General features: G+C 35.7%; 2 protein-coding genes and 4 long non-coding RNA genes across 12 annotated transcripts; 1 reads left to right on the plus strand and 5 right to left on the minus strand.

Annotated features, from left to right (window-relative positions):
- Positions 1–9,862: 9,862 nt before the first annotated feature.
- LOC113324484 lies at positions 9,863–10,792 on the minus strand. Its single transcript, XM_026572805.1, has 2 exons — positions 10,714–10,792; positions 9,863–10,284 (listed from the first exon to the last, which is right to left on the minus strand). Exons 1-2 carry the CDS (start codon positions 10,790–10,792, stop codon positions 9,863–9,865), a joined length of 501 nt encoding a protein of 166 aa, XP_026428590.1.
- A 1,907-nt stretch (positions 10,793–12,699) lies between these two features.
- LOC113321737 lies at positions 12,700–23,382 on the minus strand. The gene is made up of 3 exons (XR_003346864.1): positions 23,364–23,382; positions 22,567–22,629; positions 12,700–12,935 (listed from the first exon to the last, which is right to left on the minus strand). It is a non-coding gene; the product is annotated as an uncharacterized LOC113321737 (long non-coding RNA).
- Positions 23,383–29,893: 6,511 nt separating this feature from the next.
- Positions 29,894–30,840, plus strand: LOC113323673. Its single transcript, XR_003347768.1, has 2 exons — positions 29,894–30,004; positions 30,112–30,840. It is a non-coding gene; the product is annotated as an uncharacterized LOC113323673 (long non-coding RNA).
- LOC113323672 lies at positions 30,488–32,648 on the minus strand. 3 transcript variants are annotated; one of them, XR_003347766.1, is made up of 4 exons: positions 32,379–32,648; positions 31,888–32,279; positions 31,676–31,798; positions 30,488–30,604 (listed from the first exon to the last, which is right to left on the minus strand). It is a non-coding gene; the product is annotated as an uncharacterized LOC113323672 (long non-coding RNA). The 3 variants fall into 3 exon arrangements; XR_003347767.1 differs by having other exon boundaries at positions 31,676–31,805; XR_003347765.1 differs by having other exon boundaries at positions 31,676–32,279.
- A 266-nt stretch (positions 32,649–32,914) lies between these two features.
- LOC113320339 (metal-independent phosphoserine phosphatase-like) lies at positions 32,915–35,146 on the minus strand. The gene is made up of 5 exons (XM_026568252.1): positions 34,996–35,146; positions 34,393–34,567; positions 34,019–34,261; positions 33,830–33,905; positions 32,915–33,449 (listed from the first exon to the last, which is right to left on the minus strand). The coding sequence occupies exons 1-5, from the start codon at positions 35,028–35,030 to the stop codon at positions 33,232–33,234; spliced, it is 747 nt and encodes a 248-aa protein (XP_026424037.1). The 5' UTR covers positions 35,031–35,146; the 3' UTR covers positions 32,915–33,231.
- A 13,332-nt stretch (positions 35,147–48,478) lies between these two features.
- LOC113321115 lies at positions 48,479–51,053 on the minus strand. Of its 5 annotated transcripts, none has more exons than XR_003346476.1 (6): positions 50,898–51,053; positions 50,613–50,737; positions 50,418–50,490; positions 50,261–50,328; positions 49,309–49,911; positions 48,482–48,793 (listed from the first exon to the last, which is right to left on the minus strand). It is a non-coding gene; the product is annotated as an uncharacterized LOC113321115 (long non-coding RNA). The 5 variants fall into 5 exon arrangements; XR_003346480.1 differs by having other exon boundaries at positions 48,483–48,793; positions 50,613–50,672; XR_003346478.1 differs by having other exon boundaries at positions 48,483–48,793; positions 50,613–50,661; positions 50,804–51,053.
- Between the last annotated feature and the right edge of the window lie 21,036 nt (positions 51,054–72,089).

Consider the following 72,089-nt stretch of genomic DNA (forward strand, 5'->3'; position numbering starts at 1 on the left):
TTGGTTTTATCTACCTCTATACCGTTAGAAGATACGATATGCCCTAAAACAATTCCTGAACGAACCATGAAGTGACATTTCTCCCAATTAAGCACTAATTTTTTTTTCTTACACCTAGTCAACACTAGTGACAAATGATGCAAGCACTCATCGAAAGACGAACCAAACACTGAAAAATCATCCATAAAGACCTCTAAGAACCGTTCTACCATGTCAGAAAATATGCTCATCATGCAACGCTGAAAAGTATCATGGGCATTACAAAGCCCTAAAGGCATGCGTCTATACGCAAAGGTACCAAAGGGACAGGTAAAAGTGGTTTTCTCCTGGTCTTTTAGGGCAATAACGATCTGATTGTATCCAGAGTAGCCATCTAAAAAGCAGTAGTGACTATGTCCGGCTAATCTCTCTAGCATCTGGTCGATGAAGGGAAGGGGAAAGTGATCCTTCCTAGTGACCTTGTTCAATTTCCTATAGTCAATACAAACACGCCAACTCGTGGTCACTCGGGTCGGGATTAACTCATTGTTATCATTCTGGACTACAGTAATACCGAATTTCTTGGGCACAACCTGAACGGGACTGACCCACTTACTGTCTAAAATGGGGTAGATAATGCGTGCATCTAACAAGTTAAGGACCTCGGTTCGAACTACTTATTTCATATTATGGTTTAGTCGACGTTGCATCTCCCTAGAAGGTTTGGTATCTTCCTCTAAATAAATCTGATGCATACAAACAGTAGGACTTATACCCTTAATGTCTGCTATGGTCCACCCTAAAGCTTCCTTGTTGTTTTGAAGTACGGTTACTAGCCTACTTTCCTGATTACTATCCAAGATGAAAGAAATAATCACAGGTAAAGTCTCAGACGGGCCTAAAAACATATATTTCAGGGAATCTGGCAATGGTTTTAGGTCCACCTTAGGAGGCTCTTCTAACGAAGGAACTAGGGTAGACTTAGAAACTGGTAGTGGTTCGAACTTAGGTTTCCATCCATTACTAGTATATAACAAAGGGGTTGAATCTAACAAATTATTCACCTCATTAATCACATTATCATCATCAAAATCTATCCCAAAGTGAGTTAGGCATTTCTCTAATGGATCTTCTAACAAAGTGTTTGGTAATGACTCCTCGACTAATGTTACTATCATGTTCACCTCTTCTATGTTCGAGTCATCTAGTTCAGAGGGTAGCTTACTAATATTAAAAATGTTCAGCTCAATAGTCATATTACCAAAAGACAATTTCATAATACCATTTCGACAGTTAATGATCGCATTGGATGTAGCTAAAAACGGGCGACCTAAAATTACCGGTATCTGGTTCTCTGGGTCAGGGACAGGTTGGGTATCTAGGATAACAAAATTCACTGGATAAATAAACTTGTGGACCTCTATGAGAACATCCTCGATCACAGCACGAGGAATTTTAACGGACCTATCAGCTAACTGAAGTATCATCTGGGTAGGTTTCATCTCACCAAGTCCTAGCTTAAGGTATACATGATATGGTAGTAAGTTCACACTAGCTCCTAAGTCAAGCAACACTTTCTCAACACGGTATTTACCTATTGTGAAAGAAATGGTAGGGGACCCTGGGTCTTTATACTTAGAAGTAGTGGTATTCTGAATAATAAAACTCACCTGACTAGCTAGAAAGGATTTCTTCTGGACATTTAGCTTTCGCTTTCGCGTACACATATCCTTGAGAAACTTGGCATAAGAGGGAATCTGCTTAATTGCATCTAATAGTGGAAGGTTGATAGTTACCTGCTTAAAAACCTCCAATATATCATTAAAATTGGACTCCCTCTTAGTTGGAACTAGCAGCTGTGGGAATGGGGCTCTAGGGACAAAGCCGGGATCAATATGACCCTCATTGGTCTCTTTAGAGACTCTATAAGTCTCCTCAGTTTCTGGTTCAGAAGGGTGAACTACAGATGTTCACTATCAGGCATGGAAACCTTGTTGTCTATCACTCTACCACTCCTAAGGGTTTTAATAGCATTCACATGATCAGATGGTCTTTCACCTATTTCATTAATTCCTCTAGGGTTGGGTTGAGTCTGACTAGGAAACTTACCTCTTTCTCTTAAAGACTCATTTATCTGACTAACCTGGGTTTTCAACTCGGAAATAGCCTGAGAGTTAGCCTGACCTATTCTCTTATTTTCTTCTAAACCTTGAGCAACAGATTGCTGAAACTACACAGTGTTACGAGTTAACACAACAAGAGACTCATAATCTTCTTATCTGAAGGGTTCTGAAACTTTGCCGGAGCTGAAGGATTTTTAGTATATCCAAAACCCGGGGGAACCTGAGCATTACTAGACTGAACTTGATTTTATCCCTTGAACCAAGAAAGGTTTGGATGGTTTCTCCAGCCAGGGTTATAGGTTTCTGAATACGGGTCAAACTTCTGTTGGTTATCAAACCTAGTGTTGTTATAAAGAGCATTGGCTTGCTCTTCAACAGCATGGCCTTCCCAATAAGGATCATTTCTTCCACTACTACCACTAGAATGACCTAATTCTAAGGCTTCTAACCTTTTGGATATAGCTACTATTTTGGCATCTGACTCATAAGATCCTTCTACCCTATTAATATTTCCTCTACTTAGAAGAATTGTTTTCTGGGGTTACCTACTATTTTCCCATTGTTGGGTCTTATCGGCGATTTCATTCAAAAATGTCATCGCTTCATCAACAGTTTTATTCTCAAACCCATATGTGCATAAGGACTCAACCATGGTTGTTGTTGAATAATCTAAACCCTCGTAGAGGATTTGAACTAACCTAACATTATCCAAACCATGATGAGGACATTGAGATATCAAGTCATTGAACCTTTCTAAGTACCTATATAAAGATTCTCCCTCCTGTTGGGAAAAAGTACATATTTGTGTCCTAATAAACGATGTTTTATGCCTTGGGAAAAACTTATGTATAAAGGCAGAAGTAAGTTGGTCATAGGTTTCAATTGACTCAGAGTCCAAACTATACAGCCAAGATTTGGATTTATATTTTAAGGAAAAGGGGAATAACCTAAGTTTCAACGCATCATCACTTAGGTTTTTAATTTTCAGAGTACTACAAACTTCCTCAAATTACCTAACATGAAAATAGGGGTTCTCATTCTCCTTCCCTAAAAACATTGGGAGCATCTGTAAATTCGCAGGTTTCAGTTCATAATTTGCCTCGGTTTCAGCTAACTTGATACAAGACGGACGAGAGGTCCTAGTTGGGTTTAGCAAAGCTTTCAAAGTTGCCATTTCTGGCACTACCAAAGGACTAGGAGTACTAGGGGTACTTTCCTCACGTAGAGACAGATTCTCAAAACTGAAGTTTCCAATAACGGGGCTCTCAAAAGAAGAGTCTTCGAGCTCCCCGCCTTCACAAGAAGAACTACTAGGTTTGTCACTAATCAAACGACCTAGAGTGTTTCTTTTCCAAGCCCGTTTAAAAACTTCGGGCATACACTAGAAAAACAAAATTAAAAAGAAAAGTCATAAAAAGGAAGGGATGTTCTATGGAAACACAAACAAGGCTGACTCCACCAAAGAAAACCTACTGATTTCTAGCAAACAAAAAGCATGATGGCTCCACTTTGTTTGTTTCTAGACCAGCTTCTAATCCTTCGAACTGGAATTCGTTATAATTTAAGCAAACCCCTCTGGAATCAATCCGAGTTAAAGTAATTTGAATAGAGGCGAGGGAAGCTCGGTGGAGTTTTGATACCCAAGGCCTCGTCGGTATTACAAGGCGGCACAGTCACGCATTCAACTTACAGAAACCGTCAAGAACTTCGAAGTATGCTTAAAAGAGTAACCAATATTTTTCGAATGACTTTCCTGTTAAGCTCGTTACCCTATCCGTCTCGTTCTAGTCAAAATTTTAGTCTTAGGTTCGCATTTGGTGTCGTTTTCCTAAGGCGGGCAAGAAGAGAACGGTGATGAAATCCGAACCCTTATCTTGTATGGCCAGTCCTTGCCCTTTACTAGGAAATTAAAGCAGCCGTTTTCAAGTCCTCAACATATATGCATACGAAGGAAGACAGTAACTCGCTAACAGGGGATTCGCGAGTTTTTCGACAAACTTACCTCCCGTACCAGACGAGGGATGAACCTTTGTAGTCGACTCGGGCCACTGACTCCGATGTCAAGTGTACGAACCCAAGGTGCAGAGACAATATCGTAATTGTCGTCCTTCTCTGCAAATAGTTTATATTTAAAGTACCCTTCCGTAGGGTAATAAAAAATAATGTCCAAAAGTCCAAAAGTCCAAAAAGAAAAGAACAATTACAAAAATAATAAACCCTAATACATTTTTTTTTTCTAAAAGAAAATAAACAAACCCTAAACTAAAATTATCTAAAATAAAATCGTCTTCTTTTATGTTCTTTTTGCTTTAATCTTTAGCTCCAAGTCTTTATGAAATCACCAAACTCTTTGGCTCAATTTTCTTTATGATCCAGAACCTGTAGACACAAGATAAATACCCAAAAACATAAAAAGGAACAAAAAAAATAAAAAACAATTAAAATAAATCTAAGACCCTAAAAACAAGTAAAATAAACCTAAAACCCTAAAAACAAGTCCGCGTCGGCGGCGCCAAAAATTGATGTGATTTGTAGATAGTGGTAAAAAGTGATTCGATTCTCGAACTTGTGAAGGATAACTTTAGACTTAAATTCAAAACTAAATAGAAAACTCCCTAATAATTATAACAAACACTGACAAAGTTGGTATCAATATTAAAAGAACACTGAGGCTAAGATTCCACTATTTTCCAAGTTCAAAGTGATTTGGTCCAAATATTTATATTCATGCAATTTTCTCGTTTAATTTGATTCAACTAATAGATTTTCAAAAGTAATAATTGTAAATACCAAGTATGAAGCATCAAGAGTCTATAAATTAAGCATACTCCATCAAAATAGACCATAATCACTCAAATAAAAATCATATTCAATAATAGTTCTACGCAAATAATCATAATAATAATTGCAATAAATTAAATAAAATAGATTGTACCGCTTTTTGTTGGAAAAATAGCTTCCTCTATCGCCTCAGCAATGGGGTTTATCTCCTCATATTAATCATGATATCAAAATAATTGTTTATGGCTCAAAAGATGATTAAAAAGAAGAGAAGGTAATAACACAGAGATTTGGAACGCCGTACGTGTGTTACAAACATCACTGTTACAGGATTTTAAGACTGTTAAACAACGATAGTGGTTTGCTGTAGTAATATTACGACTGCTATTGGGTGTAATATGTTCTTCGTGTTCTTCCTCTTCAGCAGCAGCAACAGAATATGGTATTTTCCTGCAACTCGATCTCTTGAGCTCTGTGGTGTTCTAAACTTCTCTGAAAGGCTTCCTCCCTCCCTGTTTTGGTCCCAGCATCCTATTTATATCAAAAATACCGATTAAGTCTCTCCCAAATCTTTCAAAATCTCTTCCTCTCTCTTCACGTCAAAGTTGTGGCAATTTATTGTTTTGGAATTTCTACGCGTTTCTGAGCTTTCCTTTTTATTTTAAACTCTTCCTTAGATAAACAAATCTTTGGGAAGGTTCATAGCACTTTAATCTCTCTAAAATTCCCTAAAACAGGTCACACACGTGACTTTCCATATATTTCTGTTGTGATAAAAATTCGTCGATTGAGCCCAGTCTAATCAATTTCAACATCCATATCAGATTCCTAGATCCATAAGGCGTCTATCCTATGAAAATCAGAGGTTTAATCGACCTCAAACTCCTCCAAATCACGATTGCCAAAAATGCCAAAGATATTTTTATTGGAAATGGGTGTGCTGAGGACAAATCTGGGTGTTGTGGACAAATTTGGGTTACACATAACCTTGGGTGATCCTTAGCCAATTCTGGGGTCCGTTTAGCAACTGTCCTCCGGGTGCCGAAAAGTAGCCAATTTCGTCGCAAAAGCTTATTTCTCCAAAAACACCTACAAATACATAAAATAACCAAATAAGCACAACATCGAGTACTAACAATATATACAATTGGGATCAAAATAGACACATAAATGCGTCCATCACTTAACTGTAATTCAAATATTGTTTAGAATTTTTTTTGGTAAGTGCCAGAATAACATACCTAAGAAAAAATTGTGCGAGGTTTTGTAATGCTTTAACTTTAATTTAAATATAGTTTAGAAAATTTTTGGTAAGTGCCAGAATAAACTTTATTTGGCCTCGCGACATAAAAGCGCTGGTTCCGTCACTGGTGTTTACAAAAGCTTATATATAACTACCGATTATATCATATATCTTCACAGGATTTTTCAAAAAACATGTATAGAAAAGGCCGTTCAAAATACATCTTCCAAACATAACGATCAAACATCGTCATCATCCGAGGGGATCAATTCGACTAACTCATTGGGAAAGTTGTTCATGATACGATCCCAATCAACCATGTTGGACTCATATTGTTTCACCCAATCCTTGCAATGGTTCGTTGGGAAGGAATCCGACCACTTACTCAACGGAGGTAACGAACAATATTTCTTTACCCTTAAACCGATAAAATGCATGTCATTCACAAATGCCATGACGGTTCTTCTACATTTAACCGACTCGTTGCAAACCGACCTTGTGGGTGCAAACGTCATACTAAGTCCATACATAAGAGGAACAAAAAAATGTACCACGTAATTCGAAACATCTGCTAGGAGATATCCACATCTAGGCATTGACATCCAATACTTGGATCCGATTGTCTTCAATCCCTTTCGGCACTTTACACAAGCAACTAATTCTTTATGAGATCACGATTGGTGTATTCATGGATTGCTTCTTGGATCGACACAACTTCATTTTGACTAACAAATTAGTAGTTTCTTTAATCGGCCATGAGAGCCCTCCACAATGCTTGTCGCCTCATTCTTGAAGTTTCGATGTTCATATATCCATACAAACACAAATCTCTCCTTATGCGGTGCCAACCATTGTGTTTTACAATACTCAATGGGTTTTGGGTAGTTCGTGTCATATTCATCCTCAAGTTTCTTCAAGTTATCTTCATAAATTTCCTCGGTCATCAATCAAACGATCTTGTCCCATGCTTTCATAAACATTTTCCACCTTATTCCATCCCCTTTCCACTTTTCTTCAAATAACCTTTTCTCTTTCTCTCGTTCTTCCACGATTAATTTACTAATGCACTAATCCTCTTCCTTCGACCTCTTGGTACCCTTCCTTGGTTTTTTAGCTTGGAAATGATGATGGCAATTGGATTTTAGGTTGCGTTGAATGTGCCACGTACATTGCAAGTTTTGGGATTCCAGAAACACTATCTCTATGCATTCACTAAGGCTTTATCGTTATCCGTTACAATAACCCTTGAAAAATTATCGTCATTATAAACAGACCTCAATGTATCCAACATCCAAATGAAACTCACATTGTTCTCATGATCCATTAAACCCCATGCAACTGTAAATGTGTTTTTGTCCGAAGTGTGGCAAGCAATGTTCAACAACAACATGTTATATTTGTTTGTCTTATAAGTAGCATCTATCAACAAAATTTGATGAAAGCATTGAGCCAATTGTATCATTTTGGGATGTGCCAAGAAAATACGAATCACTTTACCATCATTTTTTTATGTTCTCAACGTGTAGTCGTGTAACTCCGCTAACCACTCCGATTGTTGCATGACCATTCAACATCCGATCATGTCCTTTTGATCGTAGCTAGGGCCGACTTAATTGTAGACAAAGTAGACAAGTTGTTGGGGTTGTACGCCTTTATTTTAATTAAGATCGCACTCGCTTTTTGGATCCTCATAGACCTCACCATCTCCATTTCATTTGGTTGTATCTTGGCAACCATTATATGTCCAATTAGAGTATCCAGATCATCGTGGTTGTGACAACCATTACCAACTTTAAACATTTTCCACTCTTTACTTTCGTTACCTTCGGGCTTATAGAAGACAACCTTAAATGGGCATCTTATCTTCTTTGTATTGCTTCGGTATTTCCTCTCCGTCTTCCTTACGTACTTACTATTCTTTCCCTCGTGACTCTTTCGCTTCCTACCTTGCTCACAAATCATTTCAAATCGAGTATCACCCACATGATTGCTTTGAACTACTACACACATCTTTTCTTTTGCCTTGTTCATAAGTCATTCATTTGCCTCCGCCTTACTTGCAAATGACTAAACATGCATATAACATAACAAATCTCATAAGCATAAGCATTTAACATACATAATTTGAAAAATAAAAGAGTAATAATGAGTATACCAAATCGTTTGCATAGTGTAGGGAAATATCGGGCCTCCAATAGAAATCATCAACAAACGCTACAACGTCCTGCATAAGGAAGCAAAAAGTTATACTATAATAATCGGAAGAAATATAGTAAAATTGTCTACCGATTGTGCCATAATCGGTTAAAGATTGTGTGCCCCAAACAACCGATTTCAATATAAAAATGTATACAGTTAACTGAGTACAAAAAATATCACAATCGGAAGCAATGTAGTAAGATTGTCTGCCGATTGTTCCGTAATCGGTTAAATATTTTGTGCCCCAAACAACCGGTTTAAATATAAAAATGGACACAATTAACTGAGTACCAAAAATATCACAATCGGAAGCAAAATATATATAACAACAACCGAATACTCCTAATCTGTAGATATATGTAAACGATATAGAACCGATTATAGGTTTTGAAATTCGAAAATTTTGAAGTAAATTCAGTTTTGGGGCCACATCTATAATCAGAAGATAATGGAATTAATCAACTTCTGATTAATAAAGAAGAAGAATTACAATTTTTACAAGTTTGCGGAAATTTGTTTTTGGGGCCACTGAAATATTCGGAAGTTAGATAAATTACCGATCGTAAAACATAAGACATACGAAGTTTTATTATTTTGGAGCATTTCGTTTTTGGGGCCAATTTTATAATCGGTAGAAAAGATACTCTACATAACTACTGAATGTTGATATTTTTGGAAAATCAATTTTGGGGTTTTAACATATTCGGTAGTAATCTACTTTCATGAAGCTACCAAATGTACATATTTTTGACTCAGTATGTTATATTCGGTATATATGTAGGTACATTATCTACCTATTCTAGGTAGTTCATGGCATTCAATGCATGCAGAAATCGAATTGTTGGTTTCGAAACACATACAAACGCATACAAAATGGGTATTTGAGTTTCTTAACACAATACATGTATGTTTGATGCATCACTAGTTTCGATCTCGGGTGATTCTCTGTTTTCTTCCATGAAAGCGTCGTCTAGGACTTACTCTCCACAAAAGTTTGGATCATTCAACATATACCCCAAATCTTCTTCTCTAAACGTAGTGAACCTTCAACATTATGTTCTTCATGATGATTCTCACCTTCTTCTTCATATCCATCCATTTTTGTTGTTTATTTAAGAAAAAATGGTTTTTTTCCCTTCTTCTTCTTCTCTACAACTCAAAAATGAAAAACAATTCCTTCAAATACATTTTTCCTCCCCATTGCAACCGGGGAAACTGAATGTTGTGTTGTCTACCGATTGTAATCGGAGCAACCGAATTTAATATTATCAACCGATTATTTGAGGGCAATTTTTCCATTACGAATTACGTTAGATAAGGGCTGGCTTCAATTTAGATTTGGGTGACCCATTTTTGTCTTACTATTGGCCCCTAATTCCTTTTGACTGGCTCCTAAAATTTCCACGCTATTTTTGATGTGCCATTGAGAGATAATTTTAATATACTTTTTCAACAGCTAGGCTTACGCGCCGTGGCTAAGTCCTTTTTATTTTCCTGATATAACAAAGCAGAAAACAAAACACTACAGCTTAATTATCTAGGGGTACGTTATCCCTATTAAGTCATTGAATAAACTCTCACAAATCTCTCTTGGTGGTTCAGACAGCCACACACCTAATAAACTCTTCTTACTAGCACCCTTGGCTAAAACATCAGTAACATTATTAGCCTCTCGATATTTATGAGAAAAACTTATAACTTCAAATTTCTCACAAAAAAACTTGATAACTTTTTGAACTGCATTTAGATACCAAGTTGCCTGGATCTCCCCTCTGCAAACTTGTATTGCATACATTGAATCGCTCTCGATTTCCAGCTTCCTAATTCCCAGACCTTCAGCCACCAACAGACCTTCCCTGATAGCACATAATTCAGCCACATTGCTGCCGCAATTGTAGGTATACTTTGCAAATCCACCACAAAATCTTCCTTGCTCATCTCGAATGACTCCGTCCATACCTGCATTAAGAAGACCATCATACGCACCATCAGTATTTAACTTTGCAAATCCTTGTCTTGGAAGATCCTAATGTACATGAATCTCCATCTCGTGTCTCTTGTTCTGCAAATTCCTGCCAGTTAAGGCACTTTGATACAAGAAGGTTTCCTCCATTTCTTTCTTAATAATCCACCTGCAATTGATAACTTTTTTTTGAAAATAAAAATTATTTCTTGCAATCCAAATATGCCACAGTAAATGAGGGAAGAAACTGGTCCAACTTAAGTCACAATAAACCTTATCAATTTGTGCAATAGTCTTAAACCAAGAGGGACTAAAGGGTTCAAGATTGAATTGCACATTCCAATTGGTATAAACAAAATTCCAGACAGGTTGGAATACAAGACAATTGAACAAAATATGGAAAGCATACTCAATATTATGATTACACATATCACAAGTAGGAATATCCACGACATTTTTTCTGTACAACTTCTCCTTGACCTGCAACTTATCAATCAGAGCCATCCAAATGAAGTTTCAAATCTTTTGAGGACAAGGAAGACTCCAAATATTTTTCTAGTCCTTATTTCTGACAAAATTAGAACTAGAATTAAAAAGACAGTGATAGTTACTTTTTACAGTGACGTCACCAGAAGGGGTAAAAGGCCAGACCCTACGATCATAAATAGAGTGCAAAAGGAATATGGATGGAACTAATTTTATGTGCAACATCAGAGGGGATAGAATTAACTACACCAGTAAGGTCCCAAAACTTCCTAGACTGTTCTATAATATCACTGACCAACGGATTATGATCACCAATATTTTCACGAGGAAAAATCGCTTCTATATGACAGTCACCTACCCACTTATCCTTCCATAAATTAACATTCTCACCATTTCCTATGCACCACACCAGACTCCCTTTAATCAAATCTCTACCCTGAATAATGCTTTTCCAAGTATGAGAGGATCTAGGCTTAACTCCACAATCCCAACAGGTGGAATTTGAAAAATATTTAGCCCTAAAAATTTTAAACACAGGAGAGTCTGTGTCCTTACCAACTCTTCAGGCCATTTTCCTTAGCAAAGCAAGATTATTCTTTGTGAAATCCCTTATTCCTAAGCCCCCACAGTCAATTGGTCTACAAATGTTTTCCCACCCAACAGAATGTAACCTATTTTTGTTCTTTATATCTTTCCAAAAAAATTGCCTTCTAAACCTATCAATTCTCTTAATGATACCAGGAGGGAGCTTGATAGAGTTCATAATGTGGTTTGAAATAGGGTCAATGGCAGATTTAAGTAAAGTAGTTTTGCCCGAAAAGTTAAGCATACTACACTAGTACAAACCTTCACATAGGCCACGTTTTTTGGTTTACAGCCTAGCCACGTTTTGGCTTTTTTGCGTGGCTACTGGTGATCAGTATAACTATAGCCACATTTTTTTTACCCTATAGCCATAGTGCACCATTTGGTCATGGGTTTAATTATAAACCCATCAACTGTAGCCATAGGGAATCGTTTGGTCATGGTCTTCCGTCTAATCTCATCACATGTAGCCGTAGATGCGAATATGGCCACATTAAACAATTATGTATGTGTCGAATGTGTAGGCTGGCTATAGACACACCTATTAACCTGTGACGAAAAGAGATTTATTTAGCCACCTTTTGTTTATGTGTCCATAATATATGATTTTTTTAGACATGTACATGTTAAGAAGTTGACACATTTTAAAAAACATGACAAAATATTAACATATGGCTACACCACTTTTTCCAGGGAGGATGGTCACAAAATTTTTGTTTATGTGACCATAGCCTTCAGATCATTAGGCACATCTTGCAACCCAGATGAAAAACTTTTACATGACCATCCAAGTCGGGGTAACAATAGGCGTTCTAGTTAGCGGAACCTGGACAAGGACTTTAGAACCTCAAATTAGCCGGTCCTCGGAGCTTCATTAGAGCCATGGAAATTTGCTGAAAATTTTATTGTTAGGATTAGTGTTACAAGTGGACTTCCGGTCATCCAAACTTCATCAAAGTACAACCACACCGTGGGTAAACTCTCAATTTTTTTGCAATATTGGAACCATGTGCTCACATTGTACTAACGAATATAACAAAAAAAATGTCAGCTCGAAGAAAAAAATGTCAATTTTGTACAGGAATAACAAATAACAGGTAGTGTTTGGCTGCTTCAAAAAAAAAGGAAAAAAAAGGTAGTGTTTGGCAACTTTATAGCCACAACAGAATGTATACCACATGGCTGGGGAGAACCTCAATTACTATAACTTATTGCTGATGCATATTGATGTGTGCATGACCTCTGCATTCTCTAAAATACGTAAGTAACGAGCTTTAATTTTATGAAAAATTGAAGAAGAAGAAGACAAGCTTCTTACAATACAATGAACCACTCCGACACATATCTTAAATTTATAAAAAATCTCATACTACAACATTTCATTATTCCAGATGCAGATAACTTTATACAACTGCAGTAACTGCCAAATACATTTGGGTCCTAATTACACTTCCAGGGCTGCTGAAATCAGCGCACGATACATTCACAGATCAATAATTCACACCACAACTATATCAACTCGAGCAACAACGGTAGATTAGTGACCATGATAGTGTACCGTGTGAATAGCCCAAACCTACAACATGAAAACAGGGTTTTCAGTTCAACAAAAGAAACACATTTGTCCCTCTAAAGTCTAAACTGTATAAATGCATTTACTCAAACAGTAGCAAAAAGAGGAAAACTACGAACATATATCCAGTAGATCAATTACATCAGCTACACTTCAATGAAAGCAGAAACTAATGAATCAATTCAGAAATATTCATGACTATATAGTTGGTGAATGTTGAATAAACATGAACGTTCAAACTTTAACTGTGCGAATAAATTTGAGAGACCATACAACACTTCCATCAACCAAAATCAACCACATTGAAAGGTCTAAAGTACCATGGATGCAAGAATTCACTACCAAAATCAAATCAAAGAGACAGTGACAAATCTACTTGCAAAAGAAAATGACAAAAGCGACAACACTGAATTCTCGCAGGATTGTTTCTTTCCACTATTGGAAATCCGCAATCACTCATTGATATATTTCGTAATGGATGTGAAGGAGATTAGGTGGAACGGAGATAATAATAATCAGTACTGATCTTTGCTAAGGTTTGAGTTACAGTTTGAGAGAAAGATAGTACGCCACCTAACGAACATTTTGTATTAATCTTTTTGTTGCAGTTCAAACTCTTGAATTTCATTGTATCTTATATTCACACTTTTAGATAGATAGTTACTGGATTATGAGTCATGACACAGATAGTTTTTGTAAGATTACATGAGCAGTCTTAAACTTTTTCTTTCTATTGCTATCAAAATCATGTAACTCCCTTGCCGAACAATACATAACAATAATCAGTAGAGTGAAAAAGACAGATATGAGCAAGAAAAATATACCGTATACAAATTAGATCAAGAGCATTCAACTTTGAAAGGGTCGGGATATTGGGTTGTATATATAACAAAGTTCAAAACACTAAGGACAACTCCAAAGACGATATTTAGAAAAACATGAAACCAAAGTTAGCCATCTCAGGAAGTTATCCACCAAGAATGAAAAGAGGTATATCAGAAAATCACCTATTGGAGAAAATGCGAACAGTATTTTCTCTTCGTATGTAACTGGTAAGGTTTTGAAAGAACCTACAAATTGACCTGCAAGTGCACAGGGTCAGTTGTAGCTAGTGATGGGAAGAAAGGGGTTTGTCCACAGGGATTTGGAGGGAGCTATGGTTGTTTTCTAAGTAAAATCTACCTAAACAGGGAATTGGGGAAAACTAGGATATTGAATCCACCTAAATCCTCAGCTATATCATGTCCAGTGCAAGTCTTGCTCTTGGCCTTAGTAAACATGGTGAAGGTTCAGGCCTGCCTTGTGTTCTGGGCTTTCATCTAGGATAAGCTATTCACTTAGTTCACTAATGCACCCCTAGCATTGATGGTCTTCTTACAGCACCATCAATCACAGATGGACTTGGTCACTAATTGACTAACTATCCTATATCTAAAGAAAATTGCTCACCTAGTTAATCATGTTCACCCCTAGCATTGGTGGTCTTCTTACAGCACCACCAATCACAGGTTACTATCATCACTGAGTAATCAATCCTCCATGGTTCTAATTCAAGCTCATCAAGAACAAAACTAATCATTTACTTCACTGTGGCATAGAGGCTTCATCTACTTCCTAGTGATGAACTAAAACATGGTAGTGATGAATTAAAACATGGTAAACAGAAAGAGTAATTTGAAATTGAAATAGAAATTGAAACTGAAATTAAAATTAAAATTAAACCTACTCAGACCCAAATTGGGGGTTAACTTGGCTAACCCAAGAACACTTTAACAGTAATACCCAGCCCTCAATTTATACAAAAAAGGAATGACGAACCCTAATTCCCAAAACCGAGAAAACTAGGGTTAGGGTTTACCTAAAATTCTTCACCCACGTCGACGACCCATGCTCTCTTCTTGTTCCTCCTGCTCTTCCCATGCTTCTATTGCTTCATCTTCCATCTCTGTCATGCCTATAACTCTATTTCCCTAATTTCAAAACCCTAAATTTGAGAGGGTTTGTGAAACTAGCGAAATAGGCTAATAGGATGGATGGGTTTCGATGTCTTTGATGTAGGGTGGCTATGGTGTTTGGTGATGAAGCGGCAGTGGCAGAGGTGGTGTTCTGGTGGTGGCAGGACATGGTGTCTCTGCAGAGGTGAGGGGGTGGAAGAGAAAATGAGGTCGATGGAGAGGAGGAGGGGATGTTTGGTTGAGGTTAAATGATTCGGTTGCTAGGGTGTTAGGCGGGATATCAAGGTTCGATGTCCAGCGAAGGTAAGCCACTGGATGCGAAGATGGTAAGTGGATCTAACGGTGAGATAGGAGCATATAGGAGCGACCGTCGGATGAAGAGATACAACGAAACGAACGGTACTTGATGGAGTTAGGTACTGTAGTGTAAGGCGGAGATATCAAACTTCGATGCACAGCAAGGGAGCGACCGTCGGATGCTTCTGAGAACTGATCTGACGGCTGAAGACGCAAGCGGGTATGGATTTGAGTTTTAGGCTTTTGGGTATAGAATATGGGTTTGGGAAATGAGTTTGGGCTTGGAAAACCTTGAGCCCACTTCTTCTTTAAGAACAACTTTCTTCTTCAAGCCCATTTCTATCCTTTTTTTGGTCTTCCGCACATCTCTTCGCGGCTTCCTTGCGTAATTCCTCCTGGCTTTTCACTACTTTTTGCTCTTTTTGCTCCGCAACTCATCCAATCTTTATTTATTACCTAAAAATGCAAAATTAAGTAAGAAAAATATTTATTCTTGAAAACAATGAAAATACAGAATATGGGATAAAATGTAGAATTAATGCACAAAAGATGAGTTAAATGCCAAGAAAAATATATAGAAATATGCACTTTTTAGCACTCATCAAATACCCCCAAACCTGAATTTTACTTGTCCTCAAGTAAAACAAAACTAAGGAAATCCTAGCTATACCACTGTCGCTGGTCTCTCGAATGCATTTAGCGTATGCACTAAGCCTTTTAAACCACTAAGTGTCCCTAGTGGACGAGTTGAAGTCTCGTGAAGGTTTGCTTAGAACGTACCTACAAAGTTCTAGGTCAAAATATAAGCTCAGATTCCATCAAATGTGACATGTGCAAACAGTTTAAGCTCACAGCAAAATGGAGATGTCAATCTAGCTATCAAAGGCACAATCCTAGCACTGATAACAAAAAAAGACATGTGATAAGAGTGTAAAGTGATCTACACATGTGTAAAGAAAGATCTGAAGTTATGACTACTAATCACCAAGAGATAGTTTCTCAGGCTAAGAACTGAGGTCGAAATCTAGCTAGCTGTCCGGACTTTACGAGAATTGTGAATGAGTTGGAGGTATTTCACAATTACTCGCGTTGTACATCAATGGCATACACCCTCCTTGCTTATTACAATGAAACAACAAAATGACTATTTACATGACTCTTATTTACATTGACTATTCTCTTTTTATTTTTGGAACAAGAGATGATGGAATTGATAAATACTTGATTTTTTTATTTTTCTGATATTTTTTCTCTTTTTTTTTCTGAATATAAACAGTTTTTTTTTTTTTTTTTTTTTTTTTTTTTTTTTTTTTTTTTTTTTTTTTTGAGAACAAGGAAACACTTTTGATACATATACAAAAGGAAACAAAATTACATGACACTTTGCAAGAGGTAGCCCTTTTTGATGCACCCAGTTAAATTCGATGGTTGTCTTTCTTAATGTAACCTCCACCTTCTATCCCAACCAACCAAAGAACAAGCTAGTCAAGTTTCGTTCAGTATTCTAAAGTGATTGGCAATCGTAACTTCCTATCCAACACCTTGAAGATCGAGGCCATACATGTTTGGTAGATCGTGCGCGTGCAAATTTCTTATCACTATGTGAATTGTGCTAGAATCAGGGTGCCTAAATATCTAGACTAAGACTCCTAATAAAAATACATATTTGCACAAGAGTCAACATTTCAAGGTAAATGAGCTCCATTTTTTATGTTTTTTTTTTCATTTTTTTAATTTTTTTGGAATTTTGATTTTTCAATTTTTTTTGGAATTTTTCAATTTTTTTCAAAAAGAAGAAGGAGTTCGTTTTCAATTATAGCATATTATCGTGGCATCTACTCTATACCCCCAAACCTAAACTAAACATTGTCCTCAATGTTTCAAAATATGGAAAGAATTAAAATGCAACATATGGAAAGGGACATGCTGAGTAGAGTAAAAGGAGAGAGAATACCCGATTTCGGCGAAAGCAGAATTAAAACTCCGTTATTCAAGGCAAACAATCCAACATATTTCAGCCGAGATCATATTGGATTAGCAAAGTATATACAAATGGAAAAAAAAAAGTTTTTTTAAGAGATTTTATCTACTGGATTATATACAAAAAATTCACCATACACCAAAAGTCTAAAGAGTTGAGGATCAACTCAAAAGACAAAGTGTAGAGGTTTCAACAGCTTCAAATAATAATAGGAAAGAAACGCAAGTGAAACTGTGAAACAAAATGAGCTACCCCCAAACCTGGATTTTACAGAAGATATAATTTTGAAAACAAAATCGCGCAGTTTCGGGGGTTCATCATGCAAAAGGTCTAGCTCGAAGTGAACTGTGCTAGGGACGGGCAAACATGCTAATTCCAACTGTGGTTCCTCAAATGTATTATACTTAGAAGCAAAATAGTCCAAGAGGACTTGGGAGGCACACAGTTCCAATCCTAGATTAGGAATTTTCAGAAAAGTTGGTTTAAAATTTTTGTTACAAACCAAATCTAGGTTGGGTGGAGGCCAACAGATTGTGACTCATGTAGGAGAATAGGTGCGTCATTATTAATCAAATCAAAATCTCCTAAATCATCTACAATGTCACATCATGCTTCACAATCATCAATCAGTTTAGAAATTCACACTCAGAATCATCAACCATCATCAACAAATTCATTCTCAGCATCGGCCAATCAGGAGAAATATCACAATGTGACCTAGGTAGAGAATCAGACACATCAAATATATTTTCATGCATATTAGTGTCTACAGAAGATTCAACTATTCCTATGTCATGTTCATCTTCACAGAATAATTGTACGAATCCCATGTCAATATCAAAATCATATGAATTACAATGAGTATTAGAAAAAACAACATTCATGAAGGTCGAGGGCGAGAAGCCATATGTTATTGAACCAACAGGTTCCACAATATTTTCATGTTCTTCTAACACATCATCATAATCATCATAATCATCATCATGGTAGCATGCATATTGGTCCTCATTAAAAGTGGTGGTGTCGTTAGTCGATTCATGTTCCTCTAAATTAGGTTCATATTCAACATCATTTACATGAATGGGACTAGACACTTCATTAGGGACAACATACATTTCCTCATGAATTTCCTCCTTTTGTAGGTGAAGCAAAATCTGATCTAAATATGCCTGAATTCGTGATGTAGATCTATCGAAGTTTTGCTCACTGAGTCTGAAAGCTTCTGTGGTGGAGTCTAAATTCATGGGAGTACAAAATTCTTCATGTTCAAATTGTGGTGATTGGTACATGTGTGCATGGTCATTAGGGTTTATAAAAGATTGATCGCAACCCTCAAAGGATTGATTATGGTCCCAATGACTACCATTCTCACAATTTATGGGCATTTCATACCTTGGATTTTCTCTAGATTGCCTAAAATTATGCAAAATATGACAATTCTCAACAGGGTGGTCTAAACTACCACATGCGGGACATGCATAGATTTTAGGTTGCCTAAGAAAATTAGATGTGACAGATTCCTCATGTGATTGCATTTCTAAAGCTGCGATTCGAGCTTCTAATTGATCCACAAGATGATTGTGTGAGTGAGGCACTAGCAAAATGTTCATTTTCACGTTGTGGCGAATGATGCATGTGTGAATAGTCATTAGGGTTCATGTATTGAGCTCGGGACTTTGAAAATGTCCATAATAATTCCTATGACTATTGACATCATGGTCTATGGGAGGTTCATAACGTGAAGTTTGTCCACACGCAAGTTCTCTAAGGGATTCGTTGTATTCCCCAACTGTAGAAAAAGATCTAGACATGATTGGGCTCAAAGGCTAAGTAAAGAGTTTACAAAGCTCAAAATTTGGTTTTTAAGGGATTGGACTTTTTGGAAAAATTTGGTTTTGGCGGGAGACATTTGGTTTTGATGGGAAAAAGAAAATTTTGGTTTTTAATGTGGGAGCAAAAAATTTGGTTTTAATGGGAGCAAGTAATTTTTTTTTTTTTTTTTTTTTTTTTAAATTATCCTATCATAAATTAGCACAATCCATAAAAGAAAATAAAAACAACAATAATAATTACAAACCCATAAAAGAAAGAAAAAGAAGAAAAAGAAAAATTATTACAAGCCCAAAATAAAAAAATAAAGAAAAACAAAAATTATTACAAGCCCACAAATTAAAAATGGAAGCCCACAGGTTGGGTTCTCTTAATGGGTTTAGGCTTACCTTTGAAGCACATCCCAGCTGTTCAGTTTGGTTGCAAAAGCCCAGTTGAGCTTTGGATCATCCTAAGCTTTGGCTTCTCTGAGGCCCAGTTGGGCTTTGGTTCACTTTCTTCACCTTCTGCAGCTTACAGCCCAGTTGGGCTTTGGCTTTCCTTTGGCTTTACAACAGAAGCCCAGTTGGGTCAACCCAACAGCACCAGGCAGCTTGGAGAAGGCAGTTTTTGGTTCAACAGCTGCAGTTTTTGGTTCTCAGTGCTGCTAGCAACAACTTCTCAAGTCCATTAACAGCTCCTCAAGTACCTGCAACAGATAGAGTTAATTAGTTCTTGCAACAACTCAAAATTGGCTCAACAGAGATAGCCAACATAGCACAGAAACAATGGTTCAGTGCACAACAATGGGAATGAACATAGAAATTGCAGAGATTGCAGTTCTTAGGAACCAATTTGAACTGGTGCAAAGTGACTATTGCATAGCCATGAAGAACAAGATTCAGGTGCAGTGCAGCTACGTTACACTATGATACAATCTGAGTTGTAACTGAGATGCTGCTGTAAGCAAGAAAAGAAATGGAGAACAGGACAAGATGCAGTGGTGAAGTGATGAAAAGTATGCAAGTTATGCAGTGAGAGCAATGAACAAGAGGATGACAATAATGCTTATGACAGTTAGGTAACAGTAATGCAAACTAAGCTAAGATGAAGTACAATAAACTAGCAAACTAACAACAATTAATGATAATGCAGTTAAAGCTACAGGCTTACACTAAGTTACACCAAGAATGCAAGATGCAATGATGCTATGAATATGCAGTATATGCAAGAAGATGCACTAGCTAACAATGCAATATATGCAAGATGACAGTGCAAGAAGGGAATGATGGTTATGGACAGCAAGCAAGAATGCAAGAAAAACAAAGAGACAACACAGCGCCGCTACCGAGTCCCCGGCAGCGGCGCCAAAAACTTGGTAAGGTTTTGAAAGAACCTACAAATTGACCTGCAAGTGCACAGGGTCAGTTGTAGCTAGTGATGGGAAGAAAGGGGTTTGTCCACAGGGACTTGGAGGGAGCTATGGTTGTTTTCTAAGTAAAATCTACCTAAACAGGGAATTGGGGAAAACTAGGATATTGAATCCACCTAAATCCTCAGCTATATCATGTCCAGTGCAATTCTTGCTCTTGGCCTTAGTAAACAAGGTGGAGGTTCAGGCCTGCCTTGTGTTCTGGGCTTTCATCTAGGATAAGCTATTCACTTAGTTCACTAATGCACCCCTAGCATTGATGGTCTTCTTACAGCACCATCATTCACAGATGGACTTGGTCACTAATTGACTAACTATCCTATATCTAAAGAAAATTGCTCACCTAGTTAATCCTGTTCACCCCTAGCATTGGTGGTCTTCTTACAACACCACCAATCACAGGTTACTATCATCACTGAGTAATCAATCCTCCATGGTTCTAATTCAAGCTCATCAAGAACAAAACTAATCATTTACTTCACTGTGGCATAGAGGCTTCATCTACTTCCTAGTGATGAACTAAAACATGGTAGTGATGAATTAAAACATGGTAAACAGAAAGAGTAATTTGAAATTGAAATAGAAATTGAAACTGAAATTAAAATTAAAATTAAACCTACTCAGACCCAAATTGGGGGTTAACTTGGCTAACCCAAGAACACTTCAACAGTAATACCCAGCCCTCAATTTATACAAAAAAGGAATGACGAACCCTAATTCCCAAAACCGAGAAAACTAGGGTTAGGGTTTACCTAAAATTCTTCACCTACGTCGACGACCCATGCTCTCTTCTTGTTCCTCCTGCTCTTCCCATGCTTCTATTGCTTCATCTTCCATCTCTGTCATGCCTATAACTCTATTTCCCTAATTTCAAAACCCTAAATTTGAGAGGGTTTGTGAAACTAGCGAAATAGGCTAATAGGATGGATGGGTTTCGATGTCTTTGATGTAGGGTGGCTATGGTGTTTGGTGATGAAGCGGCAGTGGCAGAGGTGGTGTTCTGGTGGTGGCAGGACATGGTGTCTCTGCAGAGGTGAGGGGGTGGAAGAGAAAATGAGGTCGATGGAGAGGAAGGAGGGGATGTTTGGTTGAGGTTAAATGATTCGGTTGCTAGGGTGTTAGGCGGGATATCAAGGTTCGATGTCCAGCGAAGGTAAGCCACTGGATGCGAAGATGGTAAGTGGATCTAACGGTGAGATAGGAGCATATAGGAGCGACCGTCGGATGAAGAGATACAACGAAACGAACGGTACTTGATGGAGTTAGGTACTGTAGTGTAAGGCGGAGATATCAAACTTCGATGCACAGCAAGGGAGCGACCGTCGGATGCTTCTGAGAACTGATCTGACGGCTGAAGACGCAAGCGGGTATGGATTTGAGTTTTAGGCTTTTGGGTATAGAATATGGGTTTGGGAAATGAGTTTGGGCTTGGAAAACCTTGAGCCCACTTCTTCTTTAAGAACAACTTTCTTCTTCAAGCCCATTTCTATCCTTTTTTTGGTCTTCCGCACATCACTCTTCGCGGCTTCCTTGCGTAATTCCTCCTGGCTTTTCACTACTTTTCTGCTCTTTTTGCTCCGCAACTCATCCAATCTTTATTTATTACCTAAAAATGCAAAATTAAGTAAGAAAAATATTTATTCTTGAAAACAATGAAAATACAGAATATGGGATAAAATGTAGAATTAATGCACAAAAGATGAGTTAAATGCCAAGAAAAATATATAGAAATATGCACTTTTTAGCACTCATCAGTAACCCCACTTGGAGTGATACCAGGATCACGACAAATGTTGAGTGTAATCTGACAGCACACTTTATTTCATTTAATTAGTTACCAACAACAACAAAAAAAAACAGATAAAAATTCAAGAAAACAAAAAGGATGGCACCTCAAAGGTCTTTGTGTCATTGTAGTGCCTTAATTTTGTTAAGTTGGTAACTAAAAACTATTTAGCATACAGTACTGGTATGGTACATCATATCCATCTAGTATGAGTGATAGATCAGATACGTGACCGGATGAGTTGGAAGAATAACTTGTTTCAGAACATATATATATTGTGATGGTGCCTAGTACTACTTCAAAAGTTCCACATAAGGATGATACTTTAAATGAGAAAAAAATTGTACACTTCAACAATTTCAAATACTACGGACCTTTGTCTTCCACTCTAAATTTTGCATCCTCCAAGATAGTTGATGCATGCTCCGGTTTGTTTTCTGTTTGAGTCAAAAAAAAAACACCAAACCCATAACCAAAAGTAAACTCAAACACAAAAAAAATAACCTGAAGTACTAGACCCAAGCCTAAACCAAACGTAGGCCAGCAACGAACAACAAAGAAAGAGGCATTCTATTTCTTCTTGACAGGGGTTCTCTTCGCTCTGCCAAGTTTTTCATTACAAGATGCCCATGGCCAAAGTATTTTAGCTTGTTCCCTCTCAGTTTTAGGAGAGTTGTAGTAACCCTTAACAATGCCATTTAAGATGTTCGTAACCTCTACAACTTTGCCTCTATACTCACCTAACAGAAAACTGCATTCATGATTCAGAAATTTCTCTACAACATTTTCGAAATGCAGGAGAAAATAATCTGAATGTAATCCCTGACAAAGCTGGTATTCTTGCAATAAATCTATTGAAAAGTTGCTAATGAATGTTTTAAGCAATCAACACTTCCCGTTCTATCCAAATGCTGTAAAATTTGTAAACGATAGAGAAGATTTCAAATTGAATGGTAACAGTTCAATCCTAAGTTCCTAAGCTGTCGATATAAACTGCGTCAACCAAATCTAATTTTTCAGTTGGACACTAGTGACACATTGCTACTTGGACCATCCCCTTCCAATATACTCACACCAAATCTAATAATGTTCATTAGGTATGATTGAACAATGAAAAAGAGAAATAAACTACAACAGTAACAGGAGTATTATTGAGTCGATAAAGAACCACCTTTGTTATACTTTTCAGTTAAGCGTAATTGACTGCTCTTGTGCAAATCTGTCCAAACCACTTATGAATAATAGCATGTGATTTTCATGCAAGAGTATATCCAACAAGTTAGTTAAATCTCCATGCTCTAGAACTAACTTATCATAGAGTATCAACTAACACCAGAGACATAAGAGAAGCTCCAGTTCAAATTTAACCTTAAGAGTTGACTCGAATCAATTTCTAACACATAAGAGACATAACATTATCTAATATATTCAGTCATGTAAACTCATATTACAACTAAACTATCTAGCTAATGGCTATCACTTATAACTGTACATTTGGTCTGCAGATGACTCAAAGAATAGGGGTAATAATGCTGTTGAGCTTAGCTGAGTATGTCTGTATTACTGGTTGTTCCCAGATGAATAGTCTATGAGCTTCTAATACAGCGCTACAAAATAATTAACTTTTTAACAGGATTTTGCAGAGAAATTGATTGAAATCGAATACAAAGTTGTAAATCAAAAACTAAATTTACCTTTTTCCCGAAATTTTGGTTGAATCTAATTGATTATCAACAATTTCTTCAACTTTTCTTTCTTTAATTTTAGTCCCTGCAGATAAAATATACATTAATCAACAATATTGAAGATTCAGATGTTGTTGAATTTTAAAATTAAGAATGACTCTTACACAGTTGATAATGAAGATTCGCAATGGTGATCGAGAAAGAAGAGAGAAATCTAGAGCGAGAGAGTGAAATTTTTTGCGTGTAAAAGGGGTTTTAGGTTAGGTTTGGTGTTTTTTCTCTCCATTGTTAAACGAAGAGGGGACTGTTTCCGGTTTGTTTCTGGTTTAGCGTTTAAGGAAACAAAAAGAGACCGTGTCGCTGGTGCATTTCAGAAGGGACAATTTCATTATTAAAAAAAAAAGTGATATTTTCTAAAAAAAAAAAGAAATTTATATAAACATATTTATGATTAAGAAAATCAATCTGCAAAATCGTACAAGATTTTGGTTGGCAGACTAAAAACAAGCTTAAATTTTTTAAAATTTATATTTTTTTATTTATTTTTCTGTTATAGAAGTGATAATTTTATTATTAAAAATATATTTATAAACTAATAATTTAGAAAAGAAAATAAATTCTTTTTATTTAATTTCTTTTTAAAAAAACAAAAAGAAAAATTATAAAATGATAATTTAAGAAAAGCAACTTGATTTTTATTAGAAAAAAAAGCCGAAAAAAATATATTTATAAACTAATAATTTAAGTAAAGAAATTTGATTTTTTTTTATTTAACATTTCTGGTCGAGTGAACTAGATGGAAACACACATAGTGAGTATAATCACCTACAATGACTATGATTTATTGATTTTTGAGAGGAATTTTTCATTTGGTTATGTAACTAAATTTTGACCCAAATCGCCTGAATTCAAAAGGATGAAGTTCTAATTTCTTCAGTTTTACTCGATCTCGTTTCAACTCGATCAAATTTTTAATTGAAGGGTCGAGTCTTGATTATGTAACTAAAATTTGACCAATGTCACCTGAATTCGAAAGGATGAAGTTCCAGTTTCTTCAATTTTACTCGAACTCATTCCAACTCGATCAAATAATCAATTAAAGTGTCGAGTCTTGATTATGTAACTAAATTTTGACGCAAATCGCCAGAATTCGAAAGGATGAAGTTCAAGTTTCTTCAGTTTTACTCGAACTCGTTCCAACTCGATCAAATTTTCAATTGAATTGTCGAGTCTTGATCATGTAACTAAATCATGACGCAAATCGCCCGAATTCGAAAGGATGAAGTTTCAGTTTCTTCAATTTTACTCAAACTCCTTCCAACTCGAGCAAATTTTCAATTGAAGTGTCGAGTCTTGATCTTGTAGCTAAATTTTGACCAAAATAGCCGAATTTGAAAGGATCAAGTTCCAGTTTCTTCAATTTTTCTCAAACTCGTTCCAACTCGATCAAATTTTCAATTGAAATGTCGAGTCTTGATCTTGTAACTAAATTTTAACCCATATCGCCTGAATTTGAAAGGATCAAGTTCCAGTTTCTTCACTTTTACTCAAACTCGTTCCAACCCGGTCAAATTTTCAATTGAAGTGTCGAATCTTGATTATGTAACTAAATTTTGGCCCATATCGCCTGAATTTGAAAGGATCAAGTTCCAGTTTCTTCACTTTTACTCAAACTCGTTCCAACCCGATCAAATTTTCAATTGAAATGTCGAATCTTGATTATGTAACTAAATTTTGACGCAAATCACCTAAATTCGAAAGGATGAAGTTCTAGTTTCTTCAGTTTTACTCGAACTCGTTTCCACTAGATCAAATTTTCAATCGATGTGTCGAGTCTTGATTAGGTAACTAAGTTTTTACCCAAATCGCTTGAATTCGAAAGGATGAAGTTCCAGTTTCTTCAGTTTTACTCGAACTCGTTCCAACTCGATCAAATTTTCAATTGAAGTGTCGAGTCTTGATTACGTAATTAAATTTTGATGCAAATCGCCTGAATCCGAAAGGATGAAGTTCTAGTTTCTTCAGTTTTACTCGAACTCGTTCCAACTCGATCAAATTTTCAATTGAATTGTCGAGTCTTGATCATGTAACTAAATCATGACGCAAATCGCCCGAATTCGAAAGGATGAAGTTTCAGTTTCTTCAATTTTATTCAAACTCCTTCCAACTCGAGCAAATTTTCAATTGAAGTGTCGAGTCTTGATCTTGTAGCTAAATTTTGACCAAAATAGCCGAATTTGAAAGGATCAAGTTCCAGTTTCTTCAATTTTTCTCAAACTCGTTCCAACTCGATCAAATTTTCAGTTGAAATGTCGAGTCTTGATCTTGTAACTAAATTTTAACCCATATCGCCTGAATTTGAAACGATCAAGTTCCAGTTTCTTCACTTTTACTCAAACTCGTTCCAACCCGATCAAATTTTCTATTGAAGTGTCGAATCTTGATTATGTAACTAAATTTTGACCCATATCGCATGAATTTGAAAGGATCAAGTTCCAGTTTCTTCACTTTTACTCAAACTCGTTCCAACCCGATCAAATTTTCAATTGAAGTGTCGAATCTTGATTATGTAACTAAATTTTGACGCAAATCACCTAAATTCGAAAGGATGAAGTTCTAGCTTCTTCAGTTTTACTCGAACTCGTTTCCACTAGATCAAATTTTCAATCGATGTGTCGAGTCTTGATTAGGTAACTAAATTTTTACCTAAATCGCTTGAATTCGAAAGGATGAAGTTCCAGTTTCTTCAGTTTTACTCGAACTCGTTCTAACTCGATCAAATTTTCAATTGAAGTGTCGAGTCTTGATTACGTAATTAAATTTTGATGCAAATCGCCTGAATCCGAAAGGATGAAGTTCTAGTTTCTTCAGTTTTACTCGAACTCGTTCCAACTCGATCAAATTTTCAATTGAAGTGTCGAATCTTGATTATTTAACTAAATTTTGGCGCAAATTGCCTAAATTCGAAAGGATGAAGTTCTAGTTTCTCCAGTCTTACTCGAACTTGTTTTCACTCGATCAAGTTTTCAATCGATGTGTCGAGTCTTGATTAGGTAACTAAATTTTGACCCAAATCGCCTGAATTCGAAAGGATGAAGTTCCAGTTTCTTCAGTTTTATTGGAACTCATTCCAACTCGATGAAAATTTTAATTTTTAAAGTGTCGAGTCTTGATTGCGTAACTAAATTTTGACGCAAATCGCATGAATTCGAAAGGATGAAGTTCCAGTTTCTTCAGTCTTACTCGAACTCATTCCAACTCGATCAAATTTTCAATTGAAGTGTCGAATCTTGATTATTAATTTTCAATTGCATTATAAATACTCAAATAATTATCAATTTAATATAATTAAAAGACGAGTTTTCATTACTATCATATTAATAATGAAAGTATGTTGGAAGCTCGAAAATTACCCAGACAACTGAAAAATGCCATTTAGCTAAATTGTTTTGATTGTGAATGCCATTTAACTATAATAAATTTTTAATACAAATTGTGCTATTTTGATTACCGACAACATCTCACTGCAATTCCACTAGAAAATATTACGTGACCAAAGACCGCCTTGATTGTGCAGCGCGAGACCAGGAATTATCCCAATGACTACAAAATATTACAAGACTCTACTTTTAATAAAATTTGTGTGGCGATATAATTTGTGTGTCGCTATTCAAAAGGGAGTTGTGACTCAGCTTGTTGCTCGGCTACCAACAAAAATTTTGTATGATTTTTAAATAAAACAATCTCGTGTCCAATATCATTAAAAAAATGTTACTTAAAATAAATTAAATCTTTAGCTTTGATATAAAAAAAATAATTTTATTATACTCACAAAATAATTTGCCAAAAATTCGTTACACTTTTTTATCGGGGTCGGTCAACCCTAGTCAGAGCTGCTTAAAACTTTTTTTTTTTTTTTTTCTTGCTATTAAGTCGTGGACTTATGGCGTGTACGCCTACTAAAAAAAACAAAGACGATGTCAACGATGTAAAGAAGATCTAGCGTATCTTCATTCCTATCTCTATCTTCCTCTATTCATTCCCATCTCTATCTTAAGTAAAAAAATTTCTTCAGAATCTGATATTTTGGCAGAAAATTAGGGGTTATTCTAGCGTATCTTCCTCACTTTCACTATGTTTATCTTTGGTAAAAAAAATTCTTCGAAATCTGATATGTTGGCAGAAAATTAGTTGTTATTCAGAGAAGATTTGGTCTGCAAATTTGGAAATGTTTCAGAATCGCGTAGGATGAAAATCTGATGTAAACAAGAATATCTTGACAAGGAATGGAAGAAGAACATCTAGCGGTAATAATCTCGGTCAATTCTTTTTTCGATTTGAACCCTAACAATCTCAATTTGTGGGATGAAATCAAAAGAAAATTCTTTTGAGTTCAATCCTAAAATCAGTTCAGAGATGTGAAGAGATATATCTGTTTTGGGGTATTATCAGTTCAGATATCAAAAACATCCAAGGTATATCCTTTTTAGTTCTATGATTTTTGATTGGAAAGATGCATAAGTTCATACTTTTGATTGAATCTGAACTTGGGTTAAATAGGCTTCATGATCTATTGCCTGTGGAGAATGGGTTCAATCTAAAACCTTCCATATTGTTCATTTAGAGTTGATATCTTGTATGATTTTTACTAGATATTTCATTTCTTATTTCAAATGCTAAGATGCCATGTTGCGTTCATACTTGCATGTGCTTTTTTATCTCAGGCTCTCCTATATTTTGTGGGTTCTGTAACAATGTAGCATTATTATCTCTTTCAATTTTAAATTTGCTCTATGTCTAATTTTACTATGGGTTTTGTCGCATACCCTGTTTCAAATCAAGTGGTTCTTTTCAATCTAAGGCCTGGCCTCATTGTGCTTACATGCGTAATGTAATAATATCCCAAGGAAATGTATGATTATCTTTTTATTTGTTTTACAGTGCTGTAATTGAACCTGAACTTGTGTACAATCTTGTGATGCATGGGTTTCAAATCAGACCATCATTGAATGAATTCATTCATAACCTACCTGACGGTGGTGAATTTTGTGGGTTGCATTTTATCATTTGTGCTTTGATGCTTAGCCTAACATCTCCAGAAGCATTGTTACTTTAATCCCTAGGCAATTAGTAAGCTGTACTAAAATGGATTGTGGTGATGCTTTTGAATTTCCCTCAGCTAATTTAATTCGTAGGGCTTCATTCTCAGGCTCATGCTTTTCAGTTTCTTTGATCTAAAAAACTCAAGCTTCCTCCTTTGAATGTTTTATTCTGATTATATTTGTCAAGTGCGCTGAAGTTATGAATTGGAGATAAATACCATCATACTTGAGAAGTTAATATAGAATGAACATGAAAAACGATTTTGTTCCATGGGACTGTTTAGTGGTCAAGTTGCTTATTTCTGTCCTTAGCACTTAATACCCTATCGGTTGGTTATTGCGGGTTATGTTTTATCGATTTGTGTTTGCAAGGTAAATTATCCTTATTCCTTATTCCCATAGCCAAATGGCGAAGAGTAAGTGGTACTAAAACAGAATTGAACTTAGGTTACATGGGATTGTTATAGTTTAATAATAATAACTTTTGACTTTTGATTGAAAAGAAGCTGTGCTTCAATTCAGACCATCTTTGATTGAATCATATATGTATATGCAGTTTTCTGATATGTCTACAGCCATGGGAGCCAGAGTATGATGATGATGAGTATGCTGACAATGAGACTGCAGCCATGGAGGCTCGAGCCTTGCAGAATATAGGAGAGTCAGAGGATGAAGACGAAGATAGCGATGGTAGTGGCACCAGTTCCGCTGGTGATAGCTGTTGGAAAAATTAGTAAGTCCAGTTTCTTATCAAAAATTAGTATTATTTCCATATGAATACATCTCACTAGCTTGTATGCTTAATTAAAGAATATATCTAACTAGCTTGTATGCTTAATTAAAGAGTACATCTAACGATACGAAGAGTATGTATCTAATATTTGGCTTGTGTATTTGCTAATTACTAGAAAAAGAGATTCGTGAAAGATGAAAATCTTTCACGGTCTTTACTGTGGAGGAAGGCACATCAAAACAAAAATGGAGAATACGATGGCGATGATGTTAGGGAAAAGGCAGCACAGCTTGTAACACGACTGAAACTACCTAGCTATTTGTCTTGTGCTTGAGTAAATGTGCAAATAAGTTTGTTTTAATTGATTAACACTATTAATCCCCTAATTTTTTTGTGCAGGAGGAGTTTGATAAGCAGCTGGAAGTGGAAGATGGAACTTTGACGAAAAAAGCAGGCACTGAGCTTGGCCTACAGAGTTTGTGATCTTTATTCCTTAATTTAGTCTACCTGTTATAACAAATATGTGGAACCATGTACATGCTTGTTGTAATGTAGCTTAATGCTATAATGCTGTGTGTTGTGTGATACCTGGGTCCAATTACTTATTTTTCTGTATTCTAGCTTTGGCTTGAAACCAACACTAGCAAATATGAGATAACTGTATTTTGTCCCCGCTGCACATATTTTCCCACAATTCGCACATGAGCATATAACTGTTAGCATAATACTATTTATATGTTTTGAGGCAGTTAACAGAGAACATTTAAGTTATTACCTTATGCATCCTGAGCATATAACTGTTATCATGGTTTGTTCCCTAATTATACATCCACTTGCTTGCTGCAGGGCCAGCCACTTTCAGACCCTGATGAACATGATGCTGACTCAAACACTAAGAAGATAAAGAACAAGAAACCTTCAGATACAAAGAGTGGGGAACTGAAGTCTCGGAGATCCAGCAAAAGACTCAAGACTGCAGCCTAATTATTAAGAGAAATAGACTGTAGAATTTGGATGTTTAAACTTGTAAATCTCCCTTTGAAATTTTGTTATCTTAAGGTTATTGCATGATTGGTCAGATATTGAGAGTTTATCATATGGTTAATAAAAATTATTTTGGTTCAATTCTAATTGTAGTGTGATTAATTATTTTGGTTCAATTCTAATTGTAGTGTGATTAAGGTGAGTTTTGCTACACATGATAGAAAGAAGTGGCCGACATGTCCCTGAAGTCTTGATATAGTGTCAAATACTGGGGTTGAATATAAAATACGGCCACTATTTAGATTTTAAACAATGGCCAAAGAATAAATTGAGTAATGAAAATTGCAATTTTCGAGTGGCAAAAAAAAAATACTTGCCACGTTGAATACGTTTTGTGTCATTTTATAAAGTTTATCGCCATGGTTTGTCGTAGTTTTTGTGTCGCAAAGGTGAACAACAGCTACATTGAAAACATTTGATGTGTTTTTGGAAAGTTTTTAGTCACGGTGCTACAAAATTTTAGTGGCCATAACTTATTAATTGGTCATGTAAAATATTTATCACGTGTCCGAAAATATGGATGGCCATGGTACTATAGATTAAACGTGACTACAAGTCATGTATTTGCCATGTTCAATTATTTTTCGTGTGTCCAAATGATAGAGATGGCCATGGTTAAGAAAAATTAGTGTGGTTCTAAGGTAACTGCAACTCATGAATTGGCCATGATAAAATGAATTTTGCGTGTCCAATTGACGACAAAGGCCACGGCTAAAATAAAATTCACGTGACTTTAAGGTAAACTTTAGTCACATATAATCAAATTGTGTGTCTATAAGGATCCTATGGCCACGGTGATAGTGAAAATGCTTAACTACAAAAATAAAATAATGAGTAACATATAGACACGGTTTTAGAGTTATGACCATGGTAAATCATATTTTATAGCCACTCAAAATGTCTGTAGCCATAAAGGTACCTGTTTGTCACGACACCTGATGCCACATTTTTGGAGTGAAAAAAATCCATGACCAAACGCCTATGGACACGGTGATTAAGCGTGGCGAATGTGAAGATTTGTACTAGTGCTACCTTTTCAGCCCTGCATCCTAGCTTCCACTTTATCAACAATGCTAGAAAACATATCATAACTTAATCTACCCCACTGCATAGGGACACCCAAGTACTTACCTGGATTAGGACTGAATTTGACACCAATAGTGGAAGCAAGAGCCCTACCATCTCTCTTTTTAACGTTTGCAGAAGTAATAAGAGTAGATTTGTTAAGATTCACTCTTGTCCAGACCACCTGCAAAACTTGTTAAGAACATACCTAGGATTCATAGCATTAGAATGATTAGCCTTCAAGAAAACTAAATTATCATCGTCATATAAACAATGGGTAACTTTAGGAGCTTCTCTAGCAATACTAAACCCAGCCAGACTCTTATCAGCAATGTGCTTCTCAATTAGTCTAGAGAAAACCTCTAACACCATAATAAACAAATATGGAGAGAGAGGGTTCCCTGCCTCAATCCCTTACAGGGACAAAAAGACTTAATAGGAGACCCATTGAGTAACACCTGAAAAGACACAGTAGAAATACACTCATACACCATCTCAATCCAGTGTTCAGAAAATCTCATATAATGCATCACTTTGGATAAAAAAGTCCAGCTTACTCTATCGTAGGCCTTGTCGAAATCCAACTTTAATGCCATCCAACCTTTCACACCTGACTTGTTCTTAAAAGAATGAAAAATGTCATTAGTAAGCACAATAGCATCAAAGATAGAACTGCCCGGAATAAAAGCATGCTAAGATTTGGAGATCGCCCTGGCTAAGTCCTAATTTCTCCCAATTTCATGGTAGTTTTCGTAGCAATAATTTAGAAATTCATCCATATGCTAGTGAGACCAAAGCTGGGTCATGATTGAATCTAAATAATTGTAAGTTCAATAATTAGTTCTCAAAAAACTGTTGAGGTGACATGAGGTTGATTCTATATAACACTCATTATGCTTCCAAAAAGAAAGAAAAAAAACACTCACTGAACTTTCAGTACCCTGTCGCTTACAAGATTACTTCTGTCTCTAGCTTTCTAGATGGCATTGGTTTCACTGATCCTTTGTGTTCGATAACAATTTTTTATCTTTATGTTTGTGGAAGCTAAATAAAAAATTAACTGGATCGCTAATTTAACCTAGTAATATACAAGTTTGGTAACTAGAAACAGTTTCATTAAAATAAACATACAACAACATTTTTAATTATGCTTCAAAGAGAAAAAAAACATCTTTAATCATAAACAAATAAAAATACATGCTCGTATGTAGTTTTGGGTAATCCATGGAACACAATGATGGTTGGAATTATTTAAACATACATACACTTAGTTTATCAAAATAATCACCGCTGTTCAGGACAATATAAAAGATCGATCCTGATCTGATCTTCACCATCTCTTTTCATAATTTCTCCTGCTGTTTAATCTTCTAAATTACTCGCGTAGATTCTCATAAATGGGTGGTAGATTTAGTGTTGAAAGGCATCTCCATTGAATCCGCGTTGAAGAAATCCGACTTCATTAAGGTGACTAACATCACTCCATGTCTTAAATACCCATCTCTTCTCAGTTAGATGGACTACATTTATTGAAGCGTTCAATATTTTTCCTGCACTGGCTTCACCAGTAACGGCCATGTAAATGGCTCTTAAAACACCGCCGTGTGTCACTACGATGACTCGTTCACCTGTAGGTCCATACAAAAAAAAAAAATGGTGTCAAAATTAATACCATGATGTATTTATTAATTTTTTTTCCTACAAGGGGAATGAGGGATATATGATCAGATCTGGTGATCATTACCAGTATAGGTAACAGAAAAAAGTGTAGGTGATTTGGTTTGCTTTGTTTGGTATCAGTGTACCAAGCCCAAGTCTAAGTTCCAACCATATGCATATACCAATCAAGGCCGATGCACGTTGAGTGATCAAGACCATTTTATACATATCATCTCACTATACCATGTGTGTGATTGATAGCTTAAGGGAAAACTTGTCGGTTCGATCTATATATTATTAATGATTGCATAAAACATAAGGTACATATTGGGATCTGTATGATATATACCTTTGTGTTTGGATGCAATTTCTTCAAGAGCAGAAACTGATCTCTCACATAGCTGATTAAAGCTCTCTCCTCCGCCCTACATATGAAAATAACGTTAGGTGCGCAGACAATAATGTATAGTACGTACGTACTTGGTGAAACTGTAAGTTGTTTCTGTAAATTTAATTAATTAGGTATATAGTTACTTACAGGTATTTCAAGGTCCTTCGCAGAAGAGAAGAAAGCAAGGTAAGCCTCGGGCTCTTTCTCTTGAATCTCACTCCAGTAATAACCTTGTAAGCTTCCTACATGCCTCTCTTTCAACTCTGGTACTTCTATTACCTCGGGGATATGGCAGGTCTTGGCTATCATTTCCGCAGTATTTTTAGCACGCTTGAGGTCAGATGAGTAAATGGCCGCAGGTTTCAACTCTTTTCCTAACCTGGCTGCGATCTATAACAACAACGAACACAAGGCAATTAATATTTGGTTTGAATTTCTAGTGCAAACATGCATATGTCCGCGATATTAGTTAGTTTATGAGTTAATTAATGAAATGATAAGGGTTAGGTTGGGATATTAACTGCATCGGCTTGCTTCCATCCAGCCTCATTAAGCTCAGATTCTAAGCTTCCTTGAATTCTTCCTGCGTTGTTCCATGTGGTCTCTCCATGTCGAACTAGTACGATCTCAGCTACATTGTGTGGAACTTCGGTTGGAACCTCAACGTCAGCTATCATGCCAACCATGCCGTTGATTCTGATATTTTGATAGGAATATATGTTAGATTATTAGCCATATATGTCCCATTAACAAACTAGTTTTACATGTAAAATTAAATGAACTAATGAACTAATAGGTCCTTTCAAATAAAGTTTGTAAAAGTACGTACTAGATATTAGTAATCTTATATACAGTATATACTAATATAATCAATATGAATGATTAAAGTCATAGTAAAATAATTTTGAAAAGAAAGATATCAAGGAAGAGTTATAACGCAAACATAACAAATACAGTAAAATGTATCGATCAAGAAAAAGAAAACGAATAAAAAATGAAATGCAACAAAATAAAAATCAATGACAACAGAAACAAAACAAAAAAAAAGAAGTAAAAATAATAATCAAGAAACGAGTAAATATATGATTGGAATCTAAGGAAATTCAAAAGAAGTAAAGACGTACGCAGGCTCATTTGAAGAAACAACACAAGTTGCCATTTGATATAACTAGTAGCCTTCTAGTGTGGAAGATTATGGTTTTTGGAGAAAGAGAAGTGTATATATATTGTTTTGGTATTAAGATTGTTTTAAGAATGAAGGTTACTGAAGCATAACGGTGTATTTATAGGCCTAAAAAAGACCTTCAGTAACACCTGGCCACCGAATTATTGATTACAATGATGTCATTCAATAATACGAAAAATAAAAGAGAGAAACCATTTAAATTATTTATCAATCAATTAATAGGTGATTCATCGCGTATTTGAGCAGATGGAATCTACCCACAAATTTGGGAGGAGACACAAATGGCCATGTGTAGTGTCCAAATTGGAGAAAGAGAAGTATATCCTCTCTCTATATATATATTGGTAAAAGGTTAATATGTTTGTTTTACTTTGTGAAAAAGGTGGTGAAGCTGGATGATGTATTTGTGAAGAGGAAAAAAAAAACATCTACGGACACCTTGGCATTGAATTATTGATCACAATAATGTTGTTCAATGATACGGGAAAAATAAAGAGAGAGACCTTTTAAATTATTGATTAATCAGTTAATAGGCGGTTCATCGTATATTTTGAGCAGAGGGAAGGGATCTGCCCACAAATTTGGGAGGACAAAGGAGATACAAATAGCCACGTGTGGTGTCCAAGTCCAACCGGCACGTCATGTGGAGTAAGAGTCTTATATAGCTTTTGTTTTTTTTTTTAACCAAAGAGTCTTATATAGCTTAGTTATAGATTTCTTGAGTTTTATCTGGCCAATCAACAACAACAAAAGCGTTTAGTGCAAATTACAAAGTTGCGTAGGATAGAAATGAGATCCGACATCGAAGTTACTACGAATAGAGGAACAAAAGAAACAATAAAAAGAATTAGTGATGCTACTAACAGTGCCTGACTGTCAGTAAGACGGAGTTTTTATAAAAAAAAAAAAAAAAAAAAAAAAAAACAAATCTTGGACGGTGTTATGGTGGCTGGTGAATGCATAAACAGCAGATTAAAATCAAAGATTCCAGGTGTGCTTTGTAAAGTTAACATGGAGAAGGCATTCGATAATATCAAATGGAAGGCTTTTTGTGCATATTTAAGAAACACAGCTTTGGTGAGAAATTGGTTTCTTGGATACAATGGTGTTTTAGTTCTGCAAACATTTCTATCTTGGTTAATGGGAGTTCCACGGAGAAGTTTAGACCTTCTAAAGGCCTGCGACAAGGAGACTCTTTGTCTCCATTTTTGTTTCTGCTAGTTGTACATGTGCTTTCTAAACTTATTAAAGATGCTGATCTTAGAGGACAGATACATGGTTTTAAGGTTGCTGAAAATGGTATTGAGGTAACTCATTTGCAGTTTGCGGACAATACCCTCATATTTATTAATGCTGATGATGTTGAATTGAGAAGGTTGCTACTTATCTTGTCTAATTTGAGATGCCGACAGGGATGAAGATGAACCTAGACAAAAGCTCAATTATAAGTGCAGGTGCAGATGAATCTATTAGTAATTTGGCGATGGAGCTTGGCTGCAAGGTGGATTCTATGCCTATAAAGTATTTGGGGTTGCCGTTGGGGGTTACATCAAATAATACTTCAATGTGGGATGTTGTTATTCAAAGAATGAAAAGTAAGTTAGATTTGTGGAAGAGAATTTTTTTGAATATGACTAGTAGGCTAATTTTTATTAAAAATTGCCTCGCTAGCTTTCTTATTTATTTTCTTTCTCTAATTCACTTACCTGCAGCGACAGAGAAGAAATTGACTAGGATTATGAGAAACTTCCTTTGGGATTCAACTGAAGACAAGAAAAAAGATGTGTTGGGTGTCTTGAAAGATAATTTGTACTCCCAAATGTATGGGTGGTCTAGACATGAAGAATCTTAAGCTCAACAACAAGGCGTTGCTATCTAAATGGATATGGAGATTTACTAAAGAGAAAGATGCACTTTGGAAGAGGGTTGTTCAAGAAAAATTTAAAGGAAACAACGATATGTTTTTTTTGCAGTTCATGATGCATTACCTCAGGTTAGAGGTTTTTGGAAGAACATTTTGAAATCTAGCTCCTTGATTCAGGATGGTTGTGAGCTGCACGTTAAGAATGGTAAGTCGGTGCGATTCTGGTTAGATAATTGGTGTACAAATGGTTTATTAAAGGATAGATTACCAACTGTTTTCAAGGTACGTGAATAAAAAAATGCATATATATTTGAAATGATAAATCATGGTAGATTACAGTGTAATACTAGAAGGACTATGAATGGGGTATAACAATTAGAATGAGATCTTCTGTGTAATGGACTAGGACTTGTACCAGACTTTGCGAATGAGGAGGATGTCATTTCTTTTCAAGGTGAATTCAGCGTGAAGAAGGCTTATGAGCTCCCCATAAAGGAGGAGAATCATTGTGTTTTTCAGAAGCATGTTTGGAAAAAATAGATTCCACCTAAGGTGAGCTTCTTGCTTTGGGATACTTTTCATAATTCTCTTCCTACTCTCTCTATGCTCAGACACATAGGAGTCAATGTGTCATATAAATCGTATCACCTTTGTCAGCAAGAGGTGGAAATTGCTGATCATTTGTTTCAACATTGTAAGGTCTCTTATGTTGTTGCCTGCTACTTTACTTAGTTTGTTTGATATTTGATCGTAATATAAACTAAGAGGAAAGTGTAAGGATGTGTGGGAGAAGATTCATTATGCGATTGTTTGGCACATATGGACGAAAAGAAATGGTAGATTCTTCGGGGCCAGGCATAGAACCGTGTCAGAAATAGATTTAGGGAAACATTCAAGGATGTTGATGTAAACTCGACACTGTTTAACTGGGATACAGTAATACACTTGTATTGTAACTGTTGGTACCCTCCCGGGTTATAAATACTTTTATTTTTTAATATAACTTTCCCTTTTCAAAAAATAAAATAATCTAGACACTAATTATATTAATAAATCCTGGATCAAAGTCCTAACTCTTAAGTCGTACTTGATCCTCGTCTTTAAATAAATCCATAGCTTTTAATGTTATCTCTAAACAAATCCAAACCAAACTACCAAATAGCTAACTTTCATACATTTCTATCTGAATCCAATTCATTTGATGTTTTTTCCCCTTAAGCTTCATTTCGTTGCTTTCTACCATGTCCATATTGGTTGTTTCTACCTCTCTTTGTGTTTATAACATGTTTTACGATACCAATGTACATTGCTACTTTCAGAGGGCTATGTTGGGAATTTTTAAATCATCTCGGTCGCTGTTGAATAAGCTTCTCCTCAATTAACTTTATTCCAAATTTATCGCGTACATCATCATTTTTAGTCTGGTCATGCATACTATGTCCACAACTCTACCTTAATATACGCATCTCTGGTAAACTTATATTCTTAACGTGTTGTCTTTTACTCGCCGACATGCAGCATCACACAACATTGCAGGTATGATCGTCATTTTATATAGCTCGCCTATTGAGATTTTGCGAGACTTTTTTGTCATTAAGGACACCGGTCGCATGTCGTCATTTTATCCATCCCGCTCGAATCCTATGACCAACATCCTCATCAATCTTCACATCGCTCTGCAATATCGACTCTAAATATAGACAAGTGTCCTTCATAGGTATTATTTGTCCGGCGAATATGACATCTCCATCTTGTTCTCTAGCATCACTTAACTCGCAACTCATATACTTGGTTTTAGTCCTAGTAAATGTTTGAGCACTTCGTATAACTCACCTAGCATTTGTATGTCAAGTTTGGTTGACAAATTTAGTTCCAAAAATCGGTCGCTTGAGTTGGTTACTAAAATCGACTTCAATAGGTTAGATTAGGAATTAGAAAATTTGAGGCAAATTGAATTGAGAGTTCCTCACAATAATAAAAGATATTATTACCGATAAAAAAATACAGATTGACTAAAAATGGGATACAAAAGATTTGTACCACTAAGAAAATATAAGGACAAAGTCACATGCTAAGATTTTCTAATTTGAGTCCACTACAGAACTTACCAAACCGACACAATTACTCGGAAAACCAGCAAATCTGATTAGGTAGCGAATCGAGACAAATAGTCTACCAAGCGGAAGAGAGTTTACCGCTCAGTAATAATATTGACGTTAACGCGCTATATCATCGAAGGATTCAATTTCAATCTTCCTTGTATATCCGATTTCAACCTCCATTCTACACCTATAATCTTATACAAATTTTCTTATAATTTCAATTAAATATTTTTTAATCTCACACTAAATTCCTGAAAGATGGCTCAACCTAGAGTTTGTGCTCTTTAATTCACTGATAAAGATGATATGTCTATTTGTAGAGCTTAGGCATTATAATCACAACATCCTCTTCATGGTATAGATCAACCAGAGGCTCTCAAATTTTTGGCAAGTGTTCATGAAAAGCTCGTTGCAGAAATCAGAAACACGAGAATGCGTGATTCAATGCCGTTGGCCGTTTTTAAATAATCATCGTGAAAATAATGAAATTTGAAGCTTTAGTAACAAAACCAATCGAGTTAGAACGAAGAATGAAACTGTTTATGAAATGATAAGAAAAAAATTCGAACTTAAAATTTCTTTTTTTTTTACCTTGTCGTGAACTTTAATATTTTTTTTTTTTTTGAAATTGCATGAAAAGAGCTTTACTGGAATAGTCATAACGAAAAGAAAATTTTATGGTTTCGAAGATTGTTTTGACATCCTCAAGGTGTTAAACAAATTCAACTATTTTTTTGGAAGTCATTCTGCCACCTGCATCACAATGAAGGTGTAAAATGAGTAGTTTCAATAAATTTTATGTACTTTGTTTTTAAAACATATTAGTTTTAATTATATGTATGGTTTTTAAACTTAATAGCTAGATTTGATTAAATTTGAATGCAATGCAGATGGTTCACATTTGTCCAAAATTGGGAATTTACATTTTAAATCAATTTTGTGGAATACTAGAATATGACCTGTGCCGTAACGGCCCGGGATTGAGTCAGTGTTACTGAAAATATCATTAACTCATTATTGATTTAAGCATTCTTTGTGACATGAAATTGGGAGCATTTTGCACGGATTTGTCATATTGGAATAATTAGACTTGAGTTACTTTATCTAAAGTTCATAGAAATTCTGGGTTTCCATGGTTAATCTCAACGCTTCATTTCTTTGCTAGGTTTGTAAATTGAATGAGTTCATAGAAATTATGAGTGTCCATAGTTGATCTCCACGCTTCATTTCCGGTACCGTCAGCTTATAAAAATCCCAGTGAGCTACCCATGCCATTTTTTATTTTATTTTTAAGAACACGATAATATCCTTTACAAAGAGATCCAAATAAAAATTCTTTTTCAGATAGTGACGGGCATTTTCCTAGCGATGCATTACACGCCTCATCCGACATACTCAAAGTAGTTAATGAAAGAGCTGAAGAATTCCTAATTCCTTTAGCAAGGATATCAACTACCCTTGCCATTTGCAATAACCAAGTCTGTAATGTTCTTTTAGTACTTTTTTTAGCTCGTACTTGGTTGGTACTGCATTAAGCAATTATTAACGGTATGGACTGATTGAACCTGCTAAATGGTTTCTTCTTCCTCATCCTTTTTATCACCAAAACAACAATTTTCAGTCCTTTATATTTCGGCCAAACATTATTATTTGTAGTAAGAACTTTAAGATCCAAAAAATAAAATTAGTACAATTCACTTAATAAGAAAAAAAAACACAGTTCTTTAATAAAATTGTAGCTTCTTTCACGGTAATATTATCAAGTCAGGTACTGCATAGTTTAAATTTTGAAAACAAAGGGGAAGCAATTGAAAAATAGTACTGCTTACTCCTCCAACAGAAAAAATGATACGCATAATGACTGCAGCTTCCATAACCCATGGTAATAGACTCCACGGAAACCTTCGGGAACTTACTTACCTGGAATTTGAAACAAATAAAATTGTCCATAAATACATCAAACACTGGAACTTAAACTGAACTTGAATGAACAAAAGAAAAATCCATTGTTCAGCTACTTCCCCTTTAAAATAATACTTATTATATACGTTTGATCCTGTGATCTTGAATAACTCGCAGGTTCCTTAATTTCATCTCTCATGAAATGGCTATGATGAGATGCAACCTATGAAAAAGTACATACTTTGTAGTGAATCCAAATCTGATAAAGCAACAACACTATAGAATGATTTAAAGTAGAAAACAGAGGGAAAAGGACACGTAGAAGTAACAAAAGGCGCAACACTGCAGAGTGCAGCCTATGATAACGATAAAAGCATATGTATCAGGTTGAAGAGGAAATAATAGGCACAATCAGCACTAACGTTAAATTCGCCCAGGTTTTCGAACCGCACAAATATTATAGCCTGAAATTGGTTATGAGCTTTTTATGAAGAAAATCCAGAATTGCTAGCACGTACTGAGCACAAATTTAAACTGCAAAACTATGAACTTGAAGAAAATTTTACAGTGAAATAAGCAAGAGCATCGAAATCTCCATAACGGTGTCATTGAAACTAAACTTCAGCGACAACACATATGCCACTCCAAAGCAAAATCAATAGCTAACTACACTACAGAAGAAGGAGCCACATAACTGACGTTTCATTTACTCCCAATTAACCAAAAAGAAAATGGTAGTGCACATACGCTCAAGTGAATGTCCGCTATTTTTGAAACTTGTGTTATAGCTTTGACTATATCTCAAGAAATGAAGCTTTCCCACTTGGACCATTGAACTTTTAGAATATATATACAAACATGAAAATTCAAAAATACTTACCACATACGAATACACCATACAGCTAAAAGTAATCATAATATTTCATGAGCATGTAGTCAAAGAAAGGGCAATATATATTCATTAATAAACAAAGAAAAAAAAATGTGGATCTCCAAAGAAGGAAATCCAATAGTGGTTAAGATAAACATTTATTTAAAGTAAGGAAAGATGTTAAGAATACAAAGCAATTCAATCTTAACTTTTTACCCATTTGAACCATGCCATCTAAATGACCCATCACTAACTCAGACGTTTACATGGTCTGCATTTATCATATAACAAAAAATATCTAAAAAGGAAGTGAAAATGCAGTTAAATATATCCTTGACAACTAAAAACCTATAGCCTTTATGAAAACCATCAAGACCATGGTTTCCTTGTTGTTATCCAACTGCCTTATTGATAGACGCATTTATGTGTCTAATATATATCTCAATTGTATATGTTGTTAATGCTCGATTTTATACTTATTTGGTTATTTTATGTCTTTGTAGGTGTTTTTGGAGAAATAAGTTTTTGCGGGAAAATTGGCTCGAAAAGTGATATTTGCGCTCGTGGGAGAAAATCACTAAAGGCACCCCTCATTTGGATAAGGGGCACTCACTTACTAAGGGGAAACCACTTGCTATTTACACCCAGGACACCCCAAGTCTTAAAGGCACCCTGGATTTGGATATGGGCACTTCATCTTCTCCCATTTGAAATTTGGCGGGAAAATATAACCTCACCTGCATAAACCATACAGTCACTGTGTATTACTTTGGAAGGATTTTGGGTCGATATTTTCTTGGATTTGGACCCAGATATGGACTGGTATTAACACTAGACCTCAAAGCAGGTTTGGTAACTCTCTTGGATTCGGAAAAACAGGGATAAGTTCACCGATTTGATAAAACAGGGAAGAAACGAAGTTGACGGGATTTTGTTTGTATTTTTGGAAGTTACATGAAAAGATAGGAAAGATTACTCTATGTTGATTTAGTTTTATCCTTGAGAGATTCAGGGACGTCGGATTGGACTAAAAAGACTCGTAAAGAAAACTTGGAGAGGATTATTCGCAACTTGGCAGCGAAGAAAAGAAGAGAAGAAACAAAAGATTTCCGGGAGGTTTTATTGGTCCTGAGATGTATATAAGAGCGGCTGGAAGTTCAGAGAAGAGAGTCGAGGAGTTTGGGGCCTTTACGTAGTTTAGAGGAGGCTATGGTACGAAGAAATCACGCTGCAGAGAAAGTTGCAGCAGCAGGGGAAAGAAGACGAAGCTGAAGAACATTGGACGACCCAAGTCAGTCGCAAAAAAGTGTGGTTTATCCACGACACACATAATATCTTTCCCAACAGTCTTACATCTTCTGTATCGTTAGTAACAGTCGATCTTCCACGCATATAAACGTTGCAATTGATCTTTTTTGGTGATTTTCCTTGTACTTCCATCTTTAAACACTCTTTGAGCCATGTTTCTATCTTTCGAGAGTTTGTACGACATCATGAGCTAAACCCCAACACTGGGATGACGGAGGAAGCCATATTTCATACGTGTGGTAATTATATTTAATTCTTTCATGACTTTTTGCATGGATTATTAATTGTTTTATGGTTTTTATTGAACGGTTGTGATTTCAATTGATGGGTTATACTTAGGTTAAGTATTTTGATATCCCATGCTTTAGATTTATAGTCGTTGCTTTTCAAAAATCTACCTTGGCAAAGAAACAGAGTCAATATTCTATTTGAGCTATAATTGTCTAGAATAACTATATGAATCGCATGAATGGATTTATTGGTGGAATCCTGAGTCCCAGTCTCTCGTAACATTAAGTGAAACCAAAATTATGTCTGAAATCAAATCTTTACAAGTCTTTGAACGAACTTCTACTTATCAGTTTAAAAACTACACCAATTTTTGGCGCCGCTGCTGGGGATTTGTATTTAGATTTGTTTTAGGTTTATTTTTATTATTCTTTTTTGTTCCTTTTTACGCGTTTTGGTATTTTTCGATTCTTTTCAGATTTGGAGTGAAGCTACAAGGAAAGAAAAAGTGCTATAAAAGGAAAGCATCGCCAAAGAAGGAAAGAAAAGAGGAATTCGAAAGGAGTGAAGAAGAAGATTTTGTATATAGTTATTTTGTTTATTTTTAGAAACTGTAAATAGGATTTTATTTTTGTAATTTTTCTTTTCCTTTTTGAACATTTTTATTTTTGGACTGGACATTATTATTATTTTGAAACCCTAAGGAAAGGTTAAAAATTAAATATAAACTGTTTGCAGGGAAGGACGACAGTTACGATACTGTCTCGGCCCCTCGGGTTCGTACACTGACATTGGAGTCGGTGGCCTGAGTCGACCTCAACGGTTCATCGCCCGTCTGGTACGGGAGATAAGACTCTATCCACCAACGAATCCCCTGTCAGTGGGTTTTATTTTGTGTGACAACTCGCACCCCTGCAGTAGAATGTCGAACTGGTATTACAATAGGCAATACAACGAATATCCGAATGAGTTTCAAAATGGACGTTACTACTTTGACCATAGTGTGAATAGTGGTTAGGAACATCAGCCTTCTGAAGATTATGGTCCATACCATGGTGAGCCCAATTACTATCCACATACGCACCGGTCATATGAGCAAAATTCTTATATTTCTCCTTTAGAAGAGTCTCTCAGGAAATTAGAAGAGTCGACACGTAGGATAGCTGAGATGAATAACTTAGTTTATGACGAAAGAAAACTTTCTATAGAGGAATCCCTCAAGCTGATAGCTGAGACGAACGAAAGAATTGCTCGAAATAATCTTAATTTTCAATACAGTGTCTCCAATAATACCCTTGAAAATGAGGATAGTTATTTGCATAAACAGGATGACGAGGATATAATTGGTAACACTACTTGTTGTTTAGATGAGGTTCAACCATTTTCATGTTATTATAATGATTATGATGAGGATAGTGTTGATGAAGAATTTGAAATAAATAGGCATAGTGATCAGAAATTTGCTACTCCAACTGAGCTTAATAATAATATTATTTCTAGTTCAAATCCAAATAATTTTAATAATTATTCACCTATTCAAAAGGACGAGGATTTGACTAGAGATACCCCCGTTTTAGACGATGTAGTATTTCCTTTTGATTACGAAGCTAATAATGGTTTAGAGGAACGAGTATAGTTTGAGTCTAGCGATTTAGAAACAATAGACTTAGAAAAAGAAAATGAACTCGTCGAGATGAGTGAGGATGTACTCGACTTAGAAGAATCAATTGACCATTTTTATGAATTAGATGACCTTGAAATTAGGGAAGTTGTGACTAGTCTTTCTAGAGACACTGAAAACTCTAAGTTTGGGGGTGATTATCATTCTCCATGTGATTTAACTCTTAGAAAGGTCCCCCTCTTGGGACTTGACATATGTGCCTCAACCATTTTACAAGATTATCTTCATACACGTTTTCCTGAACCTAGTGATGTCCACAAGAAATTTCAGTTATTAGAAACCCATCCTCTGGTTGATGTGGTTTACCCAGGCTATAATACCCAGATTGACTTTGTTTTCCCACCAAATATTTTTCTTCCAAATGTGGGAATGTTTGATTTTCAAATGTGTCGAATAAGTTTTGAGACTAAACCTAATTACTTTAGGAGATTAGGGTCGACATACTTGTTTAAGGAAGATCACCACTCTCATTGTGGTCAGCTGTGTAAGTCAAATCTGATTGACTTAGAGGATCCTCAATTATTCAGGTTATTATTATGTGCTTCTAAGTTTTTATTTGAGTTTTTCCAGACTCTAATACCTGAATCGGATCTTACCTATAAGGAAATGCAACCCATGAAAATATTTTATTTTGACCCAGTTATAGATCCTGAACCTGAACCACAACTAGATGTAGTTGTCTTAAACAGGAAACTAGACAAGGGTGTGATTTATTTGTTCATTTTCTTGGCATGTTGCAGATTCCTTTCACTTGTGATAGATCTATTTGGTTTTGATGACCCACAGCTATTTCGGCTATTATTTTATGATTTTATGAGGTGACTAATCGTTTCTTAGTCTGGCCGAAGACATTAAACTTAGCACTTCTTGGGAGGTAACCCAATACTCATGTGACACGGTAATATCTTTCCTTATCTCTTTTGCTTCAAATGGTTACAATTTCTCCTTGTTCATGCTTTTAATTTCACCTTTGGAACATTGAGGACAATGTTAGATTTAAATTTGGGGGTATAGGAGAAACTTTTTCATTGCAATAAATAAACTCCAGAGCCTAGAAATTTATCCCTATTAAGGATGGAACTAACCAATCTAAGTGGATGGAAGCATTTTGGTTGTAGGAGTTGAGGAACCAATCTGACTAGATGGCAACATCTAAAGAGTCTATTCATAAAAGCACAGAGCTCAGGTGTTAGAAATAACATGATAGTTTCACTATATCTCGTTGAGTCCTTTTCACTTCTGTTTTTATTTTGTTTTATTTTTAAACTATTTTCTCTAAGTGATTAGGTGGGGCTCACGATTCAAGTTGTTACCAATGCTAGGGTGAATTAGAGTGATTGAGATACCAAAAAAAAAAAAAAAAAAGACCATCAGACCAACTGGATTAAATTCAATAAAGTCGACCACTGGTACCCTTGTATATGCCAGTGTGTTGATATTAATCAGACCGGTATCTCAGTCCATTAGGATAGGTTCATTTTGGCGGAGGCCTTCAGACAGATATGAAAAACACCGTTCACCTAGTAAACATCAAAACCATCTATGTTTTTCTCTATATCCATCTTCTTGATCGATCCATGTGATTAGTTTTGACTCCGGATATTGATGTCCATAGTGAGACTATCTAAGTAGAGCTCTGTCACTTCATATGAATTTTAGTATGCTTGAGTGCGAACTCGTGTACATCAATTGGAATTTCGCATCAGGGTACTTCCTCCTGTAGTCAATAAGTATGCTAACCAAGGAGATTCTTTAGTGCCTTCCAAGGTTCTGTGTAGATAGCTAGGGTATGGAGTATAAAGGTTTTGTGGGTATACCTCTGGTAATCCCTCCGGAGACAACACTCCGCCATTAGAAACACCTAGGGGTTTAAAGGCTTATTGCATACGCTAAATGCAATCGACGATGCCTGCGACAGTGAGTTAGGATTTTATTTTACTTGATTTGCTCGAGGGCTAGCAAATAATAAGTTTGTGGGTATTTGATAGACGCATTTATGTGTCTAATATATCTCAATTGTATATATTGTTAGTGCTCGATTTTATACTTATTTGGTTATTTTATGTCTTTGTAGGTGTTTTTGGAGAAATAAGCTTTTGCGGAAAAATTGGCTCGAAAAGTGATATTTGCGCTCGTGGGAGAAAATCACTAAAGGCACCCCTCATTTGGATAAGGGGCACTCACTTACTAAGGGGAAACCACTTGTTATTTACACCCAGGACACCCCAAGTCTTAAAGGCACCATGGATTTGGATATGGGCACTTTATCTTTTCCCATTTGAAATTTGGCGGGAAAATATAACTTCACCTGCATAAACCATACAGTCATTGTGTATTACTTTGAAAGGATTTTGGGTCGATATTTTCTTGGATTTGGACCCAGATATGGACTGGTATTAACACTAGACCTCAATGCAGGTTTGCTAACTCTCTTGGATTCGGAAAAACAGGGATAAGTTCACCGATTTGATAAAACAGGGAAGAAACGAAGTTGACGGGATTTTATTTGTATTTTTGGAAGTTATGTGAAAAGATAGGAAAGATTACTCTATGTTGATTTAGTTTTATCCTTGAGAGATTCTGGGACGTCACATTGGACTAAAAAGACTCGTAAAGAAAACTTGGAGAGAATTATTCGCAACTTGGCAGCGAAGAAAAGAAGAGAAGAAACAAAAGATTTCCGGGAGGTTTTATTGGTCCTGAGATGTATATAAGAGCGGCTGGAAGTTCAAAGAAGAGAGTCGAGGAGTTTGGGGCCTTTACGTAGTTTAGAGGAGGCTCTGGTACGAAGAAATCACGCTGCAGAGAAAGTTGCAGCAGCAGCAGGAAGAAGACGAAGCTGAAGACATTGGACGACCCAAGTCAGTCGCAGAAAAGTGTGGTTTATCCACGACACACATAGTATCGTTCCCAGCAGTCTTACATCTTCTGTATCGTTAGTAACAGTCGATCTGCCACGCATATAAACGTTGCAATTGATATGTTTTGGTGATCTTCCTTGTACTTCCATCTTTAAACACTCTTTGAGCCATGTTTCTATCTTTTGAGAGTTTGTACGACATCATGAGCTAAACCCCAACACTGGGATGACGGAGGAAGCCATATTTCATACGTGTGGTAATTATATTTAATTCTTTCATGACTTTTTGCATGGATTATTAATTGTTTTATGGTTTTTATTGAACGGTTGTGATTTCAATTGATGGGTTATACTTAGGTTAAGTCTTTTGATATCCCATGCTTTTGATTTATAGTCGTTGCTTTTTAAAAATCTACCTTGGCAAAGAAACAGAGTCAATATTCTATTTGAGCTATAATTGTCTAAAATAACTATATGAATCGCATGAATGGATTTGTTGGTGGAATCCTGAGTCCCAGTCTCTCATAACATTAAGTGAAACCAAAATTAAGTCTGAAATCAAATCTTTACAAGTCTTTGAACGAACTTCTACTTATCACTTTAAAAACTACACCACTTATCTTTTATCAATTGAAGGTAGCTACTGCAAACATTAGAGGAAAACAACCTAGAAAACAAAACCCACAGAAATAAGCCATTTAAAGTTTAAAAATTCGCTAATTCACCAACTTTCACTTGATCTGACTATTTCATTTGCGATATTAACTTTTGATTCATTAAATTTGTAGATCTAATAATCGAAAGGTCTAATGGAAAAAGAAGTGCAAGAAATTTAAAATTGGAATACCTGACTTTTATGACCAACCTTCAAATGAACAAAACTCCATAAAAATTCATAACTACACCATCCAACTTGCTTCCTAAAAGAAGAACGAAATAACCCATTTATCAGAGATTCATAAAAACAGAACCCCAGGAACCCAAAAAATGATACAAATCCTCTCTGAAAAATGAAGTTCGATGACAAAAACAAAAACAAAAACCACTTATTTATTAACTCAAAGTAACAAAAAAATAGGAAGTTAAGATACAAAATTATGATGATGAAAGTTAAAATCATGCAAATTAGAATCCCAACAAAAGTTAAAAAATATATAATACAATACGTAATTAGCACCAAAAGACATACTGATCATTTCATAAGGTATTAGACATTTAAAAGACAAACTATAGCAGAAATGGATATAATAGATTTGTCTCCCATGGCATTTAAGCAATCAACAATATTGACAAATCAAATGCTAAATAAACAAAGCAAATTCAGTTTGATCCACATACATTTGTTGTATGCAAAACAACATGTATTGAAGTTCATGATAGTAACTTAACCATAGTTATCATTTAGTATACTAATTTATACGCATTAGATACTAACCTTGGCCTTATACGGGTAATCTTCATCGGTATCGATTTCATTATTCTTAATGATGAAATGGAACACATAATCCATAAGACCTCCATTATATCTTTGGTTGTAAGATTATCATAGTCCACAAAATCTTGTTTAGAAAGTCAAAAGTCGGGAAATCCCAACACATGATCCTTTCAATTCTCAAAGATCCACAATTTCAATAACAAAAATATATTCACACACACACAAAAGAAAAAAAAGGTAAAATAATGAATGAAAGCTAGTTGTTGTGGAACTTGAGATTTCTCTGTTAGAAGTTTTGTTGTCACCGTATGTAACTTTTGATTCTGCATCATGCAAGAAATAGATCCCTCAAGCAGATCGTGTGACAATATCCCAAAAAAGGCCAAAACTGAACACTCAAACAAAAATATATATCATTTCGCCAATTATAAAAACTCACACTATCACCCATCCACAACATATCCTGGATGGTTATCCTGACTCGAGTGGTCCATGCCTACCCTTATAATCTATTTGAGGAATCTGGTTCAAGGTCTTATAGTGATCTTTACTTTGGAATACTTTCGGAGGGACTGCATTGAATCTGAAACCCATTATAAGCACCTGCATGAGAATAGAAAGGGGCTGGTATAAGATCAAGCACATCATGTGATTGTCCTTATAGCAATAAGAGCTTATGATTGTCCTTATTGAGTGATATTTTTACTGCTTCTTTAAAATTCACGATCATTACAAAAGCTTTCACGGGATTATAAAAAAAAAAGTTATATATGCGCAAAAAAGTGTCACTATTCAGCCAAAATGAGATCCAGAGCCGTGATCTTTATGGGAAGATAATCCATTATAGTTGTACATTTATATTATGCACAAAACTCAGTTTATCAGAGATTCATATATGTGAAAATTAAAAACCCTAATTTGTAACAAATGGTTAAATACTTGGAAACCATACCTTTGTTTTAGGTGCTAACAAAGCCATAAAGAGCAGCACACATTTCCTGCATTATTTTCTTCCATAAACTGCACGGTTGCAAAAATGAAATCACAAAATGATGTAGACATATGCAAAATCCTATAATTTTCCATTAGAGAATTAAAAACAAACCCACCTAAGAAGCTGACATTGAGTATTCAAAATCTCATCGTACGTAAAAGCATTCAAAACTCCCATAGCACAAAACGCTATGAAAAGTGAAAATTAAAGATTGCCTCTGATGTAATGAAGAGAAATGTAGAAAAGCAAAAACAACAGAATGGATTCCAGAGACAAAGTGAGAGCGAGAAAGTATATATGGGTTGTGTACCTAAATTAGGAGAATTGACATACTTCTTTCGCCCAAAACCTGAGGAACCCTATTAAGTACCTATTAAAATCAGAACCTTCCGTAATTCGAAAATATCTTTTGAATCCACTTAGAGATTCAAAAACCTAAAAATCAACGTAATAAACACTGAATTAAAAAAAAAAATCAAAATGATCCAAGATTCAGATTACCGATTTAAGCAATCATCAAAATTGAAATTTGGTGAAAGAAAATATAAGCCAGGTTTTAACAGTGAATCAGGTAAAGCTATGCAATAGGATTCACCTGGTGGAGTGAAGATAAGCGGTGAAACCTGAAGGGGGGTGTTAATAAATTGAGTGTTGGAGGAAAAAAAGGCGTAACGGAAGATTAATCAATGGAGAAATTAGGTGGGTAACGCATTCAGATTACCGATTGTAACCGTAAAAAGTGAGTTTATGAACTCCACCTTATGTGGGTAACGCATGAAGAAACTGAATCTGGGACGTTGGATCAGAGCGTATGAGAAAGATGCATTCTGAACCACGATTTATGTCCTCCATTTTTCTGCATTTTGACACCAACAGGAGCCATGGATCGACTTACAACACATATCCAGAGCCGTCGGATTAGAAAAAACACATTTATTTTTGTAAGAATGATAAGAGGTCTTCTATGGTCGAAGTACTTGGGTTTGTGTGATAAGTAGATTATGTTATGGTACTTGAAGGAAAAATCCCTGTTAGAGAACATGAGCCTCTTGTACAAATTCTTGAATAGAATGATCGTGACTTCCACCAGCAAAGTGGGTAGCCTGCATTCGTTACGTCACATAGCACAAACCACTACAACGGGTATGCTATTGCTTTTCAGTAGTATACACCCCCACTATGGTTATATCTGATCGAGACCTTGGAAAATGATTGGAACTAAAGTAGACCCATCTTATGAAATAATACTCCATAACTCCCAAGGTATTCGTGGCATAGGAGACAACGAAGAACTAACATCCGTGAGCATGTACATAAATTTGAATATTCTGGAGGAGGCTGGGTTGGAATAATACCTGGAGCAAGACCTATCCTGCATAGTGCCGGTTGATCCATCCCAAAGTGGTGTTTGGGCTCCATATTATTCCGGACTTCACGATTGATTTAACCAACTCAGGTAGTGTTTTCATCTTTAAGGTGCTGGACATTATCTTTATAGTACTCTCACTCTTGTCCACTATGTAACAACCATCAGTAATAACCTTTGATAATCTAACCTTGAACTAGAGCATTTATGGCCTTCATTCTCGTGTTCTTTAATTGTAGCAGAAGTATTTTTGCTACGTACCACATACCTTTTGCTGACACAAGCCTAAATAACACCACTAGGGACGTATCTTTTCCTCCCCAGCAAGGTGATACTCTGGAAATTCATGATACGGCTCCAGAACCACACCCCGAATATTTATAGTGATTCACTGAAATCTATATTGGAGGCTGAATCTAAAGCCATCATCAACTTGGATTGGTTCTCAGTTTACCGTTGCATACTTTTGAATAATCGGAAAAACAATCGTAGTTCAAGATAATTGGTGCACCAATATGGAAGTAAGTATACCACCAATACTGAAAATAAATTCATCAATTTAGTATATTACCATTTTATAAATAAACAAAAAAATCACAATGCAAATCATGAATTATGGTATTTATCTTAACAAAGTCCTAAAAACCGTTGAAGCGTTTCCCTTGTTAGCATATGAATCGAGGGTTAACTATAGTTTTACTAAATTACAGACCCTCATTCAAGATTTGGTGCCATTAGCATATGAATCGAGGGTTAACTATAGTTTCGCTAAATTACAGACCCTCATTCAAGATTTGGTGCCATTTCCAAATCTTCAAACGCTTCGATCCAACCGGATTTTTTACTAGCATTGGGTATAAAACATTGACCAAGTACCCCAGATCAGAAACACTCTTTCGATTTCTTCAAAATAGTCTGAGTTCGTCCAGCCTCATTTGTGCTGTAAAAAATCCTTCAGACGTGGGTTGGGTACTCGACAACTTATCAATTACATATGAGTTAGGATCGCTTATGTATCATTTTATATACTATTAGGAAATAATATATGAGAGTCTATATTTAGGAGATATGCACATTAAGTTGTGAGAGTTATATTAGGAAAGTGTCTATGTTTAGAGTTTGATCTTAGTTAGGAAAGTACCTTGAGTGGTCGTCAAGTTTGTGAACAATATAAATAGGTCGTTGAGCCATGAAAGTTAATATACCGAATTATTATCAATGTAGTCTATTTCTTCCGCGTGTTTATGCTCTCCTCTCTCTTGCTCGATCCTTAACATGGTATCAGAGCGAGGTGAGAGGAAGAGAGAGGAGAAGAAGAAAGAGTTAGAGAAGTTCTATTGTTTTTCGTTTTAGGGTTAAAAAAAAAGGTTGCTGCTGTTCGTAGTTGAGTTTTTTCCTGAACGAGAAGGCTGCAAAAGAAGACTTGTTAAAGTCGTGTTGGTGTACGTAATTGAGCCGAAGAGATGCATCTCAGATGGTGAAACATGGACTGAAACTAGCTTGATGCCATTGATATAACAAGAAAACTGAGATGAGTTAGTTGTGTCGTGAGGGTTAGGGTTATCCTATGAATTTAAAGACAAGAAGCAAGTCATGGAATCTGTTGCCGTTAATTGGAGTCTTCTTCCGTTGACGTGCTTAACTGATGTTGTGTGTTGCAGTCAACAAAGGTGACGAAACCGATCCTGCTGTTCTGGTTAGATGAATTGAAGTATGTTGCCATGGAAGAAGATGGTTTTGTTTTGTAACGAGAAGAACAAGGAAGAAGAGGTGATTCTTGTGTAGTTTGCTGCTGGTAATGATGAAGAACGATCAATGATCGATCATGCTGCCATTAATGGTGGTCTGTGGTTGTTGGATAGGAATATATCGAATATGCCATGAGGTTGTTGCTGGTAGTGATTAATGAAGACTATCATCAGGGAAAGCAGCAAGGAAGTTTTTGTGCTGTCGTTGGTGTTCTCATGATGAATGGTGGATGAACTATTTTTAGAAGTTGTATTGGATTAGGAAATATGGGTATGACGTGAGGAAGATAGCTGCAGTCAAGATATGGGAGGAACTCTTGCTCGACTTGGGTCTATTTTTCTGAACTCTTTGGTGTTTGGTTGTTTGTTTTGCTGCTGATGCGATTGGAAACAACAACGAAGGGGATTGCAGTGGATTAAAGAGAAGACATGAGTGGATGTTGGATTTCGAATCTGCTGGCAGAATACTTGAGGCTAGATATACTGGGATTCAGGGAAGTGTTGTTGGTGCTAGCCTTTGAACGATGATGCTGTTGTGTTCATGTGTGATGGGTTGCAGCCAAACGTTAAAACATAACCTGATGGGATTATAGAAAAGATGGAATTGAAGGTTACAGAAAAGACGGAGTTGAATTTGCGATTGATTGGGTTCGTTTGTGAAGTTTAAAACCGAGAAGATGTTGTAAAGAAGAAGGAAAAATTGATGCTGCTTTTGATATGAAAAGATTGATGAGTATCCAGAATTTTGAAGAAATTCAGGAAGAACGGAGAACAAGTCTTTCATGAAGGAAGATGGCAGTAGTGAGTCAGTTTGACGAAGAAGAAAAAAAAATAATAAAAAAAATGTTATTGATAGGTTGTAACAGTTTGGTGTTACAAATGAGAACTGTTACAGATGAAGAGTAGTGTGACTAAAGGATGTTACAATTAAGCGTTACTGAAAAACGTGTTACAGAAGCGTAACAGAAGAAAATTGTGACAGTTTTGTGGCAGAGGTATTGCAGAAAGCTGTTAAACATGTTGGAAGAAGTGAAGTGTGGTTGAAGAGTTTGTGAGAGAAACTTGGAAAACTTACAAAGTGTGACAGACTTTGTGTTAGTTATTGCTTGTGGCAGAAGCGTAACAAGAGAAAGATTGTGAGAGAATATTTAAGAACAAAGAAGTGTGAAGGTTTCGCAACAATAGCGTGACTGGAACAAGAGAAGAAGAAACAACATTCATGTTGTGAAGAAAAAAAAACAATTACCAAGAGGTGATGAGAAAAATAACAACAATAGTAGGTTAAAATCCTATGAGTTGTCGAGAGAGTACAAAAAGTATTCTATCGAAGAAACCAAGAAACCAAGAGTACAAGAAGTATTCTACCAAAGAAATACGAAAAGGGACGAAAGATGTCCTTAAACTACGAAGAGGACCGAAAGATGTCCTTAAACTACGAAGAGGACCGAAAAATTTCCTTAAACTACGAAGATGACCGAAAGATGTCCTTAAACTACGAAGAGGACCGAAAAATATCCTTAAACTACGAAGAGGACCGAAAGATGTCCTTAAACTACGAAGAGGACCGTAATGTCCTTAAACTAAGAAGATGAGACCGAAATGTCCTTAAACTACGAAGGGGACCGAAACGTCCTTAAACTACGATTTGAAGATTTTTTTTCACAAAAGTGTTGAAAAAAAAGAAAGAAGAAAACTGAAGATAAATTTCTTTTGTCCAAGATGGGTATTCGTGATCTACATGCTCCATCTTGAGGGAGGGTATTAGGAAATAATATATGAGAGTCTATATTTAGGAGATATGCACATTAAGTTGTGAGAGTTATATTAGGAAAGTGTCTATGTTTAGAGTTTGATCTTAATTAGGAAAGTACCTTGAGTGGTCGTCAAGTTTGTGAACAATATAAATAGGTCGTTGAGCCATGAAAGTTAATATACCGAATTATTATCAATGTAGTCTATTGCTTCCGCGCGTTTATGCTCTTCTCTCTCTTGCTCGATCCTTAACATATACAAGTAAAGAAGTCCATTTATCTCATGGATACCACTTCGTTTGGACGAATCAAGCCAATTTTTTTTTACATAATTTAAGATGAAGAGTTGAAAAATAGAGAAGACAAATTGATTGGTGTTATGAAATAGAGTTGTATTTGATATATGATCGTTTGAAAAGTAACCGTTGACAAGAATGTGCCTCTATATGGATTTTCCATGACAGAAAACTCCACTTGTTAATCCACGTGACTTAGCAATTTGAGATTTTTGGCTAGTCCATTGGAGTCGTGACAAAGCACAAGTGAGAAGAAATAAGAATAAAGAGGCTAAGGTAACCGGAAGGTAAAATAAACAACTTACTTCATCCTTTCTAAACTCTGGCATTAAAAAAAAAACGTTTTCGCTATTTCTTACCTCGTTTTTTCTATTTCCAATCCACATGAATTCCCATCCCCAAATTTCCTAAGTACCACCTATCGACATTTTAAAAATTCCTATTAAATCCTATCTTTATATGTTTTGACTTTTTTTATTTTTGTATGTACACCTTTCATCATCCACCACGTGTACAGAAAGAGACACGTGGAAGGCATGCAAAACGAGATATCAAAACATGATAGCAAGCATCTCATCAGAAGATGCCACCGGTCAGCAGATCTGATGGTCAGGGACAGAGGATCACAGAGGTATGATGGTTCAGAGGAGCACCAGATAATACCCCTTGGGTGTTATCACACCCAATCCTGAGGAAGATCCCAGATCAACGATCGAGAGGAAGTTTGGCTGACACAGATGTGACCAGACAAAGAGACACTTGTCTGACACTAGCAGACATCCATCTACCCGCATTAAATACCAAAGAGATATACACGTGTCAATCAATGCGTGGAAGAGGCGAGGATAATCCTTCGTATTCAAGCTCAGACCGCGGCATATGCCGAAGACCTCTGCGTAATAGGCACAAAGCACAAGAAGATAAGATTACAACGGCGCCTCAGAAATGGGACCCACGTTCCAACCCTATAAATACCCCTCTCCACTAAGAGAGGGGGTCGACCAATTGAGAGCAATTATAGGAGAATATAGGAGAGAGAAATAGGAAGAGTAAGTAATTCCCCTACTTCCGCAGACCTATGTATACTCTAAAGTCATTCGACTATCTTTGTAACCACTCAATACGTAGTGAAACACCAACCCCGTGGATGTAGGCCTTAGTGCCGAACCACGTAAATCTGTCTTATTTACATTTCAGCACCTTACATTCAGCGTTAAACTTCATATGCTTTACATTTATACTTAATTCTTGGTTTATTCCTTTATACGAACATTATTTATGATAGTATTCGACTAGAAAATGACAAGCCCGAAGGCTTCGAGTCGATGAATCGATATAATCATCCCCGTTACGCATACGACGTACAATTCTAGAATTAGGATGTGTGCGAATATTGTTTGTGAACACGTGGATGGCTTCGTGATTTATGTGTTCACAATCTGGCGCTAGAAACAGGGACTTTGTCACGGTAAAATATTTATCTTATCATGTGATGTCACCTTAAACGCGCATTATGGTTGTGCCCTCTTCTGGGTTCAGCGTGATTTCAAAACCTTTTTTATTCTGGTTTCATGGTCTTCATTTTCACAAACACCATTTCAAAGCAGACAAACCCACGGCTATCTATCACAGATTTACGCGTAAGGCGTTTTCCTTTTAAAACCCACGACGGATCTGCCTTTTCAAGAGTTTTCTTTTTCAAAAGTAGTCTGAAAACAAGATCCATGATTGTTTATTAGAGGATTTGTATTGCAAAAACTAGACCGATGAAGTCTTTACATTTCTCTTTTATTAAGGCCCTTGGGCAGCTCATTTCCTTGAGGGGAAAACCAAGTGGAAAATAGGGAAAACCAAAAAAAAAAAAAGTTGGCTACGTCAATTGAAATCAATAACCGATCCAAAAATAATGTTACTTAGATGTCATGTCAGTTGAAATTATCGTCCGTTTATTAATGATTTAGTTAATGCATAATATTAAGTAAAAGAAATTTCTATCCTTAAACTTCTCCTTTCATTAATCGTTTTTCCTTCAAAAAACTTATTATCTAGGGCTATTTTGCATTTTCTCCCCTCCCAAGATAGCTAATTAGAGTTTCCTCCCCAAAATATCAAAATTAGTGTTTCCTCCCATCGTTAATTTTTCCATCCAGATCTCAGTTAGTTGAGTCAGCAGAAGTATACACGTGGAAAAATATACACGTGTCAGACAAAGTACCGAAAATAACCTCATCTCTTTCATTGGCCTTTCCAAATTACGACCATCTGACCATCACCATTTCTTAGCACCAAAATCCTTTCAAGTTCGAGTACATCACCTTCCTTCACTAAACCAGCTCAACCAATCGCCACAAAATCATACTCACTCAATTTCCATCTTCTGAACCTCTAGACACCACTACCAATTACATTCCAGGCTCCATATTGATTCACATATCAAGCCTGTAATAGTACTCAATCTCAGGCCACATCAAAAGCCCAATTCCTTTCCATCTTCAATTACATTTCAGATCTACCAATACAGCCACCACGAACAACACTTCATCACCGACTGCTATAATTTCATCCATCAAGTTCACTTTATTTATACCCAAATTGCATATGAAATCCCATGATTCGAACCATGTATACACGGCTACCCCAAAATTTTGTGTTGTTGCTAAATCATCAACGATATTGAAAGAATTCATAACATAATTTCACAATATCCGAGATCTGATTCCCGAAAAAACCCAAATTCAGTTACAGCCGAAATCCCCAAATTTGTTGGTGTTGTAGATCCAAATGTAAGGCAAGTGTTTGATATTAAGCCTAGCCAAAATTACATGGATCTTCAGCCGTTTGATTTAAGCGATGGATGGAGAATATTAAAGCAGTGTTTAGGTACTTTCCCAATTCGATTTTGCAGGGGTGATTTCAGCTATAAAAGTGCTGGAACAACCACAGTTCAGAGACCCCTCATTAATGAGATTAAAGAAGGAATTAAGGGTTTGTATGGTATTGAAGATTTCTGAAAAGGAATTAAGGGTCTGAGAAGAAAGATTTCTGAAATTGGGGGTTAATTTTTTTTAAATTGAATCGATACCCGCATTTGTTTCATGGGTTTTCATCGATGGAGGTGGTAGTGGCGCACTGGTGGAGAATCAGTATCAAGAAGTGGAAGTGTGGGTTCCCCATCTAGTAAAATCAAATCATGTTTTCTGATGTTTTCAATCAAGTGAATCGATTTTAGGGTTTTGGGTGAAAATGAGTTATGGAATTAGTGGAAAACATGAGGGTATTTTAGGTAGTTCAGGAGACACGTGTAAATTTTATCCACGTGTTCATTTTTGCTGACGCAGCTAACTGAGATTTGGATGGAAAAACTAACGATGGGAGGATTCCCTAATTTCAATCTTTTTGGGGAGGAAACGCTAATTAGCTATCTTGGGAGGGGAGGAAACATAAAATAGCCCTATTATCTATTTCCTAGATCCTTTTTAATGTCTTCCATTGTATTCCAGATCTACTAGATTACTAGATTTAGATTAAATTCTTCAAATCTTCCAGTTAAATTTGAATACAGTTAATAGTAAATGTATAATACTTAGTAAAATGAACTGTTGTTCCAACAATTGTTAGAATTTTTATTTGTTTTCTAATTGGTCGGGTAGATATGTTATATAGGCTTGTTATCTCACGGTTATGATGACGATTTGGTGTTGTATTGAAAGCAAATATAACTTATAAGGAGAAGGTATATTTCAGCAAATAAGAGCAAAACTGACATTGATTCCGATGATATTTGTTCGTACCCAAAATAAATTCTAGGCACAAAACACGATGATTGATGATGATGTTGCGAAATTAGAGTTAGAAAACAATTTGAAGAAAAGTAAAAGGAGACAAAGAATTTAACGTGGTTCGGCAAGTTGTGCCTACGTCCATGGATGGAATCCCGTAGGGAGAGGGATTACAATAGTTGTGAATGGTTAGGAAACCTAGAATTCCATGTAAAGGAATAGAAATTCCATACCCTTTGAGTTGGATTTTGACCTCTATTTATGGTCAAAAAACCCTAATCTGGTTCCATAATAACCCTAGATTTGTAGTTATCCAAAATAAACACCTAGATCTGTCCTTATCCTTCAATATTTGTATTTATCCATGAAGATCCATGTCTATCTTGAAAGATTCTTGTATATCTTCACGTGATTTGAGTTTATCTTGAAAGATCCTTGTATATCTTCATAAGATTTGAGTCTATCTTGAAAGATCCTTATATATCTTCACAAGATTTGTATCTATCTTGGAATATTCTTATCTATCTCCCAAATTTTGTGTTTATCTCAAAACGACTTCCAAAATAAGTCCTTTGGGATTCCATAATAAGCCAGAATGGATGGGCTTCTACGATAAGCCATGGGTTTCTTTGATAATCCGAAATGGGCTTCCCTAATAAGCCATGTGGGTTTCCACAATAAGAACGATTTTTTTGGGGACCATGGTTTTTGTGGGGGGGGGGGCATCGTTTTATTTTGGGTAAAAACATTAGAAGTAAATCTAGGTCACCCCTTATCTAGATATTTATATTAATACCTAAATTACCCTCCTGATTAATTTTGGATATTGATTAGTTAGTGTAATGATTAGTGAGATTAAACAATCAGATGGATTTTTTTAAAAGAAGTAGAATTATTGAGAGAGTAAAGTTAGAGAAGATGAAGAAGGAAAACATGAAAAACGATGGATTTTACCAACCACAACCGGAGGAAGGGTATTTGGGTACCCATGTATGCTTCAAACTTAGATAATGTTGGTTGGTGTTCCAAATTTTCAAAAAACTGTAAACTTTTAGAGTAGATTTGGGCTTGTTCGGTTACCTTATGTGAAGAACAGGTTACCGAACTCATCTGAAAGTGTAGTTCGATTACTTCTTCCAAACACGCAGGTTACCGAACTCGCTCTTTAATGAAGGTTTTAGTCGTTCGGTAAACAGACATGTTACCGAACTTTGTTTATAGGATTTACATAGTAATGTTCGGTTGGTTCGCAAACTTTAACCCAACAGCATATCTAACCGAACTCCACATGTATGGAATTAGTGAAGAGTTCGGTTTGTCAAGATTTTTGCGAAAAAACCGAACAGAGTAGGCAAAGTTAAATCATAACTCAACATAGTGGGAAAAATAACACAGTTCGGTTACATTGTTGTTTTTTTTTTTTGTATTATGGGTAGAGTTCGGTTACTAACTAGTTTTAGAATTTTTTGCGAACCAACCGAACACAATATATTGGTTTTAAATGAGGAGTTCGGTTAAAACTATTTTTTGCGAACCAACTGAACACAATATATTGGTTTTCAATGAGGAGTTTGGTTAAAACTATTTTTTGCGAACCAACCGAACTCGGAGTTCGGTTACGAAAAAATAAATTCGTGATAACCGAAGTGTTCTTCGTTTTCTTGGTTTCAGAATGTTCGGTTACAAAACTAGTTTTTTTTAAACTATTCCTAACCGAACATGCCACTTTAACTTCCATTTAAACCATATTTTAATGATTTCTACTCAATTTACCCAATCATTTGATAATATCTACTCAGTTTACCCTATCAAAAAATGAATTAAAAACGATTGATGGGTTTTTCAATCGAACAAGGAACGTCAAGGAAAGAGAGAAGAAGAAGAGAATATTTATTTTTTCAAAACTAAAAAATTTCGATTCCCCTCCAATTTTTGTTTTTGATTTTGATTTTGATTTTGGTTAATAGATTCATTTAGATTAGATGTATATGATTAGATTTATATAGTTATTAGGTTAGTTTTAATTTAAATTAAAGTAAAGGGTAAATGTGTATTTACCTAACTTTAGGACACCCTTTATAAGTATAGGGAGGTTGGCCTAATAAGACCATGGTCCCCCCAAAAAGACCATGGTCCCTAAAAAATTGTTCCACAATAAACCCAACTGGGCTTCCATAATAAACCATGTGGATTTCCACAATAAACCCACTGGTTTCTATAATAAACCAAATTGGGCTTCCATAATAAGCCATGTGGGTTTCCACAATAAACCCACTAGTTTCTACAACAAACCAAATTGGGCTTCCATAATAAGCCATGAGTTGGTTTCTTTAATAAACCACCAGGCTTCCTTAATAACTCCGGTTGGGCTTCCTCAATAAGCCATTAGTTGGTTTCTTTAATAAACCATCGGGCTTCCTTAACAAGCCCGGTTGGGCTTCCTCAATAAGCCAGTCGGGCTTCTGTAATAAGCCAAAACGAGTTTCTCCAATAAACTGTATTCCTCTGTTATGCAATAGCTTGTGCTGTACGCATGTGCACCATTTTAATGGGGTACTGACAATATTAATTTTAAATTACTTTCTTTTTATGGAAGTCTTTAACATCTATGATGATAATGATTAAAATCTAACATATCATAAACAGAATGGTTTAAAACCATTAAAAAGATGTCAACTTCTTCAACAGATTGTAAAACTGCAATACAATTTTTTATTTTTGTTTCTTTAGGTTTCTGATGTGATTGTAATGTGGTAAATAAAAATTCGTTACTCGGATTTGTGAATAATGATTTTAGACTTAAATTCTTATGTTAAAACTATCAAACTGAATTGGAAAATATAAAACCAAGTTTAAATAATACCTAGGCTAAAGATTCCACCATTCACCAATTTTTATGTGATTCAATATTAATATTTATCATGCAATTCATACTTCAGTTCGATTCTAAAATATTGCTAATATTAGATTTTCAAAATATTAGTTATTAATCGCAACTATGGAACATCAACAACCCTAACACGCACCATTAATAGAAAACACAACTAATTAATTTTTTTGATGGTTTGGAACAGTGCTCTTGAACACATCCTTAACTCCTCGGGGAGTTATTTTTGGCAATTACGGGGTTCGGACCCCTACCTCCACAGTGTGAGGGAACATGTCAACTATCTGATCACTTGATGGTTGGCTCACAACTAGTTTGTAAAAATCATTATTTCAATTTTGATTCTACGCAAATAATCATAAAAAGAATTGCAGAAATTAATTAAATGGATATTGCCAACATAATTACTGGAAAAAGCTTCCTTTGTTACCACAACAATGGGGTACAGATCCTTATGTTGTAAACACAGTCAAAATAATTATTTATGACTCAAATGGTGTTTACAAATAAGAGAAAAAATAAACAAAACAGATTGTTACAAAAACTTCAACGTATATAATGCAAAAAAGCTTTAGAAAAATAACAAATGTAAGTGTCTTTTCTTTCCCTGAAGAAAAGATTACTGTTTACTAATGACTGTTTTGTGCAGTCAATTGTTTTTCGTCTTCTGCACCAGTAGAAAACTTCTCCACAACATCTTCTTTTCAACTCTTTAGCCTCTCCAATCACTTGATGACCCATTTCCAACTCCCACAACTCCTAGTTATACATAACAAGTTGATATCTCCCGAGCTAATCACAAAATATATTGTTTTCTTCCACTACGATCCACATGTTTATTCTCCTTTTTTTCCTGAATTGTTTCCAAACTTCATAGACTCGATAGGTACGAATCCTAAGAGGATATACTCCCCTATTCCTATTCCTTACAAGCTTTCCAGTTAAATTAAAGTATATAAATATACCCGAAATGTCCCCATACCCTATTTTATCAATATTATCATGGAAACCCTTTTTTTCTTGATTCTAAATGGATTACCAAACCTGATTTATACTAACATGACCAAACCGGATCAATTCTCATGAAAAACTCGAAGAAAATTTCATGAAAATCAATTCCAGATAATTTGCAGTTGAGAAAAGAAATCTCCCGCCAGACCTTGTTTTGAATATGATGAAGAAGGGGTACCCCTATCTGTCTCTTGGGTGTTGTTATCAACTAGGGGTGCTCTTACCCAAACCTTGTGCGTCAATTTTCTCGGGCGCCTTTAACACTTCTTTTATCCAATTTTTCCACAAAAGTTTATTCTTCGATAATATCTACAAACACATAAAACGGCACAATAAGTACAAAATTAAGTATTAAGAAAATACAGAATTGAGACAAATCAAACACAAAAATGTGTCTATCAGATACCTCCAAACTTATTGTTTGCTAAGTCCTCTAGTGAATCTAATATAGAAAATAAAAATCATAACTCACTGTCGCAGGTATCACGTTGCACTTAGCATGTGCAACAAGTCTTTGAACCCATAGGTGTCCCGACGAGTTTTAGTCTCGTGAGAATTTACAAGAGGTGTACCCACAAAACCTTAACTCGAAGCCCTAGCTACCTGTGAAAAATCTAGGAACGTCATTAAAGAATCTCCTTAGTTGGCCTACTTATTCATTGGTTATGGTAGGAGTTTCCATGTATGAGTCCAATTGTTGTACACGACTTTGTACTCAAGCGTACTAAAATTCATTTATAAGAATCAAATATTTACTCATACAATCGACCAAAGGACCACAAAACTCGGAATCTAACAAACCACAAAGAAAATGGATATGGATATAAAAATGTACGAATGTTGACTAATGAACTACGTTTTCCAGAATATCTGTATGAACGTCAATGCCAAGATGAATCCTAATGGATTGAGATATGCACCCACTGGTCTTCATCCTACTTCTAGTATCGCCTCTGCTGGTATATACAAGGGCCCCAGATGTCGAATAATTTAATATATAATACTGTGTTTATCTATTTTTTTTAAATATATAGATTGACAACATGATTAGATCTTTTTAATCCAATCACGTTCTCCTTTTTATTAGATTACATGATAGTTCCTATGGATCTTACATTCCACCCTTGCTTAGGAGACAAAGACCGGGAAAACATACACATATTGCTATCTAAGTGTCAATACTCGAGTTTTTGTTGTTGTTGTTGCAATATTGGCCTAAACAAATAAAATACAAAAATGGGGATTAATCCCAAACACTCTACTTCATCTCGGTGGCAATAACAAGGCGATACTAGTGCTCTACCAAATCATTTTGAGAAACACAAAAAGTTCGCAAAAAAAAAAGAAGAAGAAGGTGATATGGTGATGACTCCGAGATATGGTGACAACTATCATGTTATTTCTAACACCTGAGCCTTGTCCTTTTATGAATAGACCATTGGTTATTTTTATCCTGAATTGGCACAAGTTTCTAGACTGCGGAGTTTCATGATGCAACTAAAAGTTTCTATCATACCCCCAAATTTAATCTAACATTGTCCTCAATGTTTTAAAGATGAAATTAAAAACATGAACAGTGAGAAATTGTTACCACTTGAAGGAAAGGAAATAAATAAGGATATTAACGCGTCGCATGATTATGGGTTACCTTCCAGTTAATGCTAATTTTAAAGTCTTCAACCAGATATTGGAAGGAATTAGTCATCTCATAGAATCATATAGCAATAGCCAGAACAACTATGGATCATTTGGATTAAATAGTGTTATCCCAAATAACAGGAAACTGCAACATGTCAAGAAAATGAACAAACCAATCACACCTTTACCTACTTTTTTTGTTTAAGACAACTGCATCTAGCTGCGGTTCAGGTTCTGGCTCTATAAAAGGGTCTAGATGAAAAGTTTTCATTTCTGGATTTTCTCATAGGCAGGATCCGAAGGATCAAGTTGTCGACTTTGGAAAAATTCAACTAAGAATGTAGAAGCACATAATAATTAATAACCTGAATAATTGTGGATCCTCAAATTCAATCAGATTTGACACGCATAGTTGACCATAATGAAAGTGGTAGTCATTTTTAAGCAAATGTGTCTATTCTAAGCTCCTAAAGTAATTAGGATTAGTCTCAAAACTTAATAACTGACACATTTGAAACTCATACGCTCCTACAATTGAAAAAAAACTTGGTGGGAAAAAAATTTAATCTTGGTATCATCGTCTGGGTAAACCACATCAACCAGAGGATGGGTTTCTAACAACTGAACTTTTTTCTAGACATAATTAGGTTTAGAAAAACGTAGACGAAGATAATCTTGTAAGATGGTAAAGGCACATATTTCAAGTCCCAAGCGAGGTATCTCTCCAAGACTCAAAGGTAAAATGCAGGGAGAATGATAATCACCCCCAAACTTAGAATTTTGGGTGTCTCTAGATTGACTAGTCACAATTTTCCTAATTTCTAGATCGTCATATTCTTGAAAGTGGTCAATTGCTTCTTCTAGATTAAAATCAGGTGGTGCATCCTCACGCACATATAAAATATCAACGAGTCTATCTCTTTTATCTAAGACTATATTGTTTCTAAATCACTGGACTTCAAAAAAGTATTATCAAGATAAACCCATTCCTCTAAACCATAATCGACTTCATAATAAGGAAATAATACATATAAAACAGTGGTATCTCTAGTTAAATCATATTCCCTTTGAATAGGTGAAAAATTATTAGGACTTGAACCAGAAATAACAATATTGTCATGAAGCTCAACTGGAGTAACAATTTCTTGATCACTATGTCTATATATTCCAGATTCTTTATCAGCACTATCCTCATCGTAATTATCATCATAATAATCATCATAATAACATGAAGATGGTCAAACCTCATGTAAACAAGTATTGTTACCAATTCTAACCTCGTCATCTTGATTATGTGAACAACTCATTTTCAAGGGTAATATTGGATACATCATGATGAAAGTTAATATCATTTTGAGCAATACTCATTATTGAAGTTGTTTCCGTCACAAATAAGTCAAACCTATGAGTCGACTCAGTTAGCTGCTTTAGGAACTCTTCTAGATGGGGAATATGAATAGAAGGATCATAAAAAGTACCAGTTTGCAATTATTTGATTAAATCCTCCAAAGACGAGGTACTAGTACTATAATATTCCTTATTTTCCTGTTTGTATTACCGTTGTGCGTGAGAATAGTAATTGGAATCACCATGATATGAGCTAACGTTCGAAAGTTTGGTGGTCTCAAACACCATCCACACTATGGTTATAGTACGAAGAATGTCCATTTTAAGAATCGGTCGGGTATTCATTGTATTGACACTCATAATACCAGATTGACATATAAAATCCTAACTTGAAGGGGTTCTAGACATACACAAACAAGGCCGACTCAACCAAATCAAACCCACTGAATCTAGTAGACAAAAATCATGATGCTTCCACTTAGATTATTTCTGGACAACTTCTATTCATCTAAACGACAACCATCTAAAATTTTAGTAAACCTTATAAACCATCTGGATTAAAGTAAATCAAACAGAAGCAGGATAATCGACATACAATGCGTCTCTGATCGACTTAAAGTAATGTTCATGTTATTTGAGTTAAGCTAACGGAGTAACCAATACTTAAAATCCTTTTGAACGACTTTCCTACAAGCTCGTCAGTCTATCGGTCTCTTTCTAGTCAATATTTTAGGCTTAGGTTTGCGTTCGGTAACATGTTCCTACAGAAAGCAGGAAGAAAATAGTAATGAAATCCGAGTCTTTATCTTGTATAGCCAATCCTTGCCCTGTTAGAGCACTGCTCGATCGAACTCGCATGCGTTGCTGTATCAAGCATGTTTGTCAATGTTAGTGATCAAAACTATAAGTCTTGATTTCTAGTCTGTTATAGCTAAGTCTCAGACTAGGATAGTAAGTGTAGTTGAGCTCAAGGACTTCATGGCGATTCATCATATAAGTGGAAGAACTAATCAAGGAACCAGTGGAACTTCTCGACAAAAAGGTATTTGAAGACTTGAACTTATCTATCACTCAAAAGTCTATCTATTCTATCTCCTACTTCTTGAGACAAAAGTCGTATGCTATATATATATAGACTTAGATTATACACATTTGGTATTTCGAGCCGAGTATACCTCGCCTATCTATATCTCGAAATATGTGTTGGTAAGCGTTTCTCTTTGACCATGTTTTTCTTTACCTAGTGACGCAAGTCATGATATGTTTCAGTCATCTTGAAAATTGCTTTGACGAGAAATAGTGTAAAAACTATATAACGTTATCTAATAATGTTTCAATGATTGGAATGAGAGTTTAGATTACATAACCAATGATGGACATAAGTATGTTGTTGAAACACATATGTGCATAAGTCCTATACTGGAAGAATGTCTAGTAGCCAAGTCGGTGAACTCAGTCCGTGAACTGCCGAAGTTCTCAAACCCGAGAATTTCTCTGGAGTTAACAAACTGCTTGTGTGAGCCAAATCCGCGAACCCAGTCCACGAACTGGCGAAGTTCTCAACCCCGAGAATTTCTGCTGGAGTTTGTAAATTCTATCTAGTACCATAAGTCCGCGAACCTAGTCTGCGAACTTGAGAAAGGTTATATATCTGAAGATGATTTCTGAACTTAAACTTATAAAGACTAAGGAATGCTTTTTCAAACCGTGGCTATAAAGTTCATGAACCGATTCATGTGAATCAAATCATCTTTACTTCAATTGTGTCTTGTGTAGTACATGATATTTCCTTGCAATTGAAAAACTCTCTAACTAGTTCATATGAGTCATTTGAACTAGTTATGGTGAAGAAGAAAATGGTTGGTATGAAATGCTCAAATTGCTAACTTTTTGGTTGACTATTGTTGAACCAACAATGCACATGTTTGGGTACGGTTAATAAACCTAGAAGCGTGCACTTCATTTGTGTATAACAAGATAATATTTCGATCTAACGGTTGAGATATATTAGCTTGAATCTAAATCAGGTTTTCATCTAATAGTGGATAGTGTTTTCTTTGTGAGCAAGGCGAAACCCTGATTTGAAAGACTATATAAAGGAGACATCTAGACTTGTGCAAAACTAATCCCCACACCTTACGTGTGATACTAGTTTGCGTGCTAGAGTCGTTTCTCCTTTAACCTTTGGATTTCTTCTTCTAAAACCAGGTTAATGACTTAAAGACTTCATCGTGATTGTGAAGCCAGACCGATACTACTTTTATCGTAGTTGTGTATTCTGATCTTGCATCTTCTATCGTACGAGTACAATCAGATTGATTGGCTTGAGATTAACCTCTCCGATAGGCAAGATATAAAAAGTAATCACAAACATATTCGTCTCATCGTTTGTGATTCCACGACATCTTGTTTCACTACCATACGATTAAGATTGTTCTGAGGTGATTGATTAATCTAGGCTGTTCTTCGGGAATATAAGACTGGATTATCAATTGGTTTCTGTTCACCTTGATTTTATATCAAAAGACGAAACAAAAACTTTAGGGTTTTTCTGTGGGAGACAGATTGATCCTTTGATAAACTTGTTTGTGTGAAACATATTTGTTTATTGTCAAATACTGCGATTTTGGGTCGTAGATATTCTTAGTTGTGGGTGAGATCATCTAAGGGAATCAAGTGCACAATATCCTGCTGGGATCATAGGCGTAGGGGTGCAACTGTACCTTAGATCAGTGGGAGACTAATTGGGGTTCAACTACAGTCCAGTCCGAAGTTAACTTGGAGTAGGCTAGTGTCTATAGCGGGTTAATACAGTGTGTATTCAATCTGGACTAGGTCCCGGGGTTTTTCTTTATTTGCGGTTTCCTCGTTAACAAAACTTCAAGTGTCTGTGTTATTTATTTTCCGCATTATATTTGTTATATAATTGAATTAATACAGGTTGTGCATTTAGATCAATCAATTGGAGAGTCCGACCTAACGGTTATTGATTGATATTGATTGATCCTTGGATATTGGTCTTTGGTACCGTCCAAGTTTACCTCTCTTTAATCGAGACTCGCAATTTGTTTGAGTAAGATTAAATTGAGAGATTGAGATATAAAATCTTTGATATATATTTTTATTGATTGAGTCTATCTGTCTAGTTGATTCTCATAAAAAGTATATTGGAGTTTGTCCATACAGATTGCTAATCGAATTGTTGGGTATGGTTGTTAGACCCCCACTTTTTCAATTGGTATCAGAGCAGGCAAACACGTTCAAGACCTTACAAGTCTGTGTTTGTAGCGATCTGACTCTATGGACAGAGGTGTTGTCTCAATATACGTACCACCAGTCTTTGATGGCTCAAACTAATCAGGGTGGAAAATTGATATGTGTTCTTTTCTTCAAGGATGTGATTTTTTAACCTAGGTATGTATTACAAAAGTCTATGTTCCTCCGATTTATACAAAAGGCGATGTATCTATACCTAAAGACGTTGGTAGTTATAGTCCTGAAGAATCTCTTGCTGCGATGCAGAAATCTAAAGGATTATATGCTATCAGACAAGCCGTCACCCCAGACCTTCAGCACTATGTGTCTACCTGCACTACGTCTAAAGATGCCTGGGATATCTTAGAAACTATATTTGAAGACAAGAGATACGTTTCTAAGAAGCATGCCATCAATGGAGGAAATAACCTCAACACCCTCTCCAAGAATACCTCTCTTGGAAAGGTAAAAGTTCTTGATCCAAATTCTGTTCAAAATTTGGCATTCAACGCCAGTTCCGACACAAGTGAATCCTCTAACTTGTCTTGGGATGATAAGTGTTGTTCGATTGGTAATAGGTTCGACAAACCGTTGTTAACAAAAAGGATCAAGGATTTTGTAAAAAGAAGCATTAGATGTGATAAACATCCCATATCAGTTTTTGCTACTAATGGTTCTGTAAAGGAAAAATCTCTAAGTGTCAACGCTCTGAATGCGTTCTATTGGATGTGAAAAAATCGCATCTCTCGCGGCAGAGACCTCCACTTTCTCAAGGTCTGATTCAGAAATTGAGTCTGACACAGAGATTTTTGATTTCTTGAATAAAGAGGTTCTTCAAGAAAATCTTCAATTAAAAGCTTCTTTGAAGAAACTAGAATCATTAATCCAGGTGAAAGATCTTGAGATAGATTGTCTTAATGATAAACTCACCAGAACCATTATTCTAAAGGAAAAAGAGATTAATACTCTCAAAGATGATCTGCAACGATTATCAGGAAGTTCTGACAAAATCTCAGCAATGTTATTTGGTCAGAAATCCTTTGGGAACACAAATGGTTTGGGATTTAAAAGCAAGACTGCAAGTATCGTCAACCGTGTTCCAAAATGCTATGGGAAATTAAAAGTGGACAGTTGTGTTATGATAGACACATTTTTGTGTCTAAATTGTCCTCAATGTCTATATTGTTGGAACTCGATTTTTGTACTAATATTGTTTTTTTTTTTATGTATTTTTAGGTATTTTTTGGAAAATAAATATTGTTGGAAAATTCGGCTCGAAAAGTTGCTCGGAGCACCCCGGAGGACATTTGCTATACGGACCCCCATTTTTGCTAACTGTCACCCACGGCTATATGTATCCCATTTTTTTCCACATCACCCATTTTTGTCCACAACACCCATCTTCTTCAAATTCAAATATAAATTTTGGCGGGAAAATATTCACAGATTTCCAGTTCGTGATTTGGAGGGGTTATAATGTGATTCAATGGCTGAAACTTCATGGGAAGACTTTATTTAGCTTAACAGGCGTGGTAGGGTCGTTGGAATTGATCCAGTTTGGATGGATAATCGTTGGGAAGAAAACAGAGGTGTGTGTGCAAAGAGAGGAGATATTCACGGGATTTGCATGAGTTGGAGAGAGTTTGCGCATGCTGGGAAGACTCTAACAACTGTTGGAAGCATGTACGAGGTAAAAAAGGAGAAGTTGACATCCACAGACGCGTGAAGGAGTCAAGAATCGAAAGAAAATATTCCAGAAAATATTTTCTTCACTGCCGGATATATGAAGATAATTTTGAGTTATTACGGAGGATTTTCTTCACCTGTTGGATATAAATATGTTGCTGAGGTTTCGAGGAAGAGAGAGGGGGAGTTTGGGAGAGTTAGAGAGCATCATAGAGCCGAAAAATCGAGTTGCAGAGAACACCATTTCTGCTGCTGCAGAACTGAAGAACAGAATGACGAAGACAGTCATTTATCAACAGTGATAATGACAGACGTGAGGGTCGCAGAGAGACAACAACAGCAGTTCTCTTTTATCGTTCTTTGTAACAATGTTTTGCAACAATTATAAACGTTGCAAATACCCGATTTTTCATTATTTTCTCTCCATTTCATCTTTGTAAACAAATTTTGAGCATGAATCAATACTTTGAGCAAGTTTATACAATGATGAGCTAAACCCATCCTCTGGGGCGACGGAAGAAGCTAGTTCGCCAATAAAATGTGGTAATCTCTATTTTATTTAATTTATGCAATTATTATATGATTATTTGCCTTGATAAATAAATAAAAAAAATGTTTTTTATTAAACAATTGTTATTTCAATTGACGGAGCATTGTTGTAGTTTTGAAAGTGGTAGTAAAAGTTCGTTGCTCGGACTTGTAAATATTTAAAAATACAAATATATACAAAAATATTGACAAATTGGTAGAGAGGTAATGAGACTAATGATTCGGCCAATCTTCATAACATAGGGTTCAATGATTTATTCTCAACAATAATCGCTCAAAACATATATGGACTCTTATTTTGCCAAAGTAGATTCTCAAAACATTGGTTGTAAGTGTTAAGCATCGAACATCAAATCACCTAAGCTAAGCATGACCCATCTAATCAAATAACACCCAATTTAATCAAATCATATTTCAATTAATTTTTAATGCAAAAGTCTTAAAAAAAATTAATAAAATTACCCATGTATGAAG

Source organism: Papaver somniferum, chromosome 11 (genome assembly GCF_003573695.1).
Source record: "Papaver somniferum cultivar HN1 chromosome 11, ASM357369v1, whole genome shotgun sequence".
Classification (NCBI taxonomy): Eukaryota; Viridiplantae; Streptophyta; class Magnoliopsida; order Ranunculales; family Papaveraceae; genus Papaver; species Papaver somniferum.

Excerpts from the sequence above, each read along its gene's own strand:
- LOC113324484 (XM_026572805.1), bottom strand. The coding sequence starts at position 10,792 with ATGGCTCTGATTGATAAGTTGCAGGTCAAGGAGAAGTTGTACAGAAAA. Across the intron at positions 10,285-10,713 it reads TATTCCTACTTGTGATATGT|GTATGGACGGAGTCATTCGA; the intron begins GTAATCATAATA and ends TTCTTAATGCAG.
- LOC113320339 (XM_026568252.1), bottom strand. The coding sequence starts at position 35,030 with ATGGCAACTTGTGTTGTTTCTTCAAATGAGCCTGC. Across the intron at positions 34,568-34,995 it reads GTTTCTTCAAATGAGCCTGC|AATCAACGGCATGGTTGGCA; the intron begins GTACGTCTTTAC and ends TCAAAATATCAG. Across the intron at positions 33,450-33,829 it reads AATTGCATCCAAACACAAAG|GTGAACGAGTCATCGTAGTG; the intron begins GTATATATCATA and ends ATGGACCTACAG.